The sequence below is a fragment of the Pinus tabuliformis genome, chromosome 8 (assembly GCF_031772625.1).
Source record: "Pinus tabuliformis cultivar Carrire ecotype Pingquan chromosome 8, CPIR1, whole genome shotgun sequence".
Classification (NCBI taxonomy): domain Eukaryota; kingdom Viridiplantae; phylum Streptophyta; class Pinopsida; order Pinales; family Pinaceae; genus Pinus; species Pinus tabuliformis.
This window is the reverse complement of record NC_142294.1, coordinates 563,554,763-563,626,851: the sequence shown is the minus strand read 5'-3', so window position 1 is coordinate 563,626,851 and position 72,089 is coordinate 563,554,763.

Here is a 72,089-nt window from a genome sequence, read left to right as displayed (position 1 = left end):
TTAGGAATATTTTATTATATTTTAAAGAGGGAAATATTATTTGAAATGGTCAGACATGTTTGTTTAGTAAACTAACTCAAAAATAATGATTTATTGAGTTAATTTAAAAAATAGTTAAAGTCCCCGGATGCGGGTGACACAGGTGTCATAAATGATATACAGGCCAACTGTTAATTGTGGGTACCACCTGCTACAGAGCAGCGGGGCTCCCCAGAACCTCACCTTATGTAAAACTGAACAACAACATTACGATGGATATGGCAGTATCTGGGCATTTATGGTTTGTTCTGTTCGAAGCATGGCAAGGAATGTTATATTCAAGGTATCTTGGCTCATCCCTCTCATGGTTAGTATTCAATCCTCTTGCTCTGAGTTCTGGCTTACGAAGGTTTTGGGTGGGGAGAAGATCTCCGTTTACAAAGGCGAGCTCTGCAGGACTCAAGCTCGTTTCAGGGGTAAGCGGTTCTCACCTCCTTCTCAGACCCTCTCAGTTTGTATTTCTTGTTCTCTGGCTCAATCCTTCCGACTCTCAATTGCCTTCTTTGCTTGTTTTGTTGATTATGTGGCCCTCCCTACGCTCCTCATCATGGTCCGCCAAAGTGGCAGGAAGCGACCCAGAGGGTGTCATGGTAATGGCTCTCGACCTACAGCTAGCAGTTCTGAGAACCCTGAACAATCTCCCGTTAATCTCCCTCCCTCTCAGGCGAATGTGCATTCTCCTAGCCCTGCTCGTAGGCCAATCCCGAATAGTGCTTTCCAAACCACCCATTTTAAATTCCAAAGCAATCTCAACAGGCCTCTGATTTCTGCCCATATCACCATCATCCTCTCGGAAGAAGAAAACCAGATCCATCCTCTGGCTTGCATAGCTCCGGAGCCCTCTCAGAGCAGCGAGAAACATTTGACAGTGGGAAGCCAGGAGAAAGATTTGGTTGATCAACCAGGTCAAATTGACAGTCCAAGAATCATTCTGCCTCATATAGATATTCTCCCTGCTGCAGGGGATGGAATTTTGAATGATACTAATCACCCCATGTTAATCCCAAAGGATGATAAGGCCGGAAATGACAATCTTTGTTTGGGTAGCACATGTCCAGCAGAAGAGAAGACTCCTGGCGGGGATACGGAAGCTTAAGGCCACCTGGGTCTGTTTTGTCTCCTTTTTGTTTTTTGGCTGTCAAGCAGATGAACGCATCCAGGTTTCTTTGATTACAGTCATGATTCATTTCCATCATCTTGACGCTTTTGGTCATTTCCAGGGCAGTGGCAACGTTTCTACAGTCAGACTCGTTATGGATATCAGCTCTCTTGTACTCATGCACAGTCTTCTGATCTACTGGTCCTTCTCTGAAATGTATTTCTGTCATGTAGTTTTTTGTAGCATATATGCCCAGAATCCTTCCATTCTGGGGCAAACGTGCTGTGTAGAGAGCCCTCATGAATTCTTTTCTGAGGCCTCGATTACTTGTAAAAATATTTTTACTTTAAGTTAATAGATCTTAGTCTTTGCAGAGAAAAAAAAAATGGTTAAAGTAATTAACAAATAAAAAATTATTTATTAATTACTTTAAGGAGATATGGTTGTTATACGAGATTTATGATTGTAGACAAAAGTATCTCCCCTAGGTCGGTGGCTAACCTAGAACAACATAGAGACAAGGAACACAATGTGTTTCCTTAAAGTAAATAGATGACGAAGTAAGGCCTACCTGGAATCCTTCACACACTTCGTGCATTCTTTAGCTTGGAAGCTTCAATTCCAGCTCCGAATGCCAAAATTAGAACCTACACAGTCAGATAACACAAGCCAAGAAACTACGAGATCTATGCAGTATCATCTAAGTACTTCATTCGATAAATCAACGTGGTGTTGAAATAAGTGAAATAACAACATCACATATAGGAAAACAATGAATTCTTTGCATTAATATAAATGGAAGGAAATTACAGCCATAAGTAGCAGTTGGTCTTGTAGAAGAGCTACTCCAAGTTCTTGTCTTGTCCTTTCCTTTTCAAAATATGCACCTTTAATCACCCTAAATACATGAGATTATGACCACTCACTACAGCAACATAAGGGTAGAATCACTCTCCAAAATCCAACCCCCAACCACATAGAAGGCTAGGAATATATAGAGAAGTAGGGTAAGTTGGGAGTTCTTATCCAATTACCAATCTAGGGTAAGAGATCCACCTTTGATGGAGGGATGGGATCAAAGGATAAGTGGTGAAAACTCTAAAGTAGGGAAGGATAGGATCCAAATGTTTTATCCAAGGTAAGTAGTTGAAACAACTTTTGGAAACTCATAGAAGGGGAAGCTTCCGAAATCACGACCATTCTTCCATATTTTTAGAACGAACACAGGTGCAAAGGGGAGCAACCTGCTAGTGACCAACGCAGGCCATAGTGGAGAAACCTTTTGGTGAATGCACACTGGTACACTTACAAGGAGCATTGGTCCTCAAACTAGCTCAGATGAAGCAGTTTATGATTGAAACTCTCAGGGATGAAGGGAACATGCTTAGGGATTTGTGCAAGATGGTGACAAGGGGAATAGGATGTTGATTGATCCCATTAGGAGGCTCACTGATCGAATATGACAAAATGAACTATAACAATGGTCAAAGTGAGTTGGAGATGATTACTAAATAATGATTTAATAATTATCTGATTAGAGAAATAGTACATAAAAAAAAATAATAAATAAATAATTAGTTATTTAATTATTCATGGATGATTTAATCAAAAGGGGTTAGAAATAATCATCAAATAATAATTTAATAATTATTTTGAAAGAATAATGAATAAATAATTATTTATTTAATTATTCTTATAGGTTTTTTGGATTTTTAATTAGAAAAAATCTAAGAAAATGGTTCTCTAAATTATTTTATAAGATGAAAGTGGGTTTTAATGTGTAAAAACCCATACTACATGCTGTATTTCGATCAACCTAGTATAAAATGGATAGGTGATTATTTTTTAGGTGATAACAAATTTCCCCCCAATGTATGAGTGTTAGGAGCACATCGTATGACCAAAATACATTGTAGGTTCACTTTCACGAGACACCGAAGGGGAGCCATACAGAGAAAGAAAGAGAGAGATAGACAAAACCATTATTATAAGTGTCGGATAAGAGAAGCTATTGAAATTAAGAAATATCCTAACAATATTAATAGAGATAGTGGCCTTGAAATTAATAATAGTTGGCTCCCCTTGCTCTACAAAAGACTCTATTGAATTTTTTTCCCTTGAAATGACGAAAGTAAACATTGAAAGGAATCAACCACAGATATGATATGTTCCATAAAGACAGGAAAGGCTTATGCCAAGATTTGTTGATATAAAAGATTTAAAATTGACTTAGATGTTAATTAAATATTTAGTTTTTTATAAATTTTGAAGAAAAAGTAATTTTAAATTACAAATTCATGGATTAACTTCATATTAATTACTAATTTCATACCTTAAAATCAAAAACTCTAATTTTAAAATACATATATTATTATTAAAATATATATAATGGAATCAACAATGAAGGTGATTTTGTTTATGTCTATTATCATTACAACCATGAGGTGTATCACAATATTTTTAATGTGGACATGGGTTAAACTAGAAAGTTGAATCAAGAACTTCATATTTATATAACATGCTTTTCTAATTGAACTACACCCTTAAAGTGTTATTAAAAACATTAAAAGCAATTTCAAAATAAAAATAAAAAATATCTTATCAATGATATTCACTATTTTCTTAAGTGAAAATTATGACCTTTTGCAACTATAATTTTAAAATTCCATAAAGTTATTAACAAAAACCATAAATTAATCTTGAATTAATAAATGCTAATTACAGTAACACCTTAATGTGGACATGGATTAATCAAGGGGTGAACTAAAAACCTCATAATATTTTACATAACAGGCTTTGCCAATTGAGCTACACCCCCAAGGAATATAAACACATTAAAATCAATTTAAAAATGAAAAAATGATGATATCAATGACCCTCTTTATATTTTGAGGTGAAAATTATTACACTTTGAAACTATGATCTTAAAATTCCATAAAGTTATTAACCATGCCTTAACAATAGTGCAATAAAAAAATTTAAAACATCCAAATCAAAAAAATGGTGTTAAATTGGTGAAAATGTGAATATGGGTAAAGCTTTTCCTTATTTTTTTATATTTTCATTTTTTAGGTTTGCGTCAACATTTTCATAGTTAGCAATTATTTTTTTCTAAAAGAAAATTAGATAGAAAAGTATAGTATTACAACAGTGCATACTATTTTTTCATAAATTTTTCTATTAGTATTAGTTCTTTGAACACCTATTAACCATAAAACCCTAAATCCAAAGTGTTTCCCATTTTCACATTTTCACCCAAACCTAGCATACATTTTTCAAGGTTCAAATTGAAACGTGTTTGAAACCATCTCTTTAATAACAATAGTATTTAATTTAATATCTATATATATATATATATATATATATATATATATATATATATATATATAGGATAATTTCACTCTATTTCTATTTTTTCTCTATTTATTACTTTTTCTTTTTCTTTTTTTTCTTTTTAATGATGATTTTGTTTGTAACACCTTTTTTTTTCAACTCAATGTTTTTAAAATATTATTAAATTTAAAAAAAAAAGGTGTTATTGGTATTATCTTTTTTTGAATTAAAGATTAATTTTAAAGTTATTGTTACAATTGCACCATTTATTAAGGCCATTGTTCCCAAAAAGTTGTAACTTTAACCCTAAAAAAAAAGGGGGAGTTAAAAGAAAATAATATTATCTAATAGTATCATAAGTCTTTAACCTTATTTAATCAAAACTTTTTAATCTCTGTATTATTTTATTTTAGGGCGTGGATTAATTGTATGAATGGTGTAAATAAGCTCTCAATAGAGATATGTGGCCCCTTCACACCATGCAATTTTACCCCATGTTTTTTTGGGTCATTAAAAGGGAGATTGAATTATGGGAGAATTTAAATTATTGAAGAGATTGAATTATCAAGAAGGTTGAATTATCAGATAGTTGGAATGACCATTCTATTCAAAAGACCCTTCTATCTCAAATCATCGGTATGTTCGAATTACCATTTGGTAGGGGAATTCAAATTATGAATTGTTGGGAGAGTTCAAATTTCCATTTAATCATGAAATTAGCAAAAGTTATCATTATACTACGAATATTTGGGGGACTTCTCTTTAAGAGTAAGCAAACATAAAACTATTATAGGAATTATGTCAAGTTACAACTAATAAATATGAATGAAATCAAATTTGCATGTAATGATGATTGATGTCATTAATTAAATTAACTACAATTGAGAATCCCATGAGTGATATTTCCCAACCAACTCATATTGGAACCCTAAAAGGAAGTGGGACAACTTAAGGGACTACCAAGTAGAGGAGTGGATATCATTCTTTGGGTTGTGTAGGTTAATGGGGAAAGCGACTTGTGCAATGGAACTATTGTAGGTGGAAAATTAATTGTGAACTTGAAAATTGGGCTATGTGAAGAAAGTTAGATCTATTCATAGGTAAACTCATCCTTGTGGATTCATAGCTTTAGCATTTGGGTGGTGTTTTTCGGAATTAGAATCGATGCAATAGGGAGCATGTGGTTGTGTGGAATACCCTTCTTCTACAACAATTTAGTAGATAGTTCTCCAAAATATAAGTGTTCATGACTTGCTTATGATTATATTAAATAAATATTATTAATGTCAAGCTTATATTAGTTTCTTGTTGCTTAACTTTATTTGTAAATGTAAGTCTCATTTTAAATTTATAGCATTATGATAACTAAATGGTTTCATTATATTATATAGTCTTGAATTATAGTCCCTATGGCATGTTAATTAATCAATGGTAAGGGGTAAGATATGTATAGGAAAGGAATTCAAATCTATGGTATTCAAGTAATAAATTTATAGTAAAATGGGTGGTTCCAAGAAGTGTCTCATACCCTCACCAAAGTATAAAGGGTGTTGAGTATGTTACATATTAATAAAGTTTCTTTTTTATTAAAACATTACAACTTGTTTAAAAGCATGGCCTTAAAAAACAATCGCATTTGAACCATATCCTTAAAATTAACTTTTGAGTGAAGTAGTGCTACTATTACTACCCTATTGGAGGGGTTTAAAATTATAACTTGCTTGAAATAATGACATTAATAATCGATACTATTACAATTGAAATCTTAAAATCAACCTCCAAATCAAAAAGGGTGTTACCCATAATATATTTTCAAATTTTATTCATTTTCATGAATTTAAAATTGCAACAAATTTTAACCATGACCTAAAAGAGTGCCCATGGGGCTTTGAATTGATGGTGAATAAGTGAATTGTTTTGGAAACACTTGGTATCACATAAGATGAAGTTCAGGTGTTCTCTAGGAGAGGGAGATAATTATTCATGTGAGATAAAATGGGTATGCGTGTGAGGGAAAATGATACATGTACACCAACAATCATTGTGAAAGAGTATTTCATAAATTTATCTTAGAAATATAGATAATCTTAAAGATAGTGTTATGCAGAATTTAAGATTGTAGATAAAAGTAACTTCCCTAGACCTAGTGGACTAGTCTACAACATTAGAAGACAAAGAATTTAGATTTTTTCTTTCTAGATAAATTGAATAATGGGAAAGAAGCCTACTTCGAATTTGTTGCAAGCTTTACTTTCCTCCTTTCTTGTAAGCTCCAATCGTAGCTCCAAGTGCTTTTGGATTTAATTATCATGACACTAGTTTTGTCTGTATTAACAATCATACCCATCTTGGAGGAGAAATCCTAGAGGATTTTTAGTTTCTTGTCAATATCGTAATTTCTTCTCGCTAAAACAATAATATCGTTAGCATAAGGGAGAAGATTTGTGACTTTATTAGTGATCATGGAGCCAACACAACCTGCATCTTCCAAACACTCTTCTATCTTATTAATGTATATGCCAAAAAGGGTAAGGAATAAGATACCTTTGATTGACTCTCATATTGCATTTAATTTCATATTATCTCCAATAGTATTAATAAGTTTGAAAGAAGTTATGATATCAATGTGTTTCAAAATTTTAGCAATTTTATCAGTGGTTCCTTTAAGATAAGGAAGGAATGCTTTCTTTCTAGAGTCATGAGTCTTAGGGTTGTTGTTATCAAATTTATTGGTGGATTTTTTAAGGGCAATGAATATGTATTTTTTGCTATAACCCAAGTTTCTGAAGACTATAATCAAGTGGTTTATTTCATCATCCTTATAATCTTCTCTTGAGATCCTAAAGGCTTTAGTAACTAGAGTCTTAATTACACCAATATGTCGGGCAGGGAAGTGATGGAATCAACATGAAGGTAATTTTTTGTGTGAGTCTTCTTACGATAGAATTTATTGTCTAAATTCCCATCAAGTTTCCTAATTATTAGGATGTGCTCTAATAACTAGAGTCTTAATGACACCAATATTTTGTGTAGGGAAGTGATGGGAATCAACAAGAAGGTAATTTTTTATGTGAGTCTTCTTAAGATAGACATTATGGTCTAAATTCCCATCAGGTTTCCTAATTATTAGGATGTCAAGGAAGGTTATGCAACCATTCTCTTTAGTTTCCATAGTAAATTGAATGCCAGTAGAGAAGCTATTAAGGTGTTTTAAGAATTTTTATAGCTCTTTTTTTCCATATTGTCATATGACATTGGTTTCTTCAACAAACCTTTTCCAAATTTTAGGTTTTAACTGGTAGGTGTTAAGGGCCAAACTTAATTATTAACTATTAATAAAAGTGTGAACATTTCTATTTATAGTAATATTTTTGTTTGCATTGTGCAAAAAAATTGTCCATGTAAAATAATTATCAGAAGCATAAAGTATTAATGCGAGAGAATTAATACCTGTAATTAAATGCACAATAGTCTATTAATAATCAAGTTAATAATATTAAATGTAACAACTATTGTAGTGTGGAGTTTAAATTATTAATAAAAAAATTAATAGATATAGTATTATAAAAGTTGTCCATATAAAATAATTATCAAAAGAAAGCATTAATGATGAAGAATTAATAGTTATAATTAAATGCACAATATCCTAAAGATAGTCAAGTTAATAATAATTAAATGTAATAGCTATTGTAGTGTTGAATATAACTCACTAATTATTAACTATTAATTAAAATAGTTAATTGTTATAGTATTATAGGTTAGTAGGTTTCCTTGTAATAGCTATAGTATTATAAAAATGTAATAGTTTCAAGAAACTATTGTTGTTGTTTAATTATTACAGTTATTAATAGTTATAGTTAATTTTTTTTTTTTCATTTTCCTATTACTCTTGTGATGCTATCATTTATAGCTTCATAATTAACTCTAGACGATTATTTAATTAATAGTTATCCACTATTATTTATGCTTTCAATTATATTTTTATCGTTAATGCTTTGTGCGGAGATTTTTTCCTTCATGCAGGCACTACTAAAACAGTTGAATTGAAATAATCAATCTAAAAAATTCAAACACCTCAAACATAGGAATCTATCTACACAGTGAAAGATTTCCATACAAAGCTCTTTGCAGATCTTCAACAATAGTTTAATTGACATGAAATATTTTATGAAATTTTGGAGGGTCATGCTTTTGGCAATTGTGATGGTTTTAGAGATATTGTTTCTTGTAATAGTGCAGAGAAGTTGATTGTGAAAAGAAATTTGTTTTCTCCTCCCGCACAACCATTCACTCATATTGTGCAATTAATTTTTTAATAATTTGAATATATAGTTTAAAGCTAGATTGAGATACAATTATGTTTTTTAATGATTTGAATATATAATATCATTTATATTTTCGAAATTAAAAAACAATTTGGTTATTAATAATTTGAATATATAGCTTTATTCATGTTTTCAAAATTATATATATATATATATATATATATAGGAACGATTTTTCACGTCAAACATAAGCATAATAAAGGATAAGATATAGTGCAAAGAAGTTGATTGTGTGGAGAAATGTGTTTTCTCTACACTCCTGCACAACCATTCACTTGTTGTGCAATTAAGTTTTTAATAATTTAAATATATAGTTTAAAGCTGGAGTGAGTTACAATTACGTTTTTAATCATTTGAATATATAATTTTATTTATGTTTTCGAAATTAAAAAACATCATAAAGGATTAATAATTTCAACATATAGTTTTGTTTATGCTTTTGAAATTAAAACACAGTTATGTTTTTATATGTAATAGCTATTGTAGTATGAATTTTAACTCGTTAATTATTAACTATTAATAAAAGAAACTAATAGTTGTAGTATTATAATAGTTTTCCATGTAAAAAAAATTATTAAAAGAAAGCATAAATGATGAGGAATTAATAACCATAATAAAATACACAATAGTCTATTAATAGACAAGTTAATAATAGTTAAATCTAATAGCTATTGTAGTGCGGAGTTTAACTCATTAATTATTAACTATTAATGAAAATAGTTAATCCCTATAGCATTATAGGTTAGTAGGTTTCCTTGTAATAGTTATAGTATTATGATTAGCAATTGCACCCGATATTGCAAAGGAAACGTTGTAAGGTATAAATTCAAGAAGAATCATGACATATAAAAAATCATTGAAGATAAAAATTAGTAAACAAAATGCCATTCAAAGCTAGAAGATAAAGAGAAATCACTTATGTTATGCCAAATTTGACAGATTCTATAACCTTTCAAACATAGATTGCCTCTTAATCTTCAAAGATGGTCTTTCAAGTTCCAATAGAAAATATTTGATAGATTTTGAAAAAATAAAAGTAGTAGATGAGATAAACTAAATAAAATAATATTAATTCATCAACAATATGATAAAGAATTAAACATGAATATCTGCACAGGGTGATGATGAGAGTTAGCATGGAGGTATTGGTTAGTGTGAGTTTTTTGTGATAACTTAGAAGCAAAGTGAACCATCAAAGAGACAAGTAACAATGACATCCAGGAAGGGTAGGGATGAGCACTCTTCCAATTCCATTGTAAATTTGATATGCGAGGAAAGGTTGTTGAGGTGATGAAGAAAAGCTTGAAGGGATGGAAGCCCATGAGGCCACACTACAAAAGTGTCATCAGCAAACTTGTACCAACATTTGGGTTTATGATGCCAAGAATTAAGGACCATAGAATCGAAATGCTCCATAATGATATGTGCCACAATCAAAGATAGGGCAGACCCCATTGTCATTCTTTCTGTTTGTTCATAGAAATACCATTGTAGGAGAAGAAGGTAGAGGATAGACAAAATTTAATGAGGTTAAAGGTTTCAGGATTGACCAACTTGGATATTAATTCTAAAGCTTCAAGAACAAGCAATTTGTTAAAGAGGGAGACGACATCAAAGTTGACCAAGATTTCATTGGGGTCAAGATGAATGGATTTGGCCTTTTGGATGAAGTGGGGGGGAATCTTTAGTGAAAGAATAAGATGTGCCAAGAAAGGTTGAAGCTTGGTGGCTAGGAAGCGAGGGAGTGCATGAGTGGCGGATCCATTATCACTTGCCATGGGTCTTAAGTGGATATCATTTTTATGAATAATTGATTGCCCATAGATTCTGGGGGTCATAGGATGTTGAGAGGTGAGCCGCTTCTGAGTAAGAGGATCAATGGACAAAGATTTGATGGCTTGGATGACGAGGTTAGTGATATAATTAATATTATTTTTAGGGATCCATTTGTACGCAGAGGTTGACAAGAGCTCATGAAACTTACCTTCATAATCAGAGGAATTCATTATAATTGAAGTGTTCCCTTAATACACTTTTAAGATCAAAATTTCAAGGTTCTTGTTAATCTCTTTGATGGTAAGGAACTCCTCTTTAGACAAGTTAGGTTGTGGGGGGGGGGGGTGGGGGGGTTGGTTTCGCTTTATTTAAAATTCTCCCACATTCTTGTCTAATTTCATCCATTTCATGAGACGGAAAACCCTTAGTGATGGATTTAATGGAGCATAAAATTTCCTCTACAAGGATTCTATGGGGGGCGATAGCATAATTGAAACCTTTTTCAAGAATTTTAAGAGTGAAGATCTTAAGGTTCACCGAGGATAAATTAACAATAGTTGAGGAAAGAAAATGAGTTGCATAACTTCTAATATACACAATTAAGATGTTGCAATATTGGTCTTATCCCATATAGGGATTCTTTAAAGTCCATATAATAACAAAAGCTTAGACCATAACTTTCTTGAATATGAGAAAAACAATCAAAAGGTAACATGAATTATATCAGAAGAAAACATAACCTTGTAATGAAACTTAGATAGACAAAGCCTACTCATCATTGTTTGAGTTAAAATTAATGAAGATAGGAGGTTTGTCCTCATTAGGATTGGCCTTGGTAGTGTCTTTAGACTAGTCTATTTCTACATCACCTTATTCCTCTTCCTTCATCTTTATAGGATGTCCCTCTTCATTAAACTACTAATTTCTTACTTTAGCATTGAATTCTTCACAAGAGCATGAGGCAATTGGAGCTCATTCTCCATCGAGTTCTGCGACACATGTGATGATCATTGTTGAATTTTAAATTAAACAATAAATGTAGAAGCCTCGTTTGTGAAGTAGTGAAAGTTTATACAACCACCAGAATAAGTTAATTGAATGAACATGTAGAAAAGTAGTTATGTACAATCATAGAAACTTTGATGCAAAATGATCAGCATCGGGTATAAGATTTGATGAAAAGGCTCAACATTCAATGGGGAGTACTTCTCTAAATTCATTATATCCCTTTCATAATTTAGAGCAATATTATAGTTCACATGCAATAAGAGTTGGAAGCATTTTTCATGTTTCTGCTTGGAATATGCATTTGTCACTATGCACTGTCGAAATATGACTATGCCTTCTGAATAGTCATTTTTTTCATATTTTTTTTTCTAATTGGAAGATTAATGTTGGCACATATTTTCTCTTTTTCACTTCTTTGGGTGCATACTGTTAGTTTTCCAAATGTATTTTCTCATCACATATTGATCTGAATTTGAAACTACTTGTAAATGGTTTGCAAGGTATTCAATTCAGAAATATACATGTTTAAAAGATGTCCATGTCTTGCAGAAAAGAAACAAATGAAATTTTCAACTGTTCATGACCCATTTAAGTATAGAAGATTTATTTCCTTTTACTGTTTAACACACTAAAACGAATTTGTTCTACAAAATAAATCAACCAAAGATGCAAAAGAAGTTGATGAAGCAGTTCACCCCTCCTGGGCTACGTCTACTGGGTCCAAGGCTCCCAAATGGGCCTATCCTTGTTTTAATTAAATGCTCAAATTGAATATACATGATGGTGTGGGTGCAGGTGTTAGATTCAATCTCCCCAATCTGCCAGCAAGCTCTTCAATATCTCGATTGACTTCCCTATCTTCTCCTCTAGGCGCATCAGTCATTAAACTGGTGTTTCATTCTTTAAAAAAAAACTTTATCGACCTCATTAACAAAGGCTCATTAACAAACAATGGAGTTTTAGTGAACTCTCAAAAGTGATATGCACGTAACACAATACACATATGCCACGTTATATTGTGGTTACACCTCAGCCCCATATTCCCACTATGGCAAGTAATTCACACGCCCAAACTCCTTACGCACACATAATTACATATAACCATTATATTTCCCTTCGCTCCTTGGCCCGCTGCGAGATCGCATTGCGATGAGTGTAAGTGGAGCCTTACCGCGTACAAAGCTTGAATATATATATGTATATCCGTCGTTATATATATCTCTGCCTTTGCGTTGGGTTTGGCCGATATATGCAAGTTGGCAATCGCTCAAACAATGGGATTCTTTCCTCCGGAACCGATGTATCTATAAGCAGCGTTAATACTTCACCAATTCTGATTTTCGGCGATAGATTAAATCAACACTTCCCCGCCTCCGAAATGACGGACTCAGCGATGTGAATTTATTGTAGTTTATATTAATTCGCTCCCAATTTTGTTGGTCGACTGGACTCAGCGATATATATATGTCACAGTTTATAATGGTTCGCTCCCAAATCCAGAACTTTGCCACACTATACCTCTGTTCGGACGGAAGGCTTTGTGAACCGGCATACAAACCAACGAACAGTAAAAAGAAAACCTTCTCGACGCCGATACTGTCTTGGCCGATATAGGTCAGCGCTTCCGGATATGAATTCTCAACGGTGCCAACGCCACTTAATGAAAATTACAAGAGTTCTTGCTATACCAAGAATATATATATATGCGCCACAGTAAAAAGTCAAAGCAATATAACCATGAATGAAAGGAAAGGTGCCTTCAATGACTAATATACAGTATTATAGCGTGAGGAATCAGAACCATTCAACAATGTTAAGACGCCATACAATAATCTACGCATGCATTTTACAGAGTCATTAAATAAGAGACACCAAGAGAACAAAATTTCCAAAATAAAACTAAGGCACTCGCCCCTCTCCTCTGTCTGATGAGGGCTTCGCCGCCTCTTTATTTATAACTGAGGATAGGCCCTCTCGTCCTTATCCGATACAGAGAAAAGCATGCTTTACAGGATGATTTAAAGCTTGAAAAGCTCTGTTACAAATAGCATGATTTATTGCTAGAATTTATTCTATTTTTAACTAAGAAAGCATAGAAATTGCAGGCTAAAGGACCCCACTCCCTTGCCTGTAAATTTTTTTTTTAGATTTTTGGAATAATTTGGAAGATTTTCCCCTCTGAGTCACATGCTCCTGCATCAGACTCCTGAGGACAAAATTCTTCATGGGCTCCTATCCATGAGCTCATCTACAGATTTGCCCAATTTCTGTAGAATGTCTTCTGTAACCCAAGTAGCTTCAGTGATCGGCTGTCCCTTCCATTTCACCAGATACTAGAAATACTCTCGTGCCCTTGTCTTCTTATATACTTTCTTGTCCAGAATTCTTTCTGGCTGTAAATTCTTGGCTGTGGGTAACTGTTTTACCCAGTCAATCTCTGGAGTCTCTTGATCCTGTGTAGTATCATCTGCAGCTTCATTCTCATACTTGTACAGGTATGCAACATTAAAAATTGGTGGTATTCCCACACCAGGTGATAATTCAATCTCATAAGAATTTGCAAAGAATTTTCTCAGTATCTTGCATGGTCCAATTTTCTTGGATTTTAACTTATTATATGCTCCCTTTGGAAATCTCTCCTTTCTGAGGTGTGCTAAAGCCAAGTCTCCAACTTCAAAGTTCATTTCTCTTCTCTTCATGTCAGCTCTGGTTTTATATTGGATGTTGTTGTCCTATAGTTGTTGTTTCACCTGTTCATGTATTGCCTGCATTCTTGAAGCAAATTCTTCACCTTCTGCACTTCTCATTTCTTCTTTTCCCAAATTTCTTAATTCAGATATTCCCCTTGGGTGCATTTCGTAAACAATATGGAATGGGCTTTGTCCCGTGCTTCTGTTTGGTGAGTCATTATATGCATATTCAACTTGTGGTAACACTTGATCCCATTTCTTTGGATGCTCTGCAGTAAAGCTCCTCAAAAGATTTCCTAAACTTCTATTCACAACTTCAGTCTGTCCATCGGTTTGTGTATGATAGGCAGAACTGAAATTTAATTTAGTTCCCAGCCTCTTCCATAGTGTTCTCCAGAAATGTCCAACGAACTTTGAATCCCTGTCTGAAACAATGCTTTTGGGCAATCCATGTAATCTTACAATTTCTTTAAAAAACAAATTAGCAATATGAGAAGCATCACTAGTTTTATAACATGGAATAAAGTGTGCCATTTTTGAAAATCTGTCCACTACTAAAAAAATTGAATCATAGCCTTTTTGAGTCTTTGGCAATCCTAGCACAAAATCCATACTTACCATATCCCAAGGCCTACTGGAATTGGCAATAGAATATACAACCCTGTGTTCTGGCTCCTTCCTTTTGCATACTGACAAACTTTACAATTTCTTACATACTTCTCTACTTCAGATTTCATTTTCGGCCAGAAGTAAAATCTGTTGAGCTGTTCAAAGGTCTTTTCTCTACCAAAATGTCCTGCAAGTCCTCCACTATGCTTCTCTTTGATTAAATTCTCTCTCATTGAACAATTGGGTATGCACAGCTGATTTTTCTTAAATAACAGTCCATCTTGTATAAAATAATCCAGCCACTTGCTCCTGTCTGCCAAAACAGGATTTTCACAAGCCTCAAATGCCTCCTTAAAATCTGAATCGGTTTTATATAATTCTTTAAGAAAATCAAAACCCAACACTTGGATTTGACTTTCTTGCAGCAATACACTCCTCCTACTTAAGGCATTTGCAACTTTGTTTGACTGTCCAGTTATATGTTTCAACACAAAATGAAAGCCTTGAAGATATTCTACCCATTTAGCATGTCTCTGGCTGAATTTTGGTTGTTGCATTATAAACTGCAATGCATGGTTATCTGAGTAAAGAACAAATTCTTTCGACATTAAATAATGTCTCCACTTCTTTAGTGCCTGTACAACTGCGTAAAACTCCTTATCATAAGAAGAATACTTCCTTTTTGCATCATTTAGCTTTTCACTAAAATAAGCTATTGGTCTGTCTTCTTGGCTTAAAACTCCTCCAATTGCTTCTGCGCTGGCATCACACTTAACTTGAAAAGTTTTGTTAAAATCAGGAAGAACCAAAACAGGCTTTTCAGTTATTTTCCTCTTCAACAGCTGAAAATTTCTCTCTGCTTCAGCAGTCCACTTAAATGGTTGTTTATCTTTCTTTATGGTCTCAATAATAGGTGCATTAATCTTACTAAAATTCTTGATGAATTTTCTATAAAAACTAGCAAGACCATGAAAACTCCTTACCTCAAAAATACTCTTGGGTGAAGGCCACTCCACAATTGCTTTGATCTTTTTTGGATCCATCTTCAATCCTTCAGCTGAGATAAAAAATCCCAAGTACACTAGCTCCTCTTTCATAAATAAACACTTCTTCAGATTTAACAATAATTTTTCTTGCTGCAGCTTCTGTAGAACATAATTTAAATGCCTCAAGTGTTCCTCCTTGGATCTACTATAGACTAATATATCATCCAGATATACTATTACAAATTTACCAATGAATTCCTTAAGAACTTCATTCATAAGCCTCATGAATGTACTTGGTGCATTGGACAGCCCAAAAGGCATCACTCTCCATTCATATAATCCTTCATTGGTCTTAAAAGTGGTTTTCCATTCATCCCCTTCTCTTATCCTTATCTGATGATAGCCACTTTTAAGATCTAAATTTGAAAAATATTTTGCGCCAGACAAGCAATCCTTTAAATCTTCAATTCTGGGTAATGGAAATCTGTACCTGATTGTAATCTTATTGATGGCTCTTGAATCTGTACACATTCTCCAGCCTCCATCTTTCTTCAGCCTCAGCACCGTTGGCACTGCACAAGGACTCGGGCTTTCTTTAATCAACCCCTTGTCAAGCAATTCTTGCACCTGTTTCTTAACTTCTTCATTTTCTGCAGGAGTTATTCTATACGCTGCTTTGTTAGGTAGACTTGCTCCAGGAATCAAGTCTATATGATGACTGATTTTTCGAATTGGCGGTAACTCATTAGGCAAATCATCAACAATAATATCATAATAATTCTCCAGCATTTCTTGAATTTCAATGGGTAATTCTGAAGTTTTAGTAGAAGTCAATATTACCTTGGGCTTGCAAATTACAGCAAAGTTTACCTCATTTTCTTCAATCTGCTTCAAGTATTCCTTCCCTCCAAGCAATAGACTTTTTGGATCAGTCTTCTGTCCCAGTACATCTTCTTCTCGCAGAGGCAACAATGTATGATTAACACCATCTTTTCCAAACTTGTAGGTGTTTCTCTTCCCGTCATGTATGGCTCCTCTGTCATATTGTCAAGGCCTTCCAAGCAATATGTGACACACATCCATAGGCATCACATCACAAACAATTTTATCTTTATACTTTCCCACTTGAAATTCCACTTCACACTGTTCACTTACCAACAGTCGATGTCCCTTTTGTAACCATGACACCTTATAAGGTGTTGGATGCTTCATTGTTTTCAGCTTCAATTTCTCCACTACCTCTGTAGAGACCAAATTATCAGTGCTGCCACTATCAATGATCATCTGGAAACATTTCCCTTGGACTTTGCACACTGTCCTGAATAAAGTTTTCCTTTGTGGCGGTTCAACAGTCACCTCCTTCATTGGCTTGAGTAAGACTTTATTAACCACCAGAGATTCTCCTCTTTCTGGTGTATTTTCTTCTTCTGCTACCACTGCCGCTGGTGCTTCTTCTTCAGCTGGAGCAACAATTGCATTCCTCTGCTTTGTGTCTACATTCTTTGGGCACTCAAAAGCTCTGTGTCCCAGCTTGTTACATCTGTAACATCTTATTTCTCTGCCTCTTCCTCTGCCTCCTCTTCCTCTGGAAAAACTCCCTCTGCCTCTTGCATCACCTTCTCTGGGTGCATGCTGGGTTGAGCTACTGCTAGCTCCATCTCTAGGTGTTGTAGACCTTCCTCTACCACCTTGACTTCCTTTTCCTCTAAAAGTCCCTCTCCCTTTGGCAGACTGCTTCCTTATGAGCTTTTCCTTAGCTTTCAGTGCTATCTGATAAGCTTCCTCTACTGTTTTAGGAGACAGCAGACTTATCTCATCCTGAATGTCCATCCTGAGGCCATTCATCTATCTAGCCACCTTCTCATCTGTGTCTTGGGATTCTCCAGCTCTGATGCTTACTTTATAAAACTCTTCTGTATATTCTTTTATTGTTAAGGCTCTCTGTCTGAGATTTTGCATTTGTCTAAACAATGTTTGCTGATAATTACTTGGCAAGAACTTACCTCTTAACTTTGCTACCATTCGGCTCCAGTTCTTGATTGGCTGCTTACCAAGTCTCTTCCTTTTCGCCTGCACACCATCCCACCAGAGTGTTGCATGACCTTTCAACTTGGTGATAGCAAACTTTACTTTCTTCTCATCCTCTGTTTCCTCGTAATTGAAGAATTTCTCCATGTTGTTGATCCAATCGATCAATTCTTCTGGATTCAATCCTCCTTGATATACCGGTACTAATTGGTTCCATGGTCTGGCTGTGTATTTTAACACTGACTGAAAGAATCTCATCTCAGGAGTAACCTGTACAACTTCCTCCTCTTCAGCAGCTTCAATTTCGGGCTCACTGAAATCTCCATCATCTATATTTCTATCTGAAGTTAATGCATCCACTCTAGCTCACAGCTCTTCTACCGTTTCCATTAGTTCAGCATTTGCAGCAGGTCGTCCTCTTCCACCATGTCCTCGTCCTCTTCCAACTCTGAAAGCCATCCTTCTTCTGCTCCTGAGATTCAATTCAATGTCAGTTGTTGGCTCTGATACCACTAATGATGGCGTGGGTGCAGGCGTTAGAGTCAATCTCCCCAATCTGTCAGCAAGCTCTTCAATATCTCGATTGACTTCCCTATCTTCTCCTCTGGGCGCATCAGTCATTAAACTGGTGTTTCATTCTTTAAAAAAAAACTTTATCAGCCTCATTAACAAAGGCTCATTAACAAACAATGGTGTTTTAGTGAACTCTCAAAAGTGATATGCACGTAACAGAATACACATATGCCACGTTATATTGTGGTTACACCTCAGCCCCATATTCCCACTATGGCAAGTAATTCACACACCCAAACTCCTTACGCACACATAATTACATATAACCATTATATTTCCCTTCGCTCCTTGGCCCGCTGCGAGATCGCATTGCGATGAGTGTAAGTGGAGCCTTATCGCTTACAAAGCTTGAATATATATATATATATATATATATATATATATATTCGTCGTTATATATATCTCTGCCTTTACGTTGGGTTTGGCCGATATATGCAAGTCGGCGATCGCTCAAACAATGGGATTCTTTCCTCCGGAACCGATGTATCTATAAGCAGCGTTAATACTTCGCCAGTTCCGCTTTTCGGCGATAGATTAAATCAACACTTCCCCGCCTCCGAAACGACGGACTCAGCGATGTGAATTTATTGTAGTTTATATTAATTCGCTCCCAATTTTGTTGGTCGACTGGACTCAGCGATATATATATATATATATATATATATATATATATATATATATATATATATATATATATATATATATATATGTCACAGTTTATAATGGTTCGCTCCCAAATCCAGAACTTTGCCACACTATACCTCTGTTCGGACGGAAGGCTTTGTGAACCGGCATACAAACCAACGAACAGTAAAAAGAAAACCTTCTCGACGCTGATACTGTCTTGGCTGATATAGGTCAGCGCTTCAAGATTTGAATTCTCAATGGTGCCAACGCCACTTAATGAAAATTACAAGAGTTCTTGCTATACCAAGAATATATATATGCGCCACAGTAAAAAGTCAAAGCAATATAACCATGAATGAAAGGAAAGGTGCCTTCAATGACTAATATACAGTATTATAGCGTGAGGAATCAGAACCATTCAACAATGTTAAGACGCCATACAATAATCTACGCATGCATTTTACAGAGTCATTAAATAAGAGACACCAAGAGAACAAAATTTCCAAAATAAAACTAAGGCACTCGCCCCTCTCCTCTGTCTGATGAGGGCTTCGCCGCCTCTTTATTTATAACTGAGGATAGGCCCTCTCGTCCTTATCCGATACAGAGAAAAGCATGCTTTACAGGATGATTTAAAGCTTGAAAATCTTTGTTACAAATAGCATGATTTATTGCTAGAATTTATTCTATTTTTAACTAAGAAAGCATAGAAATTGCAGGCTAAAGGACCCCACTCCCTTGCCTGTAAATTTTTTTTTTAGATTTTTGGAATAATTTGGAAGATTTTTCCCTCTGAGTCACATTCTCCCGCATCAATATAGCTGAATAGAAGCATCTACAGGTGGAATAGATGGTAAAAACGGATTCAGAACACTTGAATCCTTCAGGATTGACTACTGGTTCACCTCAAATGGGTACCTGCAACCCAATACAGTCTTCCCAATACTGGGCCCTGGTGGCTCCTAGAACTTCAACGGCTCCAAAACCTCTGCAAATGACGTCAGAATGCTATCAGACCTGTGCCGTTGGCTTCAGAAGGTCGAAAATACCCAAAATCAAAAAAAAAAAATCGTCCAAAACCACCTTTCCTAGCCAAAGTTATGGCCATTTACTCCCAACTGCCAGCTTGGCCTAAAATCACTCCAGCTAAAACTGGCTAACTGCCAGATAACCCCGCTAAATATGGGGCGGCCGCCAAATTTGGCGCCACCGCCAACAGATCCGCTAAATCTGCCATAACCGCCGGCTAACTGCAGTTTAACTCCGCATGTGACCGCAAATTTCGGGTTGGCTGTTTGCATGGGATTCCGTGCCAACGGTTAAGTCCTGGCGCCGAGTTCTTGGCCTGAGGTCACGTGGTATGGGGGGCTGGCCCCCTTGGGGCCCCGCCAAAACAAATTCAAACTTTAAATAAAGTTCTCCCCGCCCATTTTTCATGACTCACGCCATTGGCGCAACGGTAAAACGTTGCATTTGCTCCGGTTAGCTCTCGGGTTCAAACCACAGACCTTGCCACATACTTTTAAAACATGCGCACTGATGTCACCCTTGGCCACGTGGCAGCCATTGATTTGCTGCCCAAAAGGAATATTCCTTGGAATATTCCAAGGAATATTTTATGGAATATTCCAAGGAATATTCTGTGGAATATTCTTTTTTTAAATTTTTTTTTGAAAAATTCAAAAATTAAGGGTTATTGGGCGATTTTGTTTTTGGCATAACTTTCTCATATGACGACCGCTTTTCGAACCATTTGCGGCGCCGGAATTAGGAAGACGAGCTCTATCCAGTCATTTGGGTTTGAACTAGTTCTAAGTATTTTAAATTTTGAGCATTTTATGACACTTGGGACATGAGCCCCTAATCACATATACATTTCTATTCGTGAGATTGGTTTGTAATGAAATGGAAGGCTTCTGAATCCCCCAGGCACTCCACATTTTCCTTCCATGTGTTAACATTTTTGAGATAGGTACACTGTGGAGTGGAGTGATTTTTATGCCACAAGTATCAAGTAGGAAAACCTCGAGGGTGAGACACTTCTCGCTCTACATGTAAAATGGATCTAATTTTTATCACTCAATCTTTCTCTCCATTATTCTTATTTCATTTTCCGTGTAATTATGGAAAATTAATTTGATGCAGCTTTTATCTCTTCTACTGCCAAGAGTTGTGGTAATTGCAACAACAACTATCTCCCTGAAGCCCTGGTGTTTGGAGCACAAGCTTCTTCTGTTTAGTTCAAGCAATTGGAACACAAGCTTCTTCTATTTAGTTTAAGCAATTTTTCATGAGTATATGTTATAGTTGAAGGGATGTTCTATTTATTGTTGCTAATGGAAGTTTTGGAAATTTTATTTAGGAACATATTGTTCTATGGGTATCTTTTAGTTTTTCCAAAGGGTAATGATCAATAAATCATATTTCTTGATTTTGCTAAGTTCACTATTTTAAAATGCTTCTGGAAAATTCTAGTTGTTGAGTTGAGGCTTTTGTGATCCATATCAAGTTTATGAGAAAATTCTTTGGCGTAAATCACATAATCTTACATTTGTCGACGTGTTTCGAACCAACCAATGTGGTTCATCGTCAGGGCAAGTTGAAGAATCAGATCTAGGCTGCAAGTTAAATAGTTAGAGTAGGACCTTCAACGACTATATTTGACCAGGAAATGGCTAAATTGACCCACTAACGGCTATTCTTGACTTGGAAACGGCTAGCAGGATAGGAACACCTTAATTAAAAAATAAAATAGGTTAAAGTTAAATTCAGATTCAGTTAAAAAAACAATTAGTGGGTCAATTTAGCCATTGCCTAGTCAAATATAGCCGTTGAAGGTCCTGCTCTAACTATTTAACTTGCAGCCTAGATCTGATTCTTCAACTTGTCCTGACAATGAACCACATTGGTTGGTTCGAAACGCGTCGACAAATGTAATATTATGTGATTTACGCTGAAGAATTTTCTCATAAACTTGAAATTCTAGTTCTCCAATTTCACGAATCAATGTGAGTCCACAACGGTGTAGCACTACTTCTTATTCAAGTGGGCCAAATACCTACTCTCAAGTTATAACATCTTCAATTCAAACTGGAAATCCAAAATTGCAACCTTTAACATCTTCTGGCGAGCTAGCTACTTCTAGCTAAAGGTCTTCCACACTTCCAGCAAAATCCCCAACAACAACATTACAAATGTCTAACACAAACCCCCGTGATCACTTATCATCAACAGGAAGAGGTGGATATTCAACACAAAAAATAAGGCATGGTTTCTCCTCGTCTCCAAAGATACGTCCATGGAAGTCTGGTATTCTTGATTCTGTTGAAATTTGGTACCGGAGGACAGGTGGTTCCCTAAGGCTTTGATCTTTGGCCTAGGGAAAAGTGTCCAAAAGAATTTAATTTTTCTCCTAAAGTGACTTTATAATTTTTATAAAGTCAAATCTAATTTAAAAGTGACTTTAAGTGATAAAGTTACTAAAGTCTAATTTTAAAGTGACTTTAATAAATTCAATGTAAAATTAGAAAGGAAAAGTGACTTTGGACATAAATGACTAAGTGGGTCTTTATTAAAGTGGGGTGAATTAAAAATACAAAGTGAGATTTAAATGAGCATTTAATCTCAGCCCTAGATCTCAATCTGATTCAGCCATTGGATTTAGGGATTCCCCAAAAGTCACATAGGGTTAGATTAAATGAGGGAATGGAGAAAAAGGTCATTAATTCTTTCATGAGCAGATTGAGAGAAAGAGAGCAAGAGAGCAAGGGAGATTTATGGACAGTGAGGAGAAGGAGGCAGCAGCTTGGCACACATTCCAAGGCAGCGTTTCAACAAGTCTGTACAGCTAAGTTAGCACACAGTGAAAAGAAAATTTTGGGCACGATTTTCTAGAAAGGTCGTACAACAGTTTTGGTTCAGATTCCAAGGAGGCCATACAGCAAGTTAGCATAGAAATCGAGTAGAAAATCTGAAGTTTGCTAGCACGTTTTTCAAGGGAGGTCTTACAACAAGTGGTTGTACCTTGGCACGCTTTTCTAGGCAGTCCGAACAGCAGCATTTAAGGCTGAAATTTGGGCACAAAAATCGAGGAGGCCATACAACATTTATTGTTGTTCTATTTTGCTGTTTGCAAGTTTTTTCCAGTTGGTTGTGAGGCACGAAAAACGAGATAAGTTGTAAAAGTTTGCTTGCTAATTTTTTTGTTGAATATTTCTCTGACTGTAAAAAGCATTTTCCATAAATAAGAAGGAGCTTTCGAACTGGTTTTCCCCAAGAGTTGTAGGGGGTTTTTCCAGGGTCACCTTGACCAAAAATCACTGTGTTTAAATGTGTTGAATGGCTGTCTGTATGTGCCGATATTTATTTCTGCATTTTCAGCATTTTGTAATATTTCCAGAATTTGTGTTTTCAGCAAAATTTATTTTCCAGTTGTTGAATGTATGGATATGGGAAAGGGAATTTAACTATTTTGGAGAAATAAGGTGAAACTGAAATCCGGGGTGGGAAATGAGAAATTTCTACAGATTCCCCCTTGAACCACCTCCAAATCTACTCATAACATTATCTAATCTGTAAACATCTTGCTCAAGGAGGTTGTGTCCAGCCTCAAGCCATGGAGAAGAAACTAGAAATAGACCTAGGGGACAATCTGTATCTCCAAGAATTTATATGCTGGCGAACTCATCGAATAAGTATGATTCTTATCGTTTAAGCTCTTATAGTAAGAGCTCTATCGTTTCATCATGCGAAGATGAGATAGATTCTATTTACACTAAAAACGCACTACATCAACAAGTAATAAGAAAGAAAGTATCAAATGCAAATATTGAGGCTTAGTCAACCTCAAAAATCAAGTAAAACCATCAGCAACAAATGTTTCCAGTTGCTCTACATCTACATATAAAATACATTTAACTACATAAAAAATATATATTATTACCCGATCCAAACATTATTAACACAGATTTTATATCACATCTGTAGACTTATAACGTAGCACAAAGGTTGACATTGATTACTAGATTTAAAGAGGTTAACATTTTTCATCATATTGGCACTTTAGATTGCTGCATATCCATAACTTGTTTATTGATGGGTGGTCATCTGGCCCTAGGCTCTGGAACTCTCGGGCACCACTTGGATTTGCCAAAAGCATTGATCTATTGGCTTTGGACTGCACGGTCAGCTTTGATTTAGGGTTCCTTTCGATAACCACCTGACCTAACCTCGTCCTCAGTACTCCATTTGTGTTTCTCGTTCAGGAATGGTTTCTCTTTGCAAGTCTTTATAGATATCACATTTAGTTGTTATTTTTAATCTCGTTTCAAAAATTGGTTGTCCCCAAAACCTTTTTTAAAGTTAAATTACAACTGTTTGCAACCATAATGTTAAAAACCCAATAATGTTGTGAACAAAAATATAAAATTTAGCCCTACATTGAAAGGTGATGCTAGCAGTACCACCACTTTTTCAAGGTTAAAATTAGCACATTGACCTTAGTTGTAACTAACATTGTTGCAACCAAAACCCTAAAATCGATTTTCAAATTGAAAAGTGATGCTACGAGTAGCACCCTATTTTGGAAGGCTTAAAATTGGAAATTATTAAAACAATGGTCATAAAATACATTACTTCTAATTCAAAAGTTAAAAAATAACATAATAAATATTACCTCTATATCAAAAAATAATACAACTAATAACATATTTTCCCATATTAAAATTGCAACTTATTTAAAACTATGTAATTAATATTATTATAACTGAAATATTTAGATCAACTCTCGAACAAAAAAAATTGCTATTGATAAATCCCTTTGTAAAATTTAAAATTGCATATGCTCAATACTAAATGACATAATACAACTAATAACATTTTTCCTCATATTAAAATAGTAACTTATTTAAAACTATGTAATTAATATTATTATAACCGAAATATTCAGATCAACTCTGGAACCAAAAAAAAATGTGCTATTGATAAATCCCTTTTAAAATTTAAAAGGGCATGGGCTCAATACTAAATGACATATTTTGATAGTTATTGTTTCATGAGTAAATGAAAGAAATCCTGAGACACATTTCATTCCATTACAATCTTGAAGCTCGTAATTGTGAGTGAGTGGAATGATATAATATGAGAATACCATTTTTATTTGTATGAATAATGAGTTTCATTATTTTATTATGTTAAAAATTGGTTTTTATAAATAAACAAAAATCCATTACAATCTTGAAGCTCGTAATTGTGAGTGAGTGGAATGATATAATATGAGAATACCATTTTTATTTGTATGAATAATGAGTTTCATTATTTTATTATGTTAAAAATTGGTTTTTATAAATAAACAAAAAAAAATTAGGGAAAAGTATTGTAATTTTTATTATTAAAGAAAATTACATGTTGTAAATGCTATAGGCATATACATAAAAATGATTATGGTCATCTGTGAGTTGTTTTATAGTTATATGGAACTTATACAAAAAAACTCACAATATTATTTACATATTTAAAATTTCACCTATGGTGATCGCTGATCTGTAAGCAAAAATTAACACAAAAATAGAGATAAGTTAGGGCCTGTAAGCCCTATAGATCCTGGTCCATGTATGGTCTATGGTAATACCGATAGATGTGCTCAAGGTAATGCTCCCTGATCAGCCATTCCCCTCTAGGATGATTCGTTGCCTCTTGTGGTTTTTACAATTTATTATGAAGAGGAAATGTGTAATTTATTTTATATTTAATATAGAGTTAACATATAATTTTATAAATGATATTTCAATGTTAATCAGAAATAAAATATTTGAATGTTTCTTTTAAGTAAAATAATTTTATATTAACTTTTGATAAGAGATGTTTGAAAATGGAAAATATATATCTATATATATATTTTACTAATAAGTTCTTTCTATTTCACATGATGAAGAAAAGGTGTAATTCATTCAATGCTTAATATTGAATTGACACATGACATTTAAACAATATTTTAAAGTGAGCCATAAATAAAATATTTTAATGTCCATATTAAGTAAAATATCTCAATTAGAGAGAGAACCCCACAATTGAAAATAAAAGAAAATATTATTGTGTCAAAAAAACATTTTATATAGCCTAGTTTGATTATGTTGAAATGTGCTCTATATAGCCTATTATGAGGGAGATGTGCACTTCCTTTCATGTTCAACATAAAGTTGAAATGTGACATTTAAATTAAATATTAATAACAAAAAATGTGTCATAAATAAACTATCTTCATATCAAGCTTAAATAAAATAATTTATATAAAAAAAATATAAAATAATTGAAAAGGGAAAAATTATTATTTTATTTATAGAAATTTTCTACTTCTCAATATAAAAAAAAAAAAAAAATGTGTAATTCCTTAAATGCTAATAATATTAATATGTAATATTTAAAAAAATATTAAACAAAAACTAAAAAAAATAAAACCATTTAATTGTAAATTAAATATTTCAATATTTACCTTAAATAAACTTTTTGAAATTATATAACCTCTCCGAATTTATATCTACCTTAAATAAACTCTCTCTAACTTCAATTTTAAAAATATTTGAAAACAGATAACCTATCTCTAACTTTAAAAAAATAATTAAAAGTATATATAATCTCTCCAATTTTCCATTTGAGATAAAAAAATATCAAATCCAAAAAATATATATACATTTTTCCCTTACATTAAAACACCCAATCCCTTTTTAACAAGCTAAAATTAACAATAAATCTAATGCATAAATATTTTAGTGTTAAAACCTTAGCATAAATAAAATAGTATAATAATTTATTTTTATATAATGTCAAAAAGAATCCGTATATTTATTTTTATATAATTAAATCCGTATATGCTTGGTGGTTAGAATCTACCAAGTGGGTCATTAATACTCCTTACCAAATACCACCTTAAATTAATTGTACGGAGAAAACACGCATTTATGATTGGAGCTCTGACACCAATCATAATAATATGTTGGTTTGGTGAGATTCTAAGGGTTTTCCAATTTGATAGGGTCAAGGATGTGTACCATTCATTCAGAGAGGGTAGGTCTTTCATCCTTAGTTGTCATTAACATTTTCAAAAAAATGAAGTGGTAGAGAAATGGTCTTGAGAGGGACATGCCATGATCACATAGGGAACATATGGAAACTATTGTTTATAATACTTTGCTTTTCAAGGTTATTTTATAATAATTATATAAAATTTGAATATTTAAAGAAGTTTAATAAGTTTGAAAGGATGTATTATAAGGCTTCACATTGAGTTTTCAAGGTTATTTTATAATAATTATATAAAATTTGAATATTTAAAGAAGTTTAATAAGTTTGAAAGGATGTATTATAAGGCTTCACATTGGGTTCATGTTCGTTATGTTTTAGGTTCAAGAGAAAATAAAAAGATGGAGTTGATAGCTTTTTTCTTTTCTTTTTGTTGTGTTCCTTCACATTGCTTTTTTTTTTTTTTTGGGGCATTGGTAAGCTGGAGACTTAAAAGTTGTATTTTATTAGGGAAAAAATTTAAATAATTTAAAATTAGTGAATTTGTATTATTTTCTCAATGGAACATGGTTATTTTTCTCATATTTTGAGAGATTTTATTTAACTTGTAGTTTATTTAAATTGTAAATATTTTTTTTAACGTTGTTGCTTTGATTCTCAATGATATTTTTCAAAAAATGTTATTTAATCTAAGATGTGATTTGCAAGGTTGTAATGTAATGGTTATATCTTTGTTGTGTTGAGTTGAAAAGACTTCAGTTTTCATGCTAGAATGTTTTGGTACAAGGTAGGAATGAACGTGTGAGACTAACAATTAAAGCTCTCAGACTATTTTTTGAATAATGTTCTAGGACTAGTGATGTTTAGACATGTATATGTCTATAACAGTCTTATTTCTATCATTGTTAGGGATATTTGTCACTTGTATATTATCTTTTTGGAATATAAAGGATTTTTTCTATCGAACGAAAAGTTTGAAAGGAATGTCTTCAAAATGTTTAGTAATGATTATAATAATAGCAGTTTAATTTTAAGGTCATTAGTAAGCCAAATATCAAATTGGTGCAAGAGATTCCTTTATTTGTGAGATAAGAGACTCATCTCCCCACAATCATTTGATTATTAAATTTTATGAAGGTGTATATACTCTAATGCTTTGGATTTGAACCTATATGTGAGTGCACTTTAAAAGAGAAGATACTTTTCTTTTCTTTTTTAATTAAAGAAGGATTCCAAAATTATATATGTAGAGAGAGAGATTATATTTTGATATTTTTTTGGGTGAAATATCAAAACTAAGATTTTATTAAATTTATTTGAGTGGTTGATTTTGATTTGATGATTTGGAATCCTAGAACTTTTATAATCTTTTTTTATCATTAAAAACCATATATTTGATCAAAAATTTGCATGAAAGTTCAACTTTTCATTACTAAAACAGTAGTAGTTTTGTGTTTTTGTGTTAACAATTTGATGAAAGCAATGAACATGTTAAGCTATCTGTCATATATTAAAAACAAATATGCATATTCTTCACCACTTATTTATAAGGATAACATATATTATTGTGTGTGTGTATATAAGATCCTTGATTCTTATGAAGTGATGGTATATCACTTGTTTATAGAGAGATGCACCACTCATTCATAGGGATAACATATACTATTATTTAGATGTATATAACATTCTCATTTCACATGGTATGAAAGTAGGCTAATTGTTACATGGAGCAAAATAACAATAGTACATAAATTGTTATGAATTTATAGATATATTTTCCTTCATCCTGAAATTACTTAGAAAAAAAAATCCAATATATTTTTTCCTAAGGAGAAAATTTTAGTGATTTTATTAAAAGAAACAAAATACATTTTTAGATGTTGATATCTCAATGATTCCAAATACTATCGAATGAAAAAAAAAAAAAAAAAACATAAAAGTCAACTAAATTTGTCCTAAACATAAGTCTATCAATAAACAAAAAAGATCCATAGTGTAAGTATCTTGCAAATATAATCCTTTGTAGATGATAAATGTATGAAATATAAAAAATGGGAATCTATAGATGAGGTTGTAAAAATTTCTCTAAATCATAAAAAAGGAAGAATAAATAGAGTTTAGTCTAGCTGGAGTCATGAGGCATGAAAATATTCAGAAGTGGAGTCTTAAGATTTTTCTTGTATCTCCTAGTTTACTTTGTCTAGTGCCAATTTGTCTTTTGATAGGGCATCCTCTTCTTTGTTCCTTTCCCCATAGACATGCTCAAAAGATATTAGTCTGAAAAAAGCAGTGAAAAGCTTTATGTTGTAGAAGAAAGGATGAAGAGAGTAATTTTGGAGTTCATAGTTATCGTTCATCCAATACATGACTAGTTGGGAGTCTCCAAATATTTGAATCAATTAAATTCCCTTCTCCTTTATTAGATGAAAAAGGAGTTTTAAAATCATGTGTTCAACAAAATTATTTCATGATGGACCCAGCCTAATTGCGAAATATATGAGTGCAAGGTATGAGTATGAGGATAATAAATGGGTGATCCCTCCAACGCCCCTTCATAAATGGAGATCCTAGTGCCACACTGTCGAAAAATGCCCATGGAAAATTTTGGTTTATCTACAAATCAAGCAATGGTTAAGGAGGGGGAGTATGATCTACACTTGGTTAAGCTTTCATAATTGCCAAAATTTGAATAATAATGTGAAGAGGAGAGGGGAATTTTCCTTTGAAAATGGCATGGTTTCAAGACAACCAAATGCCCCAAGATATAAGAGAGGAAGAGCCATAATTTTTTTTGTTGTGGAACAAAAAATTAATTTTGTAAAGTAATCTGAATAGAATCCCCATGCCACTGAATAGTGATCCTCATCTAAGCCTTCTAATTTTTTTTCCACGCTTCTTTAGAAAATCGACAAGAAAGCACAAGATGGAGGTTTGTTTCTTCCTCCTGGGGAGGACAAATAATATCTCCCTAGACCATGAAAAGATCTCTTTTGTAGAAAAACCCAAGTGAAAACTTTATTTTCTATCAAGAGTTACATGAAAATTTTTTACTTAGTTAGGCATCTTAGCTTTTGAACCATTTTTATGCACCATGGGACTAGACCAAGGTCTACATCTCGGGCAAGAGTAATATATCAAAATTTTGTATCATAACCACCAAAAGGGTTTAGAGATCAAATAATTTGTTTAGCATGATCATTCACGTAGAAGACAAAGGATTTTTGGATGGATTAGATATATGAGTCCCAAACATGAGCAATGTCACCATCAAGGTTTAGGTCCTTTCTAGAGAACCAAAAAGTGAGCTCGAAGATATGATTGTGTCTCATTTCCTGATTTACAAAGAAGCAAGAATCATTGTTAATTCTTTAAATGAGTAATGGAAGGAGGATATGTTGGTTCTAACACCTAATCCAAGGGTCTTACTAATGAGAATTCGAGATCCATGTCCTATATACCAAATCAACCATCTACCAATGAGAGGGAAATATTCAATAATGGCTTTCCATATGATATATCCATTTGATGGTTTTTTTTCGGGATCCCTTTTCCAATCCAAAATAGAGATATGTGGGAACTCTTTAGCCTTGATTACCTGGTCCCAAAATTCATAACCATGGATAAGTCTCCAAACACTTCGTAATTAGGGATTTTGAGAATAACAATGTTCTTCAAATCTAAACCCCCCAATACCTTTAGCTTGGTCAACTGTAACAATAATTGGTTTGTGGTCCTCACAACCTACCCAAAGAAACCTAAATGATAATTGTTAAATTTTCCCTGGAATTCCTTTTTGGGCCCATGTCACGGAGGTCAAATATATTGAGATTACTTCAAGAAAAACTCTAACCAAAACCAAACATCCAAACCATGAGAGCCAAATAAACACAAAACATAAATTTTCCTTTCAACTCTTTCTATAATCCAAAACCAATCATTCTTTTAATAATCATTTGGCTTTAGATAGAATACTAGATATTTGAATCTAGAGTTGATATCCTAGCCAGAATGGAGAGAAATCCTGAGATATACATATTGTCTAGATTAGATATGCCACATAAAAATATGGCAAATTTGTTATTGTTGATACACATGCTAGTATAATTGCAGAAGGGAGAGATAAGGACCTCTAAGTGCTCAATGCTTTGAATGTTCCCTTCTTAGAAGATTAGGTTGTCATCAACAAAAAACAAGTGGGAGATAGAAGCAGTAGAATTGATGGTTATAATTTTTATCAATGTTATGTTCAAAGAATCCCTTCTCAAGCAGTCGGGCCTCTTAGCCACTAGATAGAAGAGAAGGGGATAAATTGAACGCCCTTATATGGGGCCTCTCACTACATTAAAGAATAAGGTCATTGATTCGTTAGTAAGAACAAAGGAAGTGAAGAATATGTAGGTCATAGTCCATGAAAAAAATTGATAATAGAATCCTATATGAATCAAGAGCAATTAGCTGTAGAGCCACCTAAATCTATCAAAGGCCTTCGATAGAGTCAAATGGCTTTATATCCAATTTCTCTTAATTCATTTGAGCTTCTATTCTTTGCATTAAAAATGAGGTGGTTGATTCATTAATAAGAATAACAAAGCAAGTGAAGGATATGCATCTCATAATCTATGAAACAAATTGATAATAGAAGCCTAAATGAATCAAGAACAATCAGATTTAAAGCCACCTAACTCTATTGAAGGCCTTCGATAGATCTACCTTAAAAACTATTTCTTGGGCTATCAAAATGTATAGAATGGAGCCCTTCCTTAGCCATACCAAAAACTCTGCATATTTTTCTCCCCCTTAGGAAGTTGAATTGATTGGGGGGGGGAGGATAATGAATAAATCATTATTTATTTATAAAATAAAAAATATTTAATGACAAAAAAACACAAAATGTGATGCAAAATGCAACATTGATGTTATCTTAACAATATACACGACACTAAGATGAATTATGTTGCTAATTCCAATGGCAATTTGATCCTAGAGTAAATCGACGATGTTAGGTTTGACATTAGAGTAGAATGATGATGTTAGTATGATGTGCAGTTAACACCCATGTGTCATTTTAACCCACGAAAAATGACACAAAGTGACATTTATAGCACAACAACAACACAAAAACAATGTAACTACAATATCCCCAATTACATCTTACATCTACAAAAATAGAAATAACAAAGGGAAGTGACATAAATTACAACACATGATAAACTTAATTTAGTAGTGTGTTGATGTGTTCTACTTATCAATATTTTTCCAATAGTCCAAATAACACCTTAATTAGAATTTGTATGAGTGAAAAATATGTCGACATATCTTTCACCACTAAAGTACCAAGTGGATGCCACATTAGCTTCCATCATTGGCACATGTAGAGTTAGGTATGTTTGGGCTTTCAAGAATATTCTAGAAGGTTCAAAGATTGAATCCTAATTGAAATTTCAGACTTGCAAAAACGTTAATTCTACCTTTAATAGCTATTAACACGTGTTAAACATTGAATTACAACAACAACAAAAAAAAACTTCCAATCTTATTACATTTAAATTAGTTATTCCATAATTACAATTTCAAAATGTCTATTTTACTTTATAGTGAATCAATCTCTATTATATCCCTTATTATAAATTAAACAATAAAAAATAAAATACAATTCTCATTTCTCACTAAAATCTTTTACAATAATTTTTATCATATATCTCTTATTTTTATTTTGATCATACTTATTCTAAAATTACAATTTTTCCCTATTTTTCTCACTTAATTTTTATGTTAAACATAAATTATTATTATATTAATCATAAATAATCATAAAAAATAATATATAATCTCATATTTTCCTAAAATATTTTGAAACTTATTGTGTTGACATGTCAAACGATTATTTATGAAAACTAATTTATTCATTATATTAATATATGGTGATCATGATCATACAAGACTTTTGGCTCAACTATGCACTTATTAGATGTCATATCATAATTGATTATATATTGAAAATAACTCATATACTTCCAAGTCACCATAACAATGGAGATGGGAGGAGATTGAAGGTTAATTTTTAGGTTGCATAGGCTAACAACTCTATGTTAATTGAAATTTTTATAAATTGTAATTCAAAGATTCAGCTTTACTATAAATTGCAGTTGGGAAATTATTATTTTTATTGGTTTATACGGTGGGAAATTATTTTTTGATTAGTTTATACGGTGTAATAATTAATGATGGGTTATTAAGGTATTATTAATAGGAAAGAAGTTCGTATTTTTAAATAAAATGAGAATAATTAGAGAATTAGTATCTTCAAAATATCACTTATTATTATATATTATATATAACTATTTTATAAATATTATTAATGAATGGGATATAACATATCTTCAAAGACTTAGACACAGGTATCACTTATTATTATATATTATATATAACTATTTTATAAATATTATTAATGAATTGGATATAACATATCTTCAAAGACTTAGACACAGGTATCACTTATTATTATATATTATATATAACTATTTTATAAATATTATTAATGAATTGGATATAACATATCTTCAAAGACTTAGACACAGGTAGTTAAAGAAATAAATTAGTTATCAAAATATTGGAGTTAATATCTTTTCACTATAAATTTAATTTAAAAAAAAAACTGATTTTTTATTAAATAAATTTCAAAATATTTATCGTTTTGATATTTTCAATTAAAAAATTTATAATACTTTTTAGAAATTTTTATTTTAATATTTTTAAGTATAAAAATAAACCTCTAAAAAATAAATAATAATAATAAAACATATATTATAATTTATTCTTTAACATTCAGAAATTTAAAAATAATTAAAAAAAAATTAAAAATTCATAATTTTATATATGTAAACAGGATAAAGGAATATTATAAAATTAAAAAAATTTGACTTAATTATTATTATAATTGACTTATGTGATTTTATTTTTAAAAAAATTATAATTTTAAATTAACAAAATAAATTAATTAATTCAAAAATTCAAAACTATAAGCAACATTCAAAAGTACTTTTTTCAAATAAAATTGTATAATATTAATATTTGAGTTTTACAATTTTTAATATATAGAGAATTAATAAAAATAAATATTTAAAATATAATATTATGAAATATTTAAATTGATAATTAACTTTAACCTAACAAAAACATAATTAAATGTTTAAATAAAAATTAATTAATTAATTAACTAACTAATTAACTATATATAAAATAAAGCGCCGCACACCTAACATTGAAAATGGGAAAATATTTGTAGATTTTCAAAAAAAAAAATACACTACCAATTTGAAAATCCTAGTTCTTTTATATAAATACACAAGGAAATATAGGTGCCGACGAAAAAAAAAAAAAAAACATATATGGCAGAAAAAAAGGGGTACCCTCATACTCCGAACTAGATACCTTAGCTTGCATTGTGTATATTCAAACACGTGAAATATTTTATGTATATATATCAGAGATATAAAACACGTGAAATATTTTATGTATATATATCAGAGATATAAAATTAGAAACCATATTACATGTCTCGCTGGAAAACACACTAGATAAAGATTCCACCCCGGAAGAAATGAGTGAAACATGGGAAAGCCCTAAATGCAACAACTTACTAATATATTATTATCATTTTTATTTGCAATACAATTACTTGAAATGTTGGGTGGTCAATGTATGTATTATTTATTTATTTTATTAATATAAAATAATTAATTTAGGTTTATGTATTATTTATTTATTTTATTAAGATAAAATAATTAATTTAGGTCTATGGGTCTTAGATAAATGGTGATTGGGTGTGTTGTTAAGGCACCTTTAGATGTTAAGTCATGTGTTTAATTCCCAATTTGATTTGGATGTAATTTTTGGACATGATAATGATGAAGCCTCATTGATGCCGAATCTAAAAAAATAATAATTAATCTAACTCCAAGTTTATTAGGTTTAAATTTGATCTCTCTTGGTGTTTGATAAATGCAAAGTTAAGATGGACCAAGTTCATTCCAGTTGTAAATAGTCAAAAAAAAATTGTAAATGGTCAATATTATATACATGTATATATCTAAGATTAATCTGAGTATTTAAAATTTATAATATAAAGAATATTATCAAGAATGATCAATATCAATCTATCTTATTCCATTTTTATTATAGCTACATGATTTTTGATGATCAACATTATGTATATGTATAAGTCTAAGACGAATTTGATTGCTTGAAATTTACTTACCTCTACCAATTGATTGAAAGTATAAATAGTATTCTTGAGAACAATCAATGTCAATTCATCTTCTTTAGTTTTAGTATAGCAATACAATTTTTAAATGATCAAAATTATGTATATTTATATGTTTGAGATAAATCTAATCATTTTAAATTTACTCAATTTCCTAAATTTATTAAGAACATAAAAAGTATTATTTACAATTATAATTCGAAAGTAAAATCAATACATATATATATATATTAAAATCAATATGTTGATTATAGTCTATTTTGGATTTAAGAGATCTGTGGCTTGTATCTTTTGAATCATTGACCGGAGAATCCACAGTTTGAACATTTTTATACCAACGTTTCGAATCCCAAATGGGATCCATCATCAGGATATGAGAATGATGATACAAGAAGAGCAACTCAGAAGGAATAAATAGTGATGAGAAATACAACAAACTGTCGGCTCTAATATTAATTAATTTTTATAAACTAATATTATTTTGCTTTCATAATTTACTTATTATTATTATTTTATTATTATTTATTAAGATTGCTGGAATAATGCAAACCTAAGATTAAATTAGGGATAGAACTAAAAAACTTAGATTAGCTTATTAAACTAAAATATATTTGTTTCTATATAAATTAAAATAATATATTAAACTAGCTTATATTAACAATTATAAATAATGAATAATTATAATTGATTAATATAATAATTAATATATTAATTAATAGATATATAGAAATTAATATATTTAATCAATATAAAACTAGGGAAAATATTAATTCCTATATAATTTTATTTAATATATTAACTAAATCATATTAACCATTATAAATAACTAATATTTATAACTAATTAATATAATAATTAATACCTTACTTAAAGGTTTTATAGAAATTAATATAAGAATAGCTTTTTAATGGAAGTTGTTCTACTAAGAAATTAATAAAAGGACAGACTAAAACAGAAGAAAGGAGAGGGAGAGGGAAAATTTACCTGATGAGGGTTTTACCTGGGGATGTGTTTGCGATTTTTATTTTCCTGATCAAGGGAAGCCAGCTCCCACTAATCTGCATACCATTGTCTCTGTTCAAATTATGAGGATGCTTGATAATTTCAAGTGCTTCTCTTATCTTTCGTCTCTGGTGCTACTCTTCCCTTGCGATAATTGATGCGTCTTCTAGACAGATATGGTGTTTAGTCTTCGAGGAGTGCTCTGCCAAGGCTGAAGTACGAGATCTTCCGTTCCTAATATCAGCACCATGTTCCTTGAGTCTTGTCTGGAGGGAGCGACCTGTTTCACCAATGTAGCTTTTTCCACAAGAACAATCTATTTTATAGACTCCTTTAAGCTGATGTTTGTCAATATCATCTTTTACAGACTTCAAACCTTGCTTGATAGTACCAGGTGCTGAGAAATGTGTGATAATGTTTTTCTTTTTTAGGATTTTAGCGATTTTGTCTGTAACTCCATGGATATAGGGAAGAAAAACTCTACCATCTTGAGTTTTGTCTTGAGTCTTAGGTTCCTGAGATAACAACTTTCTTTCAGCTTTCTTAATGGCCTTATTAATTTCATGCTCTTTGTAGCCTATACTCTTAAAAGTTGAAACTAGATGCTTCTTTTCTTCGTCCAGATGCTCCGAGTCAGAAATTCGAAGGGCTCTAATGGCAAGCGTGTTTAGAACACCAAACTTCTGGGCTGGGTGATGGTGGGAATCAGCATGGAGGTAACTTTCTGTGTGGGTTGATTTCCTGAAAACCTTATGGCCCAAAGAGCCATCCTCTTTTCTGATGATAAGAACGTCTAAAAATGGGATGCTCTTGTTTTCTTAGATATCTTGATTTTCGTATAAATATCAACTTCTAACACATTGATTTTATTACCTATATTAATTTCTATTTCTAATACATTAATTTTAGTACATGTGTATTTCTACTTTTATTAATTTTAGTGCATGTGTCTTTCTATTGTTATTGTTTTTCATGTGGTTCTATTTTTATTATATATACAATATATAATTGTTGATTCCAATATGGAGGTCAATTTTTATTTCTATCTCAAGAGCAAGGATTGTCTACAAAAGATATAGTTGCATTATACACTATTACTAGTTCTCCAATTTTATCTTAATAGACCCCAAGATAAATTTGTGGATGTATCTAATTTGAGATTGTTAGGTCCCTATACTACTAGTGTAACCCCTTATTGTTATTTATACAACCCACTTATTATATTTATGTACCCATGTAGTGCCCATATTGTTACTATTGTGCCCCATAGAAGCCCACTATTGTTATTATTGTGCCCTTACATTATTATTGTTATGTCGGCTTTGATTATGTTATGACCCCTTAGACTCCTATATATAGAAAGGAGGTCTTTTCATTTGTATCATCCAAGAATTGCTCATATGTGTAATGTAAAGGAGGTTGCCCCTCGAAGAGGCTGAATTCTAAGGCGTTGATCTCTCTTTTCTATCTTTTTGTGAGCTGGTTTCATAACATTTGGTATCAGAGCTTTGGATTCTAGGGTTTCGCTGCTCCAAACAAGTCATCGTGGCATTTTCGCTATAACTTTTTTCTGCGACGCTTAAGAAGCTGAAAAAAAACCATTTGAGAAGAAATTGCACTGAATCTCAGGTCCAAATTTCAAAGCTTTTTGCGCTGTATTTGCGGAGATATGATCTGAGGAAGTTGGTCTTTTTGCAGACTCCTGAATTACATTCCAAACAGGTGACCTAGGGAAAATCATCATAACTTTCTCTCTGAGCATTGGATTGAAATTTTGTAAGAAGGTACAGAAAGAGGACGGACTGTAGTTTCTTGTATATATTTTTCAGAGCCAAAGATCGAAACAATGACTCATGGCACATCGTACAAGTTCGCTCTACTGAACTAATCTATAATCAGGTCATCTTGGGAGATTGTGCATAACTCTTCCTTGGAGAATCCAATTTGGATCAAACTGGTGGCATTGGAAAGAGGACACATAGGGCTACTACAGGTCACAATTTTAGAACTTAAAGACCAGAAAGTACAGAGTTACAGTCGTTTCAAGATCGAGCTCCTAAAATCAAGAAAAAGCAAGATGAAGAAGTTTGATGGCAAGGATCCGATAAATTGGATACTTCAGATGGAGCAATATTTTGATCTACATGGTGTACCCTTGTTACAAAAGGTATGTATTTCATCTTCATATTTAGAACAGGATCAATTTTTATGGTATGAAGGGCTTTGTTCTCGTAAACAACTTGTTACGTGGTCAATTTTCACAGAGGAAATGATAACACATTATGAGGATACAAAGAGCAACACCTTCTTTAGAGCAACATCACAACAATTGGAAAGAGTGAAAGGGCTTTGTGACATAGTGGAAAGCAAAATTATTGAAACCAGGAAGCACACCCCTCACAATTATAAAGATGGAAGTGTTGTTTCTCCTAGCCTTCCACAACCTATAAGGGTTACACCACAACAATTGAAAGATAAAAGAGAAAAAGGGCTTTGTTACAATTGTGATAGAAAATGCACTAAAGGTTATAAATGTGCTGAGAAGAAATTATTTTACATAGAATATGAAGAGGAGGAAGAAAAGGATCAAGAAACATCAAAAGAAGAAGATATACACCAGGACCCCACCCCAGAGAAAGAATAAATGAATCAGACCATATCTTGTAGAGCATTGACAAGAATTACCATTCCTCAAACTCTCAAGATAGAAGGACATATCAAGAAGAAAAAGGTGCAAGAAGTGAAAGATCACATCGAGAAAGAAGAAATGAATCCAACCATATCTTGTAATTCATTGGTCGAAATTACCACTCCTCAAACTATCAAGATAGACGGACATATCAAGAAGAAAAATGTTCAAGAAGTGAAAGATCACATCGAGCATCAAGAAATGAATTTCACCATATCTAGTAAAGGATTAGAAGAAATTACCACTCCTCAAACTCTAGATATAGAAGGACATATCAAGAAGAAAAAGGTTCAAGCAGTGAAAGATCACATCGAGCATCAACAACAAGTTCTCCAACTTTTAAAGGATAATGCCACTTCGGTGCAAAATCAAATGAAACAACCTGTAGATCAACATCGTAGTGAAAAATGTTTTGGTGTAGGTGATTGGGTATTTTTACTGCTACATCTCAAGCAAGCTATTTATGAGAAGGAAATGTTGGCAATACTACATGCACTTAAAAAATGGCGACCTTACCGAATGGGAAGACTCTTCAAGGATGAGGATGTGGAAGCATTGTTTTGTGTTATTTCTATTATCCAACCAGATTGGATAAACGAAGCAAGGGATGAATGGAAGAAGGACGAAGAAGTATGGCCACTTATTCAAAAGTTGCAAAAGATCCCAATTCAAACAATATTGCTAGAAATTGAAGAGGAAGGAAAAATCATAGTGGAACCTGGACCAATCACAGAAACAAGAACCTGACAGCTACGAAATCGATCAATTTCAGAGTATTTCATCAAGTGGAAGAACTTACCCGTTGAAGATTCCACATGGGAGGACAAGAATTTTATACAAAAGCATCAAGAACTACTCAAGCGTTGAGGACAACGCTTTTTGAAGGAGAGGGGCATGTTAGGCCCCTATACTACTAGTGTAACCCCTTATTATTATTAGTACAACCCACTTATTATATTTATGTACCCATGTAGTGCCCATGTTGTTACTATTGTGCCCCATAGAAGCCCACTATTGTTATTATTGTGCCCTTACATTATTATTGTTATGTCGGCTTTGATTATGTTATGACCCCTTAGACTCCTATATATAGAAAGGAGGTCTTTTCATTTGTATCATCCAAGAATTTCTCATTTGTGTAATGTAAAGGAGGTTCCCCCCTCGAAGAGGCTGAATTCTAAGGCGTTAATATCTCTTTTCTATCTTTTTGTGAGCTGGTTTCATAACAAAGATACATGTTTCATTGTTTGCCATACAATTTTATTACCACAAGTGCACTTACACTTAGTCAAGCTAAGTGCACCACATTCCAAAATCGCATCTGATACCTTTCTTGGTGTTTTTTCACTATCGTGTATCCCTATGGAGTGTTTTCTCTATAAAATTAATCGGTATATATTGTAAAAAAAATATATAAAAATGATATTATTTAAAAAATATTAATATTTAATTATGAAAATGAACTTCAATATGAGATAAGAAAATGTAATGCAAATTAAATGTAATATTAATGGTGAGTATAAAAAAATTTAAAAGATGTACCAAAAATCCTCATTTTAGATATTGGTGATGAAAAACTCTGACAACAATTAAGATAAATAGAAAAATTTTGAGTTTTTTTCAGATCTGCAAAACACTTATTAGAAAACTCTGCAAAGAACAATATGCAAAATAGAAAAGGAAATAGCAGTATATAGAATAGTGCAAATTCAATGGAAGAAATTATTTTTATTTTTAACATAATTATAACAAATTACACTTGATGGAGAGAAACACTGATATGGATTTCTAGCATCCCCCTCTGCGGGATGGGTCCTTTTGTTCCCTTGCGCTTCAACAGCTTTTCTCTCTCTCTCAAAAGGTTGCAATGAGCAAAATGGAAAATAGATCGGTGAACTCAAGTGGAAGCTCAAGATTCATAAGAAAATAGTGACGACGATGAAATGGTCATGTGTGGAGAGTGAGGAGAAAACCTTTCTATTATAATAAAATGTTAGGATAGATCTAGATCTAGAAAAATAATAAAAAATTATTAGATCAAATCAAGATCTAGCCATTAGGAATATTTTATTATATTTTAAAGAGGGAAAGATTATTTGAAATGGTCAAACATCTTTATTTAGTAAACTAACACAAAAATAATGAATTATTAAGTTAATTTTAAAAATGGTTAAAGTAATTAACAAATAAAAAATGATTTACTAATTACTTTAAGGAGATATGGTTGTTATACGAGATTTATGATTGTGGACAAAAGTATCTCCCCTAGTTCGGTGGCTAACCTAGAACAACATAGAGACAAGGAACACAATGTTTTTCCTTAAAGTAGATAGATGGCAGAGGTGAGGCTTACCTGGAATCCTTCGCACACTTCGCTCCTTCTTTAGCTTGGAAGCTCCAATTCTAGCTCCGAATGCCAAAATTAGAACCTGCACAATTAAATAACAGAAGCCAAGAAACTACGAGATCTATGCAGTATCATCTAAGTACTTCATTCAATAGATCAACATGGTATTGAAATAAGTGAAATAACAACATCACATATAGGAAAACAATGAATTCTTTGCATTAATATAAATGGAAGGAGATTACAACCATAAGTAGCAGTTGATCTTGTAGAAGAGCTCCTCCAAGTTGTTGACTTGTCCTTTCATTGTCATAATATGCACCTCTAATAACCCTAAATACATGAGATGATGACCACTCACTACGGCAACATAAGGGCAGAATCACTCTCCAAAAGCCAACCCCAACCACACAGAAGGTTGGGAATATATAGAAAAGTAGGGTAAGTTGGGAGTTGTTATCGAATTACCAATCTAGGGTAAGAGATCCACCTTTGATGGAGGGATGGGGTTAAAGGATAAGTGGTGAAAACTCCAAAGTAGGGAGGGATAGGATCCAATTTTTTAATCCAAGGTAAGTAGTTGAAACAACTTCTGGAAACTCCTAGAAGAGGAAGCTTCCAAAATCCCGACCATTCTTCCGAATTTATAGAACCCACGCAGGTGCAAAGGGGAGCAACCTTCTAGTGTCCAATGCAGGCCATAGTGGAGGAACCTACTGGTGAATGCACCCCAGTATGCTTATAGGGAGCATTGTTCCTCAAACTAGCTCAGATGACGCAATTTAGGGCTGAAACTCTCGGGGATGAAAGGAACATGCTTAGGGCTTTGTGCAAGATGGTGACAAGAGGAATAGGATGTTGATTGATCCCATTAGGAGGCTCACTAATCAGATATGACAAAATGGCCTATAACAATGGTCAAAGTGAGTTGGAGATAATTACTAAATAATGATTTAATAATTATCTAATTAGAGAAATAAAACATAAATAAGGAATAATAAAGAAATAATTATTTATTTAATTATTCTTGGATTATTTAATCAAAATGGATTATAAATAATCATCAAATAATGATTTAATAATTATTTTGAAAGAATAGTGAATAAATAATTATTTATTTAATTATTCTTATAGTTTTTTTGGATTTTTAATCAGAAATAATTTAGGAAAATGGTTCTTTAAATTATTTTCTAAGGTGAAAGTGGGCCTTAATGTGTAAAAACCCATATTACATGGTGTATTTCAATCAACCTAGTATAAAATGGATAGGTGATCATCTTTTAGGAGCACATTGTATGACCAAAATACATTGTAGGTTCACTTTCATGAGACACTAAAGGGCAATCAGAGATAGAGAGAGAGAGAGAGAGAGAGAGAACCATTATTATAAGCGTGGGATGAGAGAACCCATTGAAATTAATAAATATCCTAACAATATTAACAAAGATATTGGCCTTGAAATTAATAACAATTGGCTCCCCTTGCTCTACAAAAAACTCTATTGACATTTATTTTCCTTTCTACTTCTTCGCATCTTCTTCTCTATCTACCCTTCTCCCCCATTGGATTTATTTCTCCCCATTGGACATCTCACACACACCCAATGAATGTTGGGACAATCTATTGGATCACTAGACCATCAAGTGTACTACTCTTGATTGTGCGATAAGGACTTGGAGTTGAGCATGCGAGAAATGACCAAGTCAAAGGGAAATGGTGATTCCCTTTATTTGATCCACAACATAGGGAAATGATGAAGGTTGGAACCAATGTACACTACCCTCTAGGCCACTAATCTCTTGGAATAAATGTGTTGAAGTTGGTATAACAAGGCTCGTCAGAGATGAGACAATGAGAAGTCCTCAACAAAGGCATGAGGAACATAACAATGTGGCTGATAGAGTCTGGCACCAAGGATGATAAGGGAAAATAAGGTGAGATGTGGAATTATGAATTCCCTTGTCATAGCATCATATACAAGGTTGACCTGGCAGTGACTGACACGATTCCATAGGGGATGGTCAATTACTCAAACAAATGTTTTTCAAAGATATGTGAGGATATCTAGAGACCAAATATGAGCAATAAAAGATGAATGCGGCACCTGGAGGGATAATATATTGTAATAGGACTCAATGGGGCATAGAACAAATGCCATAAGACATAAGGGTAGCTCATCTCTTATGCTCCAAATAAGGGTGACTCAATAATGTTTCCACATGGGAAATGCCCAAAGAGGACCATAAAAACATGAGTAAATAATGATGATTCATGAAAAAACTCGACACATGTTAGGTCCCTATAATATTAGTGATCCCCCCATTACTATTGTCATTGTATCCCTTATTGTTATTATTGTGCCCCTATTGTCCCCACATTGTTATTATTGTGCCCCATAGAATCCCTCTATTGTTATTTTTGTGCCTTGATATTATTATTGTTAGGTCAGCTTAGTTATATTGTGACCCCGTAGACTCCTATATAGAAAGGAATTTTTCTCATTTGAATCATCTAAGAATTGTTCATTTGTGTAATGGAAAGGAGGTTGCCCCCTCAAAGAGGCTTATTTCTAAGGCGTTGATCTATCTTTTCAATCTTTTTGTGAGCTAGTTTCATAACATTTGGTATTAGAGCTTTGGATTCTAGGGTTTCGCTGCTCCAAATAGATCATCGTGGAATTTTTGTTATAACTTTTTTCCTGCGATGTTTCAAAAAAAAAACAAAAAAACAAAAACAAAAAAACAAAAACAAAAACAAAAAACAAAAACAAAAACAAAAACAAAAAACAAAAACAAAAACAAAACAAAACAAAACAAAAAAAAAACAAAACAAAAAACAAAAAACAAAAAACAAAAAACAAACAAAACAAAAACAAAAACAAAAAACAAAAAAACAAGAACAGAAACAAAAAAACAAAAACAAACAAACAAAACAAAACAAAACAAAACAAACAAACCAAACAAAACAAAACAAAAAACAAAAAACAAAACAAAACAAAAACAAAAACAAAAAACAAACAAACAAACAAACAAACAAACAAAAACAAACAAATAAACAAAAAAAAACAAAAAACAAAAAACAAAAAACAAAAACCTACTTGAGACGAAATCACACTAAACCACGAGTCTGAATTTCAGAGCTTCTATCACTATATTTTTGGAGATATGATCTGAGGAAGTTAAGGTTTTTGTAAGCTCCAGAATTTAAGCTAAAACAGGTCATCGTGGGATTTTCGCTATAACTCTTTCGCTACAAAGTTTCAAAAACTAAAACAAAAACCCGTTTGAGAATAAATTAGTCTAAACCTCAGCTCTAAATTTCTGATCCTATGTCACTATATTTGCGGAGATATAGTCTGAGGAAGTTAGGGTTTTTGCAGACCCCCGAATTACATTCCAAACAGGTCACTGTGGGAAAATCGTCATAAATTTTGTTTTGAGCATCAAATTGAAATTTCGTAAGAAGTTTCAGAAAGTGAGCTCTTCTAAAAAGGTATATAATCAAGTCATCTTGGGATATTGTGCATAACTCTTTCTTGGATTATCCAATTTCGATCAGACTAGTGGCATTGGAAAGAGGATGTAGAGGGCTACTGCAAGTCATGATTTCAGAACTGGAATATTCAAAATTACAGAGGTACATCAGATTTAATATCGAGCTCCTACAAGTGAAAAAAGGTGTGTATTTTTTTAAATTTTTTAATAAACTTGGTTTGAAAAATTAGTTTGAAGGAATTCAAAGGGCATAGTGAAGCATTATTATCGGTAATTGATGCCCGGAAGAAAGAAAATGGAAACACCTAGTAAGCAACTTGAAAGCTCTAGCATGACTCATGAAGAAGAGGAAGAAATGCAACATGATATATCAATATCACAAAACCAAGTGCAACAAATTTCGCTCGCACAAAAGGTAACAGAAAATAAGATGGATGGTTTAAAGAAAGACGTAGAAGCTAAGATGGATGGTTTAAAGAAAGGCGTAGAAGCTAATATGAATGACTTGGAAGCTAAAATGGATGGCATGGAAACTAAGATGGATGGTGTGGAAGCTAAGATGAATGGCATGGACGCTAAGATGAATGACATGGATGATAAGATGGAAGAATTGAAGATAAATTTGAATAAGTTTCTACAAGAAATGGTCACTAATGGTGAAAGGGTAGTAAAGGAAACGCATGATGAGAACAAAATAAATGTTAATCATGATTTCATAGACTCTAATGTTGGATCGAAAACCCACCATGTTCCAAAAATCAATATGAGGAAGTTTGATGGAAAGGATCCCGGAACATGGATACTATAGATGGAGCAATTTTTCGATCTCCATAATGTGCAAAACACAAAAAAGGTACGTATTGCAACTTTATATTTAGAACCAAAATAGTTTGTATGGTATCAATGGCTTTGCTCTCGTAAACAAATTGTCACTTGGGCAATTTTTACGGAAGAAATGATAGCAAATTATGAGGATACAAAAAGCAACACCTTTTTCAGCCAATTGATAAATCTCAAACAAAAGGGTTCAATGATGGAGCACATTGAGGACTTCCAAAAATTGAACATAAGGGTAAAAGATATTCCAGAGGAGCATAGGATTGATGTGTTCATAGGGACTTTAAAGGATAATATCCAACATGAGGTTCGCCTTTGGGAAACTGATTCATTGGAGAAGGCATTCAGGTTAGCAAGAAAAATAGAAAGCAAAATTATGGAAACCAGGAAGCCTACCACTCACAACTATAAAGATGGAAGTGTTGTTGCCCCTAGCCTTCCACAACCTACAAGGTTGACACCCCAACAGTTGGAAGAAAAAAGAGCAAAAGGGCTTTGTTACAGTTGTGATAGCAAATACACTAAAGGTCATAAGTGTGTTGAGAAGAAATTATTCTACATAGATTGTGAAGAGGAGGAAAAAAAAGGAACAATAAATGTCAAAAGAAGAGGATATACTCTAGGAACAAACCCTAGATAAAGAAGAAATGTATCCGACCATATCTTGTAATGCATTGGCTGGAATTACCACTCCTCAAACTATCAAGATAGAAGGACATATCAAGAAGAAAAAGGCAATAGTGTTGATTGATTCAAGAAGTACCCATAATTTTATTCAATGTAAGATAGCAAAGGAATTGAATTGCTTCCTATATCCAGCACCAGAGTGTCAAGTGATGGTTGCAAGTTGAGGAACCATAAATTGCTCTGGAAAGTGCCATAATATCATGTTATCCATGGGAGACTATGTATTGAATAGCCCAATGCTTTCCATTCCAATGGGTGGTGTTGATGTTGTACTAGGAGTCCAATGGCTACAATCCTTGGGTACAATAGATTTTAATTTTTGACAACTTTTCATGAAATTTTCTGTGGAAAGAAAGGAAGTCGAATTAAGGGGTATTGCAGGGAAACCGAGAAAGATAATCAGCTCTAACGGTATGACAAAACTTCTAAAGAAGTAACAACGAGGTGTAATTGCACAATTATGTTCGCTAGAGGTTCTCACATCGAAATCATCTATTTCTCCAGATCTACAAAAAGCCTTGGACAAGCATTCCAAGGTATTTGAGACTCCCAAAGGTCTCCCACCTATTCGTGATCATGATCATGCTATTTATTTGATTCCAAGAAGTGTTCCTACAAACATAAGGCCGTACAGATATCCCTATGCCCAAAAGAGTGAAATTGAATGTATGGTTGCAGAAATGCTAGAGGCTGGTATAATTCAACCTATTCAAAGTTCTTTCTCTGCTCTAGTAGTATTAGTTCACAAGAAGGATGGATCATGGCGCATGTGTCTAGATTATAGGGAGCTCAACAAACTCACTATTAAATATAAATTTCCCATTCTTGTCATTGATGAATTATTGGATGAATTGCATGGATCAATTTACTTCACCAAGTTGGATCTTCATTTAGGATATCATCAAATTAGAATGAAGACTGAAGACATTCCAAAAACAGCATTTAGAACTCATGAGGTTCATTATGAATTTTTGGTCATGCCTTTTGGCCTTACTAATGCACCTTCTACATTTCAAGGTTTGATGAATTATGTTTCCATTTAACCCTTCCTTAGAAAATTTGTGTTAGTATTCTTTGATGATATACTAATCTACAACAAGTCTTGGAAGGATCATGTCCAACATGTTGACATGGTGCTCAAACTATTGTAGGAGAAACAATTATATGCAAAAATCTCCAAATGTTTCTTTGGAGTACAAGAGGTGGAATATATGGGTCATATTTTATCTCATGAAGGTGTTAAGGTAGACCCTAGAAAAATTAAAACCATTAAGGAATGGAAAATCCCCACATCCATAAAGCATCTACGAGGATTTATCGGGTTGATAGGGTATTATCGCAAGTTTGTTAAGAATTATGAGAGAATAGCAACACCTCTAACAACATTATTGAAGAAAGATGCATTTTCATGGACTCCAGAAGCAACGAAGGCCTTTGAACATCTTAAAGAGGCAATGTGCCAAGCACCAGTCTTAGCTACACCGAACTTCACAAAAACCTTTATTGTCGAATGTGATGCCTCAGGAAATGGAATAGGTGTTTTTTTACTGCAAGAAGAAAGACCCATATCTTTCGAAAGTCATCCAATAAAAGGAAAGTATTTACACAAAGCTATTTATGAGAAGGAAATATTGGCAATACTACATGCACTTAAGAAATGGCGACCCTACCTAATGGGAAGACACTTAAAGGTAAAAAAAGATCATGATAGTCTTAAATACTTTTCATAACAAAGATTATCTTCAGAGGAGTAGCAAAAATGGGTCACAAAGATGTTGGATTATGACTTTGAAATCATCTACAAAAAAGGGAAGCAAAATGTTGTGGCAGATGCACTCTCAAGAAAGGATGAGGATGTGGAAGCATTTATTTGCGCCATTTCTATTATCCAACCAGATTGGATAAACAAAGCAAGGGATAAATGGAAGAATGACAAGGAAGTGTGGGCACTCATTCAAAATATACAACAAGATCCCAGTACATCTGATACATTTATCTAGAAAAATGATTCGTTATGGTACAAGGATCGGATATACCTATGTAAGAATTCCCAACTCAAACAAAAGATTCTTAGAGAATTGCACACCTCTCCCTTAGGAGGGCACTCAGCATTTCTAAAAACCTACCACAGGGTTAAGAAGGTTTTTTTTTGGGATGGCCTTAAATCAGATATTCAAAATTTTGTGGTGGAACGTTTGGTTTGCCAACAAAATAAAGTTGAAACGATTAAGACTTCAGGACTATTACAACCTTTATCCATTCCGAGCCAATGTTGGGAGGAGGTTTCAACGGATTTTATCACAGGTTTACCCAAGTCCAAAGGAAAGAGCATTATCATGGTGGTAGTAGATAGACTTACCAAGTATGCACACTTTTGTGCATTATCTCATCCATTTAAAGTGAGTACCGTTTCTACTGCATTTATGGATACAATTCAAAAGCTACATGGAAACCCAAATATTATTGTAAGTGACAGAGATCCCATTTTCACTAGAAATTTTTGGACAGAATTATTTTCTTGTATTGGTACTCAGTTAGCTCACAGCTCATCTTATCATCCTCAATCTGATGGGAAAAATAAGATAGTAAACAAATGTTTGGAAGGATATCTTCGTTGCTTTGTATTTGATAAACATACACAATGGGTCAAATGGTTGCCTCTGGTTGAATGGTGGTATAACACTTCCTTCCATACTACAACAAAAGTGACCCCATTTATGGCACTTTATGGATATCATCCACCATCCATCACATCATATTTAAGGGAAAATTCTAAGGTTTAAGCAGTGGAATATCACATCGAGCATCGAAAACAAGTTCTCCAACTCTTAAAGGATAACCTCACCTTGGCACAGAATAGAATGAAATAGCAGGCATATCAACATCGCAGTGAAAGAAGTTTTGATGTAAGTGATTGGGTATTCCTATGGCTACAGCCATATAAACAAATGTCCCTCAAGAAAGCTAAGAAGGATAAAAAATTATCACCAAAGTATTATGGTCTGTATAAGGTGTTGCAAAAGATATGTACTATGGCATACAAATTGGAGCTTCCTGCAGCTTCTCGAGTGCACCCAGTTTTCCACGTTTCATGCTTAAAGAAGGTTATAGGTGACAAGATTCTAGTTCAGACAATATTGCCAGAACTTGATTAGGAAGGAAAAATCATATTGAACCCTGAAGTAGTCAAAGAAACAAGAACTCGACAGCTACGAAATAGATCAATTTTAGAGTATCTCATTAAGTGGAAGAACTTACTCATTGAAGATTCCACAAGGGAGGATGAGAATTTTATACAGAAGCATCCAGAACTACTCAAGCATTGAGGACAACAATTTTTTGAAGGAGAGGGGCATGTTAAGTCCCTATAATATTAGTGATCCCCCCATTACTATTGTCATTGTATCCCTTATTGTTATTATTGTGCCCCTATTGTCCCCATATTGTTATTATTATGCCCCATAGAATCCCTCTATTATTATTTTTGTGCCTTTATATTATTATTGTTAGGTCGGCTTAGTTATATTGTGAACCCGTAGACTCCTATATATAGAAAGGAAGTTTTTTCATTTGAATCATCTAAGAATTGTTCATTTGTGTAATGTAAAGGAGGTTTCCCCCTCGAAGAGGCTTATTTATAAGGCGTTGATCTATCTTTTCTATCTTTTTGTGAGTTGGTTTCATAACAACACATAATTTTACAAGTGTAAAGACAAAGAGTGACAGAGTACGAGCGACTGATATGAAGAGATTCGGTTTTAATAGGTGGCAAAGTGAGACCTCATCGAAAAAATTTCTTCCTAGGAAAGTTTCAAATTACCGAAAACAAAGAGAAACCCATTATATATCTTAATGAGAGCTTTCCAATGGTGTAGACGATTCGTCAAACTGATCTATGGTTCCCTCGTAATGACCAAGGGAAATATTAGGATTTTTCCTATAAAAGGGCTTCGTGCCAGAGAGGGAGAGAACCCTAAATCTTGGCAATTTCATAGCAGAAAAACCTTAAGGGAGAAATTTGGATGAGTTTGTGGAGTGGCATTGTGTTCCAAGTGCTCGAATAAGAGATTCGAGCATCTGATCCTACTAATACAAAACCCTCCAGAGGACGATGAGTATATGTAGGGGCATATGTGCCCCCAATTTTTATATGTATGGTGATAGCATGTTATGGACATGCCAGATATATTTAGAATAATGGATTCCAAACACTTGTATGGATGTACATAATATGTTTACATACTTTGTGTGTCATCACCATTTGTTATTATGATTTTCTTCTTATCAGAAGAATGGATTAATGTAGTGGGAGAAAGGAAATTGTTGATTGTTAATATCATGTGGTACTACACATATGGATCAAATGGACTATATTTCTGGGTTCGCATACATGGTGTCGCCATACCAAAGAGTGGCCTCAAATGCAATGAACTGGTGCTCGCCTAAAAGAGACTAAGGTTTCACCACAACAATGCCTAAGGGACTAGGTTGTTGATGGAAGATGGAAGAATGATTAAGTGGATCATCCCTAGGGTGATCTGGAGTGATATGGGACTCTACAGGTTCTTCGATATGGGGAAGAATAGTGGTACCAGAGTTGGAACTACCATATGCACTAGGAGGATTGGGGAGTCCTGCTTCTTCTGCACCCTCAAAAGTGGATGCCCCCTTACTCAAACATTGTGTGGCAATATAATAGCCACAAGGTGGATGTGGTTCGAATTCATAGGTTCAAAGTAAGGGGTTATTGAACCAATCATCATCATGGGATACATGGTTCACATACACAATGTCTTGTATGGGAGACTGTTGACAAGTGGATTCAAATTCCATTAATGTTGAGACCAAAGTGTCTTTAAAGGATGGCTCTAAAGAAGCATATTCAAAAACTCCTAAGGGGTATGAAGAGGTCAATCCCATGGATGATGACATGTAAAGAATGAAAGCTTCTTTAATTTCGACATTAGGAAGAGGAATAACTATGGTTGGTTTAGTAGCCTCATGTCCTGATGACAAATTGGGGCCAGGATCTGCAAGTAGAAAAGGAGGGTCACTACGAGTGGTATCTAGTTCACGAAGAATGTGGAGTATATTGCAAAAGATGTTGAGATGAGGACAGCGATGAGAATGATGTCTGTAAGTCTAGAATATGTACCAAAAACCCTCACTTTAGCTATTTGTGATGAATAACCCTAACAACAATGAAGACGAATGGAAAAATTGCTAATTCTCTTCAGATCTGCAAAACACTTGTTAGAAAACCCTACAAATAAAAGCATGCAAAATAGAAAAGAAAATAAAAGTATATAGAACAATGCAAACCCAATGGAAGAAATGATTTTTATTATTAAGATAATTGTAACAAATTACACCTAATGGAGAGAAACATTGATATGGATCTCTAGCATCCCCCTCCGTAGGATGGGTTCTTTTGTTTCGTTGCACTTTAGCAACTTTTATCTCCCTATCAAAAGGTTGCAATGAGAAAAATGGAAAATGGATGTGTGAACTCAAGGCGAAGTTCAAGAGTCATATGACAATAGTGACGACAACGAAATGGTCATGTGTAGAGAGTGGGAAGAAAACATCTCTATTTATAATAAAATGTTAGGATAGATCTAGCTCTAGAAAAATAATAAAAAAAATTATTAGACCAAATCAAGTTCTAACTGTTAGGAATATTTTACTATATTTTGATTATTTGAAATGGTTAAATATCTTTATTTAGTAAATTAACTCAAAAATAATTATTTATTGAGTTAATTTAGAAAATGGTTAAAGTAATTAACAAATAAAAATTATTTATTAATTACTTTAAGAAGATATGGTCAAACAGTTAGAGATAATTACTAAATAATGATTTAATAATTATCTAAATGAGAGAAATAAGGGATAAATATGGAATAATAAATAAATAATTATTTATTTAATTATTCCTAGATGATTTAATCAAAATGGTTTAGAAATAACCATTGAATAATTATTCAATAATTATTTATAAAGAATAATAAATAAATATTAATTTTTTTAATTATTCTTATGGGTTTTTTGGGTTTTAATCAGAAATAATTTAGGAAAATGGTTCTCTAAATTATTTCCTAAGGTGAAAGTGGGTTTTAATGTGTAAAAAATCATACTACATGGTGTATTTTGATCAACCTAGTAGGAAATGACTAGGTGATCATTTTAGGTGATAACATTAACTTCAAATTCAAATGTGAAAAATAAATTAACATTTGTGGATAAAGCAATTTCTATCAAAGATGCAAATTAGAGGAAATTTGCACTGTATTCTACCATAAAATTCAAAACATGGAATTCAAAATATGCAAATTTGAATTATATAGATTTTATATCAAAATTATAATGATGTAAAGCAATATTTTCACTACAATATTCTTGTTATCTCATAATGCATCATCTTTATTATTTCATTGGATGGATAGAACTTGAGCAGTTGTATTGATGTGAATTCAAAGTGCATTGATTTATTCATTATCCTTGTAAACTTCGTCATCTAATACGAATCTTAATTTAATCTAAAATTAACTTATATTCTTTTACTTTAAAGTTAATTGGCATTTAAAAAATAATAATGTGAGCATTTCTTATTAATTTTAAGTTATGTATGTAACAACGTCTCCCCCATATTGAAATGTAGAGAGTCTCTTTACCCCAATAAACAATTATTCAAGCATTTCTCTTTGAAACATCAAGTCTTTACCACATGTTGGCATTATGGTACATGTGTTGTCCTTGATGGCAACCCACTCACAGGGGAGTTCAGAATTGATAAGGGCAACTCACATTATAACAGGTCAATTCAGAGGTAACAGGGTAATTGTACAAAAAAACAGGGTAATGGTACAAAATAACAGGATGATGGGACAAAGGACTACAAATCGGAATCAAGCAATTGAAGAAAAAAAATGTTTTAAGTTGTATTAAGTTGTATACGCTAGTTCACCTAGTCCAAATAGCGTATACAAGCGGGTTCACAAAACAAAATGAGCGTATACGTATGCATGCACTTTCACAAGAGGAAAAGCGCATATGGGATGGAAAATTAAGGTTAATGAATACCAAGGGTCCATACCATGGTAATAGCCCACAATATTGAGCGGAATAATGGTTACTTGATCCCGTCCAAGAATACCACAGGTTCTAAGTGTTGTTTTGGTCTGAGGTATTGAGAAAGGCTAAAACTATATAAGGAGGAGAAGATCAAAGGGCTAAGTGTGCAAGTGAAAGGGTTTTCATGAATACATCTATCTGAAGTATATTTTATGTTGTAAAGGCTATGGTTATGATATGATCTGAAATATCTTGTGCACCATTGGATACAATGTTGGATCAAGATCATGAGACCTGAAATGACTTATCATTGTATGATCTGATAATGGATGGGCTAGATATGGATGTTAACACGTGTTTTATCCTTCAAAAGTTATGATATGGGTATGTTTGAAGTCTGGAATAATTATGAAGTTATAAGTTAGTATTTTCAGATCTATGCATTGGTTCACCTTGGTGAAGGTGCGTATACACGCTGGTTTGGCACTTCCAAATTGTGTATGCAAAAGAAAAGCTTGTTGTTCAGAGATGATTGGTCTATCTTATCAATGTTGTTGTTTTACTATTGTTTGTCAATGATGTCTTCACAAAATCTGAAAGTAAATATGATTATATAAGGAAATTGAGTCTATTTAATTGATTGAGTGAGAAGGGTGATCTTTACTACTATTTATTTAGAACTCAGTAATTTGACAGTAGATCTTCAGAATATCACTGGTTGATACAGTTTTTGGTTCAAAAGTTTTATGAGTTCAAAGGTATATGCAGATTGGGTTAATAAAATAATATATCTCTAAAACAAAAGAAGTAAAAATTCAAACAAATTAAACATAGATAAGTAACATAAAGGAAAAAACTAATATCAAAAATTAATGATATAAAATTTTTAAAATTAACTAAAATATTTATTAAATATTGTTTTTATAAATAAATGTTTCTTGTGCACCATCTCTTATTATTTCGTTCATTAATAAAGATGAAGTGATTTTATTACTATAAATTTAAATTACATTGAGTTATTTTTTTATTATCATAAATTTAAATTGCATTAATTTATTTTTATTCTTGTAATTTAATATAAATTTAAATTTATTATAAAATTAATTTATATTTTTTTTAATTTAAATTGCATTAATTTATTTTTATTCTTGTAGATTTAGTGATTTAATATAAATCTAAATTTATTATAAAATTAATTTATATTTTTTAAATTTTAATTTAAAAATTTAATATTTAAAAAATTTAATGTAAATATTTCTCATTATTTTTAATATAATATTATATACATGACAACATATATCCCTACTAAAATATATCATACACCATGCTTCTTGCATTTCTCCTTTAAAACATCACACCCAGAGCCCAAGTTTCAACACCATGGTGGCCATACTTAATAGCCAATACTTAATATTGACTTAATATGGGGGATGATAAAACGTCATGTATGACGAAAGTAAACATTGAAAGGAATCAACCACAGATATGATATGTCGTATAAAGAAAGGCGAGGCTTATTCCAAAATTTATTGATATAAAAGTTTTAAAATTGACTTAGATGTTAATTAAATATTTGGTATTTTATAAATTTAGAAGAAAAAGTGATTTTAAATTACAAATTCATGGAGTAAATTCATATTAATTACTAATTTCATCATTTAAAATCAAAAACTCTAATTTTAAAATAGATATATTTTTATTAAAAATATATAGTGGAATCAATAATGAAGGTGATATTGTGTATGTCTACTATCATTACAATCATTAGATGCATCATAATATTTGTAATGTGGACATAGGTTATTCGAAGGGGTTGAATCAAGAACTTATAATATTTTATATAACATGCTTTGCTAATTGAATTACACCCTTAAAGGTTATTTAAAATATTAAAATCAATTTCAAAAAATAAAATGATTTTATCAATGATATTCACTATTTTTTTTAGGTGAAATTATGATTTTTTGCAATTATAATCTTAAAATTCCATAAAGTTATTAACAAAAACCATAAAATCAATCTTGAATTAATAAATACTATTGATAGTAACAACTTAGTATGGACATGGGTTAATCAAGGGAGTGAACTATAAACCTCATAATATTTTACATAACATGCTTTGCCAATTGAGTTACACCCCCAAGGGATATTAAACATATTAAAATCAATTTAAAAACTAAAAAATGATGATATCAATGACACTATTGATATTTTTTAGGTGAAAATTATGACATTTTTCAACTATGATCTTAAAATTCCCTAAAGTTATTAACCATGCCTTAACAACTAGTATCATTGCAATAAATAAAAAAATTAAACATCCAAATCAAACAATGGTGCTAAATGGGTGAAAATGTGAATATGGGTAACACTTTTCTTTACTTTTTGATATTTTCTTTTTGTGTTTTAATCAAAAATAATTTAGGAAAATAGTTCTCTAAATTATTTCCTAAGGTGAAAGCGGGTTTTAATGTGTAAAAAATCATACTACATGGTGTATTTTTATCAACTTAGTAGGAAATGGCTAGATGATCATTTTTTAGGTGATAACATTAACTTCAAATTCAAATGTGAAAAATAAATTAACATTTGTGGATAAAGCAATTTCTATCAAGGATGCAAATTAGAGAAAATTTGCACTATATTCTACCATAAAATTCAAAACATGGAATTCAAAATATGCAAATTTGAATTATATAAATTTTATATCAAAATTATAATGATGGAAAGCAATATTTTCACTACAATCTTCTTGTTATCTCACAATGCATCATCTTTGATTATTTCATTGGATGGATAGAAATTGAGTAGTTGTATTAATGTGAATTCAAAGTGCATTGATTTATTCATTATCCTTGTAAACTTCGTCATCTAATACAAATCTAAATTTAATCTAAAATTAACTTATATTCTTTTATTTTAAAGTTAATTTGCATTTAAAAAATAATAATGTGAGCATTTCTTATTATTTTTAAGTTATGTATGTGACAACATCTCCCCCATATTGAAATGTGGAGAGTCTCTTTACCCAAATAAACAATGCTTCACTCATTTCTCTTTGAAACATCAAGTCTTTACCACATGTTGGCATTATGGTACATGTGTTGTCCTTGATGGCAACCCACTCACAGGTCAGTTCAGAATTGATAAGGGCAACTCACATTGTAACAGGTCAATTCAGAGGTAACAGGGTAATGGTACAGAAGAACAAGGTAATGGTATAGAAGAACAGGATGATGGGACAAAGGACTATAGATCGGAATCAAGCAATTGAAGAAAAAAATGTTTTAAGTTGTATTAAGTTGTATACGCTGGTTCACCTAGTTCAAATACCGCATATAAGCGGGTTCACATAACAAAATGAGTGTATATGTATGCTCGCACTTTCACAAGAGGAAAAGCGCATATGGGATGGAAAATTAAGGTTAATGAATACCAAGGGTCCATACCATGGTAATAGCCCACAATATTGAGCAGAATAATAGTTACTTGATCTCGTCTAAGAATACCACAGGTTCTAAGTGTTGTTTTCGTCTGAGGTATTGAGAAAGGCTAAAACTATATAAGGAGGAGAAGATCAAAGGGCTAAGTGTGCAAGTGAAAGGGTTTTTCATGAATACATCTATCTAAAGTATATTTTATGTTGTAAAGGCTATGGTTATGATATGATCTGAAATATCTTGTGCACCATTGGATACAATGTTGGATCAGGATCATGAGACCTGAAATGACTTATCATTGTATGATCTGATAATGGATGGGCTAGATATGGATGCTAACGCATGTTTTATCCTTTAAATGTTATGATCTGGGTATGTCTGAAGTCTGGAATAATTGTGAAGTTATAAGTTAGTATTTGCAGATCTATACATTGGTTCACCTTGGTGAAGGTGCGTATACACACTGGTTTGGCACTTCCAAGTTGCGTATGCAGAAGAAAAGCTTGTTGTTCAGAGATGATTAGTCTATCTGATCAATGTTGTTGGGTAAAAGCATGTTAATGTGTATCACTTTTTCCCTTTTTGTGGCAAAGAAGTTCTATAAAAATAAATGGAGCTGGAATGTTTACTCTTAAATTCACAAAATCATCAAAAACTAGGTGGTGGTAAAAGAAGACAAAACATGTCAATTTAAGTTCAGTTTCATGTCATATTTTTTCTAAAATTTAATATATAATTTTTATCTAATTTATTCATTTTCTTTAAAAGGTATCATTAATATTTTACATAAATTTTTAAGTAGTGACAAAACCGTGACCCCCCATTTCTCTATTGATTTATGTTTTTTAATTCCAATTTCTTTAAGAGATGTGTTGTAAACATTCTAAAGATTGCTAAACAAATTTAAAAATAAAAAGTAAGCATATTTTTTAATTATTATTAAAATACTAGTAAAAATGATCATATTTTCGTATATATAAAACCGCGACCCAAGAAACTACCCTTTCAAGTTTATAAAATCAATTTTTTTTAATAGTAATTTGAAAATAACATATAACAAAATGTTAAAATTATTTTTTGAAATTTTTTAAAATATATTTTATATTTTTTATAATAAAATTTTTAATTATGATTATAATAACGTATTTTATATTATTCAAAATATAATATATAAAATTATTTGTTTAGAAATTCTACTTCTATTTTTATATATATATTTAAAGAGTTTTAGCATTTCATTTAACTTTACATCAAGTTATTTATATTTTGTGAGTGATTAACCATAGCTTTTACCAATATTTACTATCATTGACTTATTTGCAAATTTAGTATTTACTTTTTATAACATTATTTATATTTTCTAAACCCATTAAATAGGTTCACTATAGCTTTTACCAAAATTTATTGTGAGTTAGCTTTGTTACAAATTTAGCATTAATTTTTATAATTAACAAGTATGAAACTCAACTCATTTAATTGATATTTTTATATTATTTTCTTTTTATCTTTTTTTATTTGAGTACTTTTTTGCTTTTGCCGTATAATGAGACACATTAACATGCTTTTACCCTGGCACAACATTGTTTTACTATTGTTTGTCAATGATGTCTTCACAAGATCTGAAAGTAAATATGATTGTATAAGGAGATTGAGTCTAGTTGATTGATTGATTGAGTGAGAAGGGTGATCTTTGTTACTATCTGTTTAGAACTCAGTAATTTGACAGTAGATCTTCAGAATGTCACTGGTTAATACAGTTTTTGGTTCAAAAGTTTTATGAGTTAATATCTTTAGAGGTATATGCAGATTGGGTTAAAAAAATAATATATCTCTGAAACAAAGGAAATAAAAATTCAAACAAATTAAACATAGATAAGTAACATAAAGAAAAAAACTAATATCAAAATTTAATGATATAAAATTTTTAAAATTAACTAAAATAGTTATTAAATATTGTTTTTATAAATAAATGTTCTTTGCGCACCATCTCTTATTATTTCATTCATTAATAAAGACGAAGGGATTTTATTACTATAAAGTTAAATTACATTGAGTTATTCTTTTATTACTATAAATTTAAATTGCATTAATTTATTTTTATTTTTGTAAATTTAGTGATTTAATATAAATCTAAATTTATTATAAAATTAATTTATATTTTTTAATTTTTTATTTTAAAATTTAATATTTAAAAAAATTTAATGTATATATTTCTCATTATTTTTAATATAATATTATATAATTTTTTAATATAATATTATATACATGAAAACATATCTCCCTACTAAAATATATCATACACATACACCATGCTTCTTGCATTTCTCCTTTAAAACATCACACCCAGAGCCCAAGTTTCAACACCATGGCGGCCATACTTAATATTGACCTGATCGCCTTTATATCTATAATTGGGGGATGATAAAACGTCATGTATCTTTAAAATGAGGAAAGTAAACATTAAAATGAATCAACCACAGATATGATATGTCTTTATATAAAGAAAGGAGAGGCTTATTCCAAAATTTATTGGTGTAAAAGTTTTAAAATTGACTTAGATGTTAATTAAATATTTGGTCTTTTATAAATTTAGAAGAAAAAGTGATTTTAAATTACAAATTTAGGGAGTAAATTCATATTAATTACTAATTTCATAATTTAAAATCAAAAAATCTAATTTTAAAATACATGTATTTTTATCAAAAGTATATAGTGGAATCAACAATGAAGGTGATATTGTGTATGTCTACTATCATTACAATCATTAGATGCATCATAATATTTGTAATGTGGACATAAGTTAATCGAGAGGGTTGAATCAAGAACTTATAATATTTTATATAACATGCTTTGCTAATTGAATTACACCCTCAAAGGTTATTTAAAATATTAAAATCAATTTCAAAAAATAAAATGATTTTATCAATGATATTCACTATTTTTTTTGTGAAAATTATGACTTTTTGCAATTATAATCTTAAAATTCCATAAAGTTATTAACAAAAACCATAAAATCAATCTTGAATTAATAAATACTATTGATAGTAACAACTTAGTGTGGACATGGGTTAATCAAGGGAGTGAACTATAAACCTCATAATATTTTACATAACATGCTTTGCCAATTGAGTTACACCCCCAAGGGATATTAAACATATTAAAATCAATTTAAAAACTAAAAAATGATGATATCAATGACACTATTTATATTTTTTAGGTGAAAATTATGACATTTTTCAACTATGATCTTAAAATTCCCTAAAGTTATTAAGCATGCCTTAACAACTAGTATCATTGCAATAAAAAAAATTTAAACAACCAAATCAAAAAATGGTGCTAAATGGGTGAAAATGTGAATATGGGTAACACTTTTCCTTATTTTTTGATATTTTCATTTTTTAGGTCTTCATCAAATATTTTCATAGCTAGCATTCATTTTTTTTCTAAAAAATATTTAGATAGAAAAGTATAATATTACAACAATACGTACTATTTTTCATAAATTTTTCCATTAGTATTAGTTCTCTCAACACCTATTATCCATAAAACCCTAAATCCAAAGTGTTTCCCATTTTCACGTTTTCACCAAATCTAACATACATTTTTCAAGGTTAAAATTGAAACATATTTGAAACCGTGTCTTTAATAACAATAGTATTTAATTTAGCCTTTATATATATATATATATATGTGTGTGTGTGTGTGTGTGTGTGTGTGTGTGTGTGTGTGAGAGAGTGATAATTTCACTCTATTTATTTTTTCTCGATTCATTTTTTCTTCTTTTTCTTCTATTTTTTAATGATGATTTTGTTTGTAACACTCTTTTTTTTTTCAAATTAATGTTTTTAAAATATTATAATTTTAAATTATTAAAAAAAAAAGTGTTATTGGTAGTATCTTTTTTCGAATTAAAGATTGATTTTAATGTTATTGTTACAATTTCACCATTTATTAAGGCCTCAGTTCCCAAAAAAAAGTCATTACTTTAACCCTAAAAAAGAAAGGGAGTTAAAGGAAAATAATGTTATCTAATAGTATCGTAAGTCTTTAACCTTATTTAATCAAAACTTTCTATTCTCTATATTATTTTATTTTAAGGCATGGATTAGTTGTATGAATGGTCTAAATAAGCTCTCAATAGAGATATGTGGCCCCTTCACACCATGCAATTTTACTCCATGTTTTTTTGGGTCATTAAAAGGGAGATTGAATTATGGGAAAATTCAAATTATTGAAGAGTTTGGATTATCAAGAAGGTTGAATTATCGTATAGGTTGGAATGACAATTCTATACAAAAGACCTTTATATCTCAAATCATCGGTATGTTCATGATTGAGATAACAAAATGTTAAAATAATTTCTGCCAAGTAGTTGCTCTGCAACCCTAACAAAACTGCGGCAGCCATGAACTAAACTTACCCATGACCTAACCCTCTCACGGTTACTGCAAAGCTGCATACGAGGGGGACACTCACTAGGTCGGGATGACAGAGGAAGCTGGGGGGAGAGATCCCCTCCTACTGGAACACAGCGACAGGGGATTCCCGCCAGAACACAAGTAATCAGAAGCAAACGCAAGAGACAAACAAAACGACTAGACCTGTCCTCGGGGCACGGTGGTAGGCTGGCAGCAGAGGAAAATGCCTGCCATGTGCAGCAGAGAAACCGAGATTCATCATTCCGATGAATAAAATAGAGAGATACAGAAGTTTCATGAAGGACCACGCATTTATCTGCAAGTTCATAGGAGTGTGGCTGACGGAGAAAGACCTTACCAAGTGGATACAACAAAAATGGCAACCCAAAGGCCATATTGAGCTCAAGCTGGGAGCTAGAGGCTTCTTCACGACAATATTCTCAAACCTACAAGATAAGTAAAGAATATTTGAAAATGGCCCTTATTTCCATTACAATGTTGGTCTGTTAATGAGATATTGGGAAGAATGTTATGACCCAAACAAGGAGATATTCCTTGCAGCCTTAGTATGGGTAATATTGTTTGGCCTCCCAATGGACTTCTGGGACCCATAAATATTAAAGGGTGTTGGGAACACGATAGGAAAATTCATCAAAATAGAAAAAACAACAAAAAGAGGCAGATACACATCTTATGTGATAATCTGTGTGTATATGAACATAGCTGAACCCATACCTAAATCCGTGGAGCTAGAATACCATGAAGAGGTGTGGCAACAAACCTTAGACTACGAACACATTCCATTCAGATGACGAAGGTGCCATGAATATGGTCATCTATTTAAGGATTTTCCACTAGACATGGAGGAGATGGAGAATAAGCTCAAGCAACAGAAGAAACCGCAGGAAGATAAGGAAGGGTTCCAATAAGTGAAAAACAAGAGGAGGCAACCAAAGAAAACCCACAACCCAGGGAAAAAAGAATATCAAACTTGGCCGAGTGGTAAGAACAGCTTTGAAGCATTACAAGCAGAAGAAGATGAAGAAATTGAGATCCATCCCATGGATTATCAAGATAAAGGAAAAGAGAGTAGTTCGAGTTAAGGCAAACCAACACCCATGAGGAAAGCCCAAAGAGATCTGTCATACAAAGAGGATAATGAAGAAAGGGAAGGGATGGAAACCACTATAATGGAAATCGACCCAAGAAATGGAGAGGAACTTAGCATGGAAGAAGAAATTCTGAAGAAATTGTTGAACGAATTGAGACACTTAGATGAAATATTTATCCCGAAGGACCAAAAAATATTGTACAGAGAGACTTTCCAATAGTATCAAGCTAAGCAGGGACAGGGACAGGTTGAGATTACAGAACAACTGGGGATGCATCATGAAAAACCCCATGAGTATTCAAACAAAACAAAAGGAGGGAAGAAAAGGGGCCGAAGAAACTTACAGGAATCCATACAGATCATGGGAGAAATGTTGGTGAACACAGGCAGGGTGGTACTGCTATCAGTGGTATACCAACAAATAAATAAATTTTCCCAATGATAGTAACATCCTGGAACATAAGAGGCCTAAACAGCCGAGGAAAACAGAGATACTTAGCAGAGAGACTGAGAAAAGAGAAACCCCAATTAATGTTGCTTCAAGAAACTAAGATTACAGGAGGGAAACTAGATGAAATCCTAAGTAAGATGAAACCAAGGTATGAAGGTATGTCAATAGATGCACGAGGAAGTGCAGGAGGGATAGAAATTCTGTGGAACCCAGCAGAGGTGACTATTGATTACTGGATAGGCATGTAGCGCATCCTCACAGGGTGGTTCCGCCTCATAGGAAATAAAGAATGGTTCTTAATCTCTGTAGTTTATGGCCCACACATCCTAGTCGAAAAGGAAAACTTCCTCAATAGGATAAATATTCACAAGGAAAAGATTTGATTACTAGCAGGCAACTTCAACTTGATAACAACGTTGGAGGAGAAAAAAGGAGGAATTCGAAGGGAAGAACCAGAAATGGAGAAATTTATGGATACACGGGAAGAACTTCACCTGGTGGATATCCCAACAATTAATGGAAAATATACATGGAACAACAGAAAGGGAGGGAACAGGTAAATAACTTCTCGTCTGGATAGATTCTTAGCAATAGAAAATCTCATAAGTAAAGATGTTTACTATGAGGCATCTATACTACCATGCCTGGGGTCGGATCACTGGCCTATTAAATTAGAAGTGGAAATGAAACGAGGAAATCCAAATCGACCGTTCAGGTTTGAAACCTTCTGGCTAAGAGAACCGACCTTCATTGAAAAATTGAAGGAATTGTGAAACAGGAATGAGAAAGAAGGTAGAAGTTTGTTGCACACCTTCCAACTCAGACTCAAAGAATTAAAGGGTAAAATAAAATAAAAAAATGGTACAAGGATGAGTTTGGCAACATTCAACAGGAGAAGGAATTGATCCAAGCCAAGATGAGGAAAGTACAATAGCAGATTATCCATGAAGGCAGAACAGAATCTCTAGTGGAGGAGGAAGGATAGTTGGTAAATAAATTGGAGGAAAGGAGGCAACAAGAAGAATCACTGTGGAAGTAGAAATCAAGAATCCAATGGTTAAAGGAAGGGGAAAGGAATATGAGGTTTTTTCATAAAGCCATGATCCAACATAGGCAATAGAATAGGATATTCTCCCTAGTCGACCAGCAAGGCAATAGACTTACTCAAAAGGAAGACTTGGAGAACCTGTTAGTTCATCATTTTCAAAGGCTACTGATGAAACCCAATCTAGATAGGGAGGAGAATATAAAAAAAATCACTCAGCACATTCCCAATCTGGTGAGCAAGGACCAGAATATGGCCATGCAAGGTAAATATCTAAAGTAGAGGTAGAAGAATTAATCAAAATCCTGGCAAAGAACAAATCACCAGGTCTAGATGGGTTCACAGCAGAATTATTTCAAGCTATGTGACCATTCATGGGGGATGATATTGTGAAACTCATCGAGGAGTCCCGATGCAACAAAAGAATGCGCCTGACCCTGAACTCCACCTTTTTGGCTCTCATTCCTAAAATGGATCACTCGAAATAACTACAAGGTTTTAGACCTATAGCGCTTTGTAATGTAATTTACAAAATCATGGTTACAATTATGGTATACCGTCTAAAACCTATCTTACCTAGTCTAATCTCTCAAGAACAGACAGGTTTTGTTAAAGGGAGACAAATAGTTGATGGTATTGTGATGGCACAAGAGGCAATACACTCACTAAAGACTAAAAAACCTAAAGGGATGCTGGTAAAACTTGATTTATCAAAAGCCTACGACCGTCTAAACTAGAAGTACCTGCAGGGAATTTTGAAGGCATTCGTCTTTGATGCACGATGGATAAGCTGGATAATGTCGATGATATCGACTCTAGTCCTGTCAATTTTACTTAATGGGTCGCCCACAGAGGCATTCAATGCAACCCGTGGGCTTAGGCAAGGTGACCTGATATCCCCGTTCCTATTCATATTGGCCGTGGAAGGACTAGGAAGGTATGTAAAAGAGAAAGTACAAAGAGAACAGTACATAGGTCTTAGATTGTGGAGGAACGATTTACTGTTAACTCACTAATAGTTCGTTGATGACATAATTATGTATGGACAAGAAACTCTCAAGGAAGCCAGAGGGTTAATGGAGATCCTAACTGACTTCACAAGTGCATCAGGGATGAAGATAAATAAGGAAAAGTCTGATATTTTTTTCTTCAATACAACAACCCCATAAAAAGCTTTTTTAGCAAGAATAATGGGATTCCACATTGGTAATCTCCCCTCAAAATACCTCAGAATTCACCTAAGTGATCAACAAACTAGAGCGGAAAACTAGAAACCCTTGTTGGCAAAGATCCAAGGGAGAATGCAGAATTGGACATTTAGATCACTGAATATGCTGAGACGGGTAATACTACTGAGATTAGTGCTACAAATGATCCTGATTTACCAATTAACCAGCCAAGTGACAGCAAAAACAGTCTGCCAAAGGATGATATACATCTTCAAAAAGTTCTTGTGGCAAGGGCCCAAAAAAGAAAAAAAAAGAAAACAAAACAAAACAAAACAAAAACAAAAACAAAAACAAAAAACAAACAAAAAACAAAAAACAAAAGCAAAAACAAACAAAAAACAAACAAAAAACAAAAAACAAAAACAAAAACAAACAAAAAACAAAAACAAAAAACAAAAACAAAAACAAAAACAAAAAACAAAAACAAAAAACAAAAACAAAAACAAAAAAACAAAAACGAAAAAAAAAAAAAAAAAATGGGCCCTGCTATCGTGGAACTGGCTTAGAAAACCTCTAAAAAATGGTGGGTTAGAACTCAAAGACTTGTACATTCTCAATCAGGTCATGGGGGAAAAGCTCTAGTGGAGATGGCTCTAAGGAGGAGCAGGCCTATGGAAGAAAATATGGAATTCTGAGCTCGATTGAAGGAAGGGTGAGAGTCCAGGACAATATTAAGGGATCAGGCATCTGGAACTTAGCCTCAAAAAATAGAGATCTGATAAGAAATCATAGTTTCTGAGAGATAATGGGAGGAAACAAAGAAAAATTTTGGGAAGAAGCGTGGCAACAGAGAGAAAAACTAAACAACAAACTTGAGCTAGGACTAGTATGTCAATATACTAATAACCTTGCAAAACAGACAGTAAAAAACTTCTGTAGCTTGGATCCAAGAGAGTACTGGAGAAAATGGAAACAAAAACAGGATTGGCCAAGTGCCCCAGAAACTACCCAATGGAAGGTATATGAGAAAGAGATGGAAACTCGTACAATTGCAAAAACGGAAGGCTCAGACATACTAAGATGGGGGTATAGAATTAAAGGGATGTTCACAATTAAAGAGGGTTATCAACTGCAAGTAGCACACCACCTGCAACAAGGGATACAGATATGGGACAGAATATGGCAAGAAAATTCGTGGCCGAAATTCGCTTTTTTCATGTGGATCTTCCGACATGGGCGAGCACTTACTTGGGGCCAAATTCAGAAAAAAGGCCTACAGGGACCTTTGATCTGCAGTATATGTAATGAAAAACAAGAAACAATGGAACACCTGACCAATGCATGTAGATACAACGAAAACGTGTGGAGAAACCATGATCAACTCTTCGGAGTCAATGACATGAATCAATCTAGTAAGAAAGCAAGAATGGATAATTGGCGGAAAAAGCCATTCCAAAACCCCATTTTGAATCGAGCCTAAAAACTATCATTGGGCTTCTTTCTATGGGAAATTTTGAAGGAAAAAAATAGAAGGATCTTCAAAGAAGAAAAAATATCAGAAGAAGAATGATGGAAAATGATACTCCAGAACATCCGAGAAACGATCCTTATCGAGAGATGGTATGCAGAGGACTAGGAAACAAATCCCTAGGAAGAACGAATAATTATGGGCATAAACTTGAAGCCAAGTATGCTAAACCCCACCTCGTGGAAACAGCACCCACCCAATTGTGAGACTGCAAACAGCTTCACATGACCTCAGAAAGAATTCATTAAACTGAACTTTGATGGAGCCATGAAAGGTAACCCTGGGGCAGCATGGACTGGAGGAGTGTTCAGAGATGACAAAGGTAATACGGTTCAAATATTTGCCATGGACTGTGGAACTGTGACCAACAATGAAGCAAAGCTCCATGCATTGAAACGGGGACTGGAAATTGCAGTAAGGGAGAGGTTTCAAAGACTGGAGGTGCAAGGAGACTCGAAACTAGCAATAGACATGATGAAAAAACTAGAACAAGGGACATCATGGGAGAAAATCAACCAAAGCTAGAGGATGACAAGGCTTTTCCAAGAGATTGGCAAGCTAATTAAACAGATCGGCTACATTATCCCGACACATGTCCGTAGGATGGGTAATGTGGCAGCAGACAATCTCGCTAACTGGGGATGCAAACAGGCAGGTAGAAACCTGGATATAAGAGGAGAAGAGTTAATACAAATGGAGGGGATGAGAATGCTAGAGGAGATCCTAGAAAACGACAAGGAGGAGGAAGAAAACCCTTGATCAGGATGCAACAGGGAAGGTGAGGTGGGCCAAAGGGGATGGGAGTTAGAGGCGCCAGATGCCAACCACCTGGGCCCAAGGACAGAGGGTACATCAGGATGTGGGAGGATGAGACGGCAGGAAGGGCAGGAAGTAGGATAGGGCAGGGAAGAGGATGGAATCGAGAAAGGACAGGTGTGGTAGAGGACGGAAGGGAGCGACGTAGACCTGTGAGCAAGTGAAAGGGCAGGCAAAACAACATTGGCAAGTGGCACAATAGCAGAAAGAAACCCATGGTAGGAGCAGTAGGAGGCACAAGGGAATTAATGACAGATAGTGATGGAAGAGCTAGAGGAACCTCATTCCGAGGAAAAGGAAGGAAAGAATGGGTGGCAAGAGGAGGAAGAGGTCACGTGGGAGGCTGGATGGAAGAAAGGTGGGGCAGTCGGACAAAACAACAAGAGGCAAAGGTAGACAGGAGAGGAGATAGCTGCATGCAAAGGGAGAAGGAGAAGGAACGAGAAGCGAAAGGTGGTGGACGCAGGTTGGAGGACGTCAGGAGGAAAACAAGCGTTGACGCAAATCAATGGTATGTTGTTTTGGGTTCCTTACCTCATAGAATTGAAGAAATGACTATTTCTAAGGATTTCGGGGAGGGGGCTGGGGAAAGCAACGACTCGGGACGAGTCAAGACCTGGGTATCCTGGGAATTTAACCTAGCCTGAAATGTTAATGGCATGAGGGGATACGGGGAAGTTATAGGGTATCTATGGATAGAATAGAAGAGAGGGAATGAGTTATGTTGGGATGACAATTAGGTATCCCTTAATGGAGAGCGTCGGAAGATTGCAACCCCGGCCAGGTGGCACCTGAGGCACGGAAAGGAAAAAAACATTTATCAGAGACAAAGAGGTCGATATCGCAATGGCCAAAGCAGTAAGGCTATGATTATCCTGGCTCGATATGAACCCAAATTGGAATGTCAGAATCGGGACTCAGGGGATAATTAGGGGCAAATATCGGGCATGGATACTTGAGAGGAGAGAGTCTTGGACAGGAAACTCAATTGAGACCCTGAATATGGATAAGGGAACCCAAATTAGGGACTCTTGTAGAATCGTACATGATGACCCACATGCTCTGGGGTTGCTGGGGAGGGAGTAACCAGAGAGGAGAGGAATAGAGAGGTCGAAGCCTGTTAATTCAAGAGCAGTCGGGGGGAAACTAAGGGAGAAGGAGGGAAAACCCAAGTCGCTAGGACTAGAGCACGTGGCCTAGTCTGGAGCAAAGAAAATTATGATAAATTTACGTAAATGTCTCCATATTGATAATGAAATTCTTCTGTTACTGTTTTAGGTACTAAAATAAACAGGGTGTCGCACAACCTAAAAGTCTGGACCACACATCACGCTTCAACAAGAAAACTCACTGTGGAGAGCGGTTCGGACGAAGAACAACGAAGTTGGGACAAAGATAGCATGGCTAAAGAGGGAAAATATGCAGCTAAAAGAGGCACTAGAAGAACTGGGAAGGTAGGGAAAAGGACCACGAGGGGGGGAAGCAACCTCCAGAAGAGCTCAAAGCAAAAAATGAAGAAATTCAAAAAAGGAACAGATGCAGACTCTCATTAGCGCTTACATGGTTGGCAATCCGCCATAGGTAATAGCTCAGATAGCAGGATGGGAGAGGGAACTTAATGACAGCATATCCAACCAGGACATGGAGACAGAAGAGTGGGAAGCTATGGTGAAAGACCGGGGGAATACCCACGACCGCCATCCTCTTCTCTGGTAAGCAATACATCAATATTGGGTTATGAAGAACATGATAGCCTGAGCTATGGCTTTAAACAAGGAACGGGAGGTACAGGAGGACGTCAAAACAAAGGAGCCCAGCATGAAGGATCTCCACAGAGAGATTGTTGCAGTTCAGATACAAGTATACAGAAACAATTTAACACTGATCAGGATAGAGCAAAGTCTACAATATATGAAGAGAAGCGAGATGTCAGGGTCCAGTGCGAAAGCTCCAGCCCCGGTGGAGTCCTCGGATGAGTGAAACAGGTTTCTAGTAAGAATTTTGTTATATGTCAATTAGCCTTTATTTTCTTAAGTTGTTGTTTATAATAGATAGAACAACAAATGTTGCATGGATGTTGGAGAAAGACTTATTTAAATTTTGGACATCATTTAACGCAGACAGATGGCCAACCTAGTTTCCTATGAGTAGGTTGAGTCCACTTGTCACTATTGTTAAAGACATGTTAGTGGTTGGAGCATATTAATAGAGAAAGTACTACCAAGTTTTAAAAAAAAAAAAAAAAAAAAAATCATCGGTATGTTCGAATTACCATTTGGTAGGGGAATTCAAATTATGAATTGTTGGTAGAGTTAAAATTTCCATTTAATTTGGAAATTAGCACGAGTTATCATTATACTACAAATATTTGGGAGGCTTATCTTTAAGAGTAAGCAAACATAAAACTATTATAGGAATTATGTCAAGTTACAACTAATAAATATGAATGAAATTAAATATTCATGTAATGATGATTGATTTCATTAATTAAATTAACTACAATTGAGAATCCCATGAGTGATATTTCCCAACCAACTCATATTGGAACCCTAAAAGGAAGTGGGACACCTTAAGGAACTACCAAGTAGATGGGTGGATACCATTCTTTGGGTTGTGTAGGTTAATGGGGAAAGAGACTTGTGCATTAGAACTATTGTAGGTGGAAAATTAATTATGAACTTGAAAATTGGGCTTGTGAAGAAAGCTAGATCTATTCATAGGTAAATTCATCCTTGTGGATTCATAGCCTTAGCTTATGGGTGGTCTTTTTCATAATTAAAATTGATGCAATAGGGAGCATGTGGTTGCGTGGAATACCCTTTTTATACAACAATTTAGTAGATAGTTCTCCAAAATATAAGTGTCCATGACTTGTTTATGATTATATCAAATGAATATTATTAATGTCAAGCTTATATTAATTTCTAGTTTCTCAACTCTATTTGCAAATGTAAGTCTCGTTTTAAATTTATACCATTCTCATAACTAAATGGTTTCATTATAGTATATAGTCTTGAATTATAGTCCCTATGACATGTTAATTAATCAATGGTAAGGGGTAAGAAATGTATAGGAAAGGAATTCAAATCTATGGTATTCAAGTAATAAATTTATAGTAAAATGGGTGGTTCCAAGAAGTGTCTCATACCCTCACCAAAGTATAAAGGGTATTGAGTACGTTACATATTAATAAAGTTTTTTTTTGGATTAAAAAATTACAATTTGTTTAAAAACATGGCCTTAAAAAGCAATCTCATTCGAACCATATCCTTAAAATTAACTTTTGATTGAAGTAGTGCTACTATTACTACCTTATTTTGGAGGGGTTTAAAATTATAACTTGTTTAAAATAATGGAATTAATAATAGATGCTATTGCAATTGAAATCTTAAAATCAACCTCCAAATCAAAAAAGGTGTTACCCATAATATATTTTCAAATTTTATTTATTTTCATGAATTTAAAATTGCAACATTTTTTAACCGTGACCTAAAAGAGTGTCCATGGGGCTTTGAAATGATGGTGAATAGGTGAATTGTTAAGTCACTCCTTGTGATATGTTACCGGTTCAAATCCCTTATGGGTATTATCTTACAAGCAAAAACAAAAGGACCTGAAAAACCAACATTGTTATAAATAAAATCATTTTTAAAACTTCAATATTATAAGGATAAGAATAATAATAATAAAACATATTTTTTAAAGAATCTAAAAAAAAAATAGAAAATACATGTTTAAAAAAACAAAAAACACAACTTCAACCTCATTCACCCTATTAAAACATGAACAAATATATATAAACAATTGTTGCATTGCAACTTAATCCTTACCAAGATGTTAGAAAAAACTTAATGAATTGTGAAACCTAATATGACACTTTGTCAAAAGATAATTATTTACTCATAATTAAAGCAAAAAGAGATTTAGATCTTATGAAAAACTAATTCATATGAATCATTATTGAAAATAAATTAGATTTTGACATTATTATAATAATTCATACATTCATACTATATTATATATTAGTTGTTGATATTATGCAAATAGAAAGAAGTAATAGATACGGATACACATTAATGTATATAATGTTGTCAAAAAATCTTCACAAAATTATCAACTTTAAAGAAAAAAATAATTGAAAACCTTTTTCCACTTGTTATAATTTTTTTAATCTTTTAATTTTACTTTTATTACCCTTTAATTTTTTATTTTTCCTTTATTTTTCAATAGTGCGAATTTAGTGGCGACCATTTATTATAGCGTATATTATTATAATATTTAATTAAGATGATATTAAGATAATATTATATATTATATATTAGTGTTATATTATATTGTATTTTTTTTAAGTCGTATTTGTATTGCAATAGAGAATATTTACATTATTTTAGCAAAATTACTATCTTTGGTCTACCATTTTGGAAACCAGGTAGTAAAGTAGATAATCAAGAACTTGTAAAAGTAGTTTAGAGTACATGAAAAACAGAGACCAAAACCTACTAGCACATTCAAGGGGAGACCAACAACAAGACACAAAAATTGATTATTGAGTTATTTAGGGGTCTTTTCTTCCTTTTCTCATGCGAACGGAAATCCATCTTGAGAATTT